Genomic DNA, 72,089 nt, shown 5'->3' with positions numbered 1-72,089 from the left:
CACAGTCTACCATATGTGTACACTAATCCAAGTAGGGTTTGCGGCCATACGATGACCCGAATTCGATTTATATAACATTGGCAACAGCCACATCAGATAGGCACGTTAAAACAAATCACGGCATGATAATTGCTTTAAACCACCCTTATAGCTCCACAGTCATACGTAAAAGATTTTAGTAAAAGAAAACCCACAAAAAATGTAGGGTAGAAAAGAAGCCCACCTCGACCGTTTAGATTTCGACTACTACTTTCCCTTTGTTATCACACTTCGCGCACGAGTTATTACCTTTAGATAATATATATATCTTATCAGTCACAACCATCGACTTAATATTATGCATGTCTCTATCGTTTTCCCTTTCCCCCCCCCCCCCCCTTTGAACAGCGCATCATGTCATCACATATATCAATCAAGTAATTCACTTATAACAACATAGTGTTTTTGTCAAGATAGAAATCTGGCAGCACTGCGCAACCATTTTGTAAAAATTATTAAAATTTCACCCGACTTCCGTTGGGGCTAAAACTTTACCACAATGCGGTAGAATCATCAACTAACTTCCAGTTTAAATTTCATATCAAAATACCCCTTTTTGGTTGGTCAAAAAGGACAACGTAACCTACTGGTCGAGAAAACATTTTCTGCCAGAAATGCGCAGTCAACTTTAAAAATTCACCAAAAATCCATCGTTTATCCAAATGAGTTGAAATTCACATGCAACATAGAAGACATCAAGAAATTTACTCAGGAAAAAGAATCGATCAAATCGGTGTTCATTTGCTCGGAAAAATGCATGTCGGAACATACTGTCCGAACTTACAGCTTTTCATGCCTTTAAAAATTCGAATTAGGGTTTATCCCTATTTATTCAAAAATCAACCTTTTCATGGGTTTAACACACAAACATGCTCAAAAGGGTCCTTATACTCATGCTCTCATAACATCATACATCATTCACCATAGATTCATTAATTCATCAAACAAATTCATTCAAAGCGCAATCAAACATACACACACAAATTCCCACCGATTGAATCCCTTAGATTTGAAATCCCTACACTCTCTACATGCATGAGGGAGTCAAAGAATGTTTAGATGGGGAGGAATGAAGAATAGAGTCTGATTTTTACCTCTCTTGGACGAAACAAACGGTAGGAACGAATAAAAACCTTGCTTCTTCAACAATCTCTTGGAAAATTCGAAAGGATCTTGAGTAGAGTAGAAGAACAAGTGTGGGAGAGTGGAGAAGAGGGAGGGGGCGTGTGATTTGAGGTAAGGTTTATGAGTCTTTTATTTATAGAGTTTTGGGAATAGAATATCTCCCAATTAATTAGAGAATAATTGGAGAATAATCACAATAAAGATGGGAGAGATTTGGGGAGATTTGATGGAGGTAATTGGAGTGTAATTGATGGAGAAATATGGAGGATATTTCGAAAATCATGGCTATTTAATTAGCCTTTGATTTAAATTTGGTGTTTTCACGGAGCAGAATAAAATAATACGGAGCAGGAAAATTAATAAAAATCCTCCCAAATAATATGATAGTAGGCGTGTGAAATATCCCTCCCACAAGGAATAATTTCCAAATCTTTAATAAAATAGAGTAGGGAAAGATTTGCTAGGACATTCCAATTAAAACATGAAAAGAAATAATTAAGGGATCAAAATAAATAATGAATAATTTCATTCTCCTACAAATTAGGAGATTTTGAATCCCCCTAGTAAAATAATAGGGGCCGATTTTTATCAAGAAGGAAGTAAGATAATTAGGCTTTAGGATTTAATTTGGATAATTATCCCAAAACAAATAATTAAATCCAAGAAATAGAATTCCTCTCCAATAATTTGGTAGTGTCCAATATTTCCACAATAAAAGGACAAGGTAATTATTAATGATTCTATCTTAAATCTCACTCCCCTTAAAAATATAATTCACCGCAATATATTTCATTCCTCATCAATTAATTTAAGCCACGCCATAAAATCAACGAAATTGACTAGGTCAAATCAAAATTAGGTCATCGAATCAATCACATAACGATTCATCATTTAATTCGTGACAATCAAAGCAATAAATGTAACGTCTTAGGGTTCCAAAATTAGGGTTCGAAAAGTGGGGCGTTACATCCTACCACTCTTAAAAGAAATTTCATCCCTAAATTTGGTACTCTCATGAGAAGAGTTCTGGGTATAGATCCATCATCTTGTCCTCAAGCTCCCACGTGGCTTCTTCGTGCCTGTGGTTTCTCCACTGCACTTTCACGTACGCAACTGGTCTATTCCTCACGTTCTCGACCCTTCGGTCTAGAATCGTTTGGGGTCTCTCCTCGTAGCTCATGTTTGGGTTCAACACGACTTCTTGGTAGTGAATCACGTGCTATGGGTCAAACACGTATTTCCGCAACTGCGACACATGAAAGACGTTGTGCACGTTCCCGAGGCTCGGGGGTAGCGCCAAACGGTAAGCAACAGGACCCACTCCTTCGAGGATTTCATAAGGTCCAATAAATAGCGGTTTCAACTTTCCCTTGACACCAAAACGCGTTATCCCTTTCGACGGGGATACTTCGAGAAAAACCTTGTCGCCAGCTTGAAAATGTATGTCGGTTCGTCGTACATCCGCGTATGACTTTTGTCTGTCTTGAGCTTCTTTTATTCTCGCACAAATTTGTCGATCGATTCTAACCATTTCTTCGACTGCGTCGGGCCCGAGTACCCTTCTCTCACCAACTTCGTCCCAATAGATCGGGGATCTACACTTTCTCCCATTCAAGGCTTCGTAAGGAGCCATGTTTATCGTTTGCCTGGAAACTGTTGTTGTAGGCGAATTCGATCAATGGGAGTGCGGACTCCCAACTCCCTCCTCGGTCCAACACCACGGCTCTTAACATATCCTCGAGGGTTTGGATCGTTCTTTCGGATTGCCCATCCGTCTACGGGTGAAAAGCAGTGCTGAAGTTCAGTCGAGTGCCTAGCTCACGTTGTAGGCTGATCCATAATCTCGATGTGAATTTCGGGTCACGGTCAGATGTGATCGTCACGGGGACTCCATGCAGTCGCACTATTTCTTTTATATACACTTGAGCTAGCTTGTTTGATCCATAGGTTATGGGTATCGGTATGAAGTGTGCACTCTTGGTGAGTCGGTCTATAACTACCTATATGGCAGTATTCCCTCTTTGCTTTTTTGGCAGTGCTGTCACAAAGTCCATGGCAATGTGCTTCCATTTCCACTCAGGGATTTCTAGTGGTTGCAACTTCCCGTAAGGTCGTTGATGTAGAGCCTTCACCTGTTGGCAGGCTAAGTAGCGCTCCACAAATGCCGCTATATCCCTCTTCATACCATTCCACCAGAAGGACTTCTTCAAGTCTTGATACATCTTCGTACTTCCTGGGTGGGCGGTGTAAGGAGTCTCATGTGCTTCACTCATCACTTCGTTTTTGAGTTCTTCGTCACTTGGTACGCAAAGTCTCCCTTTGAAGGTAAGGGCGTTGTCGGATTCCTCGTGAAAATCCCCCGATTCGCCAGTTCTTACTTCGACTCGAATTTCCTCTAGTTTCGCATCCATTCGTTGTGCTTCTATAATTCTCGACCTTAGGTCAGGTTCAACAACTAAAGTGGCGATTTGCGCTTGCACTGTTTCTGGTGCTCTCACCACTTCCAAACGTATTTTACTAAACTCGCGGACCAGGCTTTCTTCTTTGGTGAGCAAAGTGGCCAATTGGGAATGACTCTTCCGGCTGAGGCATCTGCCACTACATTTGCCTTGCCAGGGTGGTAGTTGATGCCACAATCGTAGTCCTTCACCAATTCGAGCCACCTTCGTTGTCGCATGTTTAAATCCTTTTGCTCGAAGAAATATTTCCGGCTTTTGTGGTCCGTAAAGATCTCACATCGAACTCCGTAGAGATGATGTCTCCAAATCTTTAAGGCGTGTACCACTGCTGCTAACTCCAAATCGTGGGTTGGATAGTTCAACTCGTGCGGTCTCAATTGTCGGGATGCATAAGCAATCACCTTGTTGTTTTGCATCAACACACATCTAAGTCCCACCTTCGAAGCGTCCGTTTATACCACGTAGTTCACTCCAGGTTCTGGTACAGCTAAAATGTGTGCACTAGTTAGCTTTTCCTTCAAAAGTTGAAAACTAGCCTCGCACTCCGGAGTCCAATTAACTTTCACTCCCTTCTTGAGTTGTTGTATCATGGGCCTCGCTAACTTGGAGAACCCTTCTATAAACCTTCGGTAGTACCCCGCCAAACCTAGGAAACTCCGAATCTCGTTTGGTGTTGAAGGTACTTTCCACTGTTGCACCGCCTCAACCTTAGCGGGATCTACTCGAATTCTTTCTTTCGACATGATGTGACCAAGGAAATTTACTTCCTTAAGCCAAAACTCACACTTGTTAAATTTGGCGTACAACTTCTCGCTCCTCAAGGTCTCCAAGGTGATTCGCAGATGTTCCTCATGCTCCTTCTCATTCTTCGAGTAAACTAGCACGTCATCAATGAACACCAAGACAAACTTATCCAAGTAGGGATTAAACACTCGGTTCATCAAGTTCATGAATACCACAGGTGCATTCGTCAAACCGAACGGCATTACGACAAATTCATAGTGACCATATCTCGTTCGAAAGGCCATCTTTGGTACATCTTCTCGTCGGACTCTCAACTGATGATATCCAGACCTTAAGTCCATCTTCGAGAATACACCGGCTCCTCGAAGTTGATCGAATAGGTCATCTATCCTTGGCAGTGGATATTTGTTCTTGAGAGTCATCTTGTTCAGCTCCCCGATAATCGATACACATTCTCATTGATCCGTCCTTCTTCATTACAAAAAGCACAGACGCGCCCCATGGTGAAACACTGGGTCTAATAAAACCCAGGTCCATAAGCTCTTGGAGCTGTATCTTGAGTTCTTCTAACTCCTTAGGCGCCATTCTGTATGGTGCCTTAGACACAGGTGCCGACCCTGGTGCTAGATCGATGGTGAACTCTAATTGTCGATCTGGCGGTGGTCCAGGCAAGGCTTCGAGAAAAACGTCCAGAAATTCTCGTACGACGGCTACGTCTTCCACTTTCCTTTCTCCTTTCTCCTCTCGTTGTAGATAGACAAGATAAGCAGAACGTCCTTTTCTCATCATCGTACTAGCTTGGAGCGCGGAAATGACAGAGGTTCGCCGGTTCATCGAGATTCCATAGCATAAGGTGGGTTCCTTGTCCGGGGCTTGTAGAGATATCTGTCTCTCCTTACAACGAATCGTCGCAAAATTCGAGGTCAACCAATCCATTCCTAAAATTACGTCAAAGTCCCCAATCGCCATAACTTGCAGATCATGAGCGACTATCTTAAGGCTTCCCATCATAATTTCTACGTTCGGGCATGTTCGTGAGATTTCTATTGTCCCACCCACTGGTGAAGCCACTATCCTCTTATGTTCAGATTTGTTAACAGGCAAGCTCAAAGTATCCACACATAAGTCAGATATGAAGGAATGCGATGCGCCCGTATCAAACAACACAATGATAGAAGTGTCGAGGATTTTACCCATACCTGCCAGGTTTCAATTCTCCTGGTTCCCTTGTTCGATCTTGGGTTGTTTCCGACTCAAGGCATATGCTCTAGCCTGAGGAGGAAGTCTTGGGCGGTAGGGTTGTTGCTGTCGCGGAGGTTGATCGCGATTTCCCCTTGACTCTGTTTGTGGTGCTCTTGGCTGCATGCGGGGTCCTTGAGTATTCTGTCTCGACTCCATTGTTACCCTCTTACTCGGACACTCTCTAGAGAAGTGACTGTTTCCTCCACAGTTAAAGCACTTAGGGGTGCTCTGGATTCTACACTCTCCAAAGTGGTACTTGGAGCACACGTTGCATTGGGGTGGCTTGGGTCGGAAGTCGCCTCTCTGGTTAGATGAGTTTTGCCCTCCCCCATATTGCAGTTGGTTCTGGGTGTGCTGATACCTCTTGTTGTCATATGGGATTATGTTTCCCTCCCACTTCCGCTTCTCTCGGGAGTGGTGTGGTGGAGGTAGTGCCAAAGTAGTGTTTTGCTTCGCTTTCTCCTTGGGCATAGCTGCCTCAATGTCTAGCGCAAGGGCCAGTGCTTCCACATAGGGAAGTCTCCCACGACTAGCCAACGACATCCTTATCTCTGGCAGTAGTCCCTCACGGAACTTCTCGGCCAGCTTCTCGTCGGTATCAACTTGTTCAGGTGCGTACCGGGTCATGTTGTTGAGTGCACGGTCGTACTCGGTCACAGTCATGTGTCCATGGGTCAAATTGTAGAATTCTGCTGCCTTTGCTTTCCGATAGCTCTTGCGCACATACTTATTATACATCTCGGCCTTGAAACCTTCCCATGTCATCCCCGTTACTAGCTCTCGGGGCATTGTCTTCATCCGTGTGTCCCACCAGAAGTCAGCAGACTCGGTTAGTTGGTAGGTCACACAACTCAACCGTTCTTTGTCATTGCACCCCAAGATTGTGAAAATGCGCTCCAATGAGCGTATCCATGATTCGGCCTTGGCCGGCTCTCCCATTCCATCAAAGAAGGGAGGTTTCTGACCTAAGAACAATTTCACGATCTCACGGTCAACCGGAGGTGGAGAAGGTGGTGGTGGAGGGATGGGTTGCGTTACACTCTCATCCATCGCCTGAGGGGTAGGTTTGGGGTTCCCACGTCTTATGTTACGTCTTGGCGGCATTCTGATTTATCACAAGAATTATTATTGTATTTATTCGAAATCCCAAGAACAGTTGTGTGGTATAGTTGAAAGGTGGAAATCAAAGGGAAATTGCATCATAGAATAATAAGGAGCTTTTGCAAGACACTGTATCGAATATAACTGCATAAAATGATAGCAAGAGAGCAATCACCGAATGGTGTAGCAAGAGGCAATTGCGTCGCAAGGTAGCAAATGAGTGATTGCTCAACAAGATAGTAAAGGATAGGAGACAATTTGTACAATAGAGTGGCAATCATAGGCTTCCAATAGAATGGTAAAAGACAACGATAGTAGGATATGATTGTGCAATAGGACAACAAAAGACAGTTGTACAATGAGATGGTTAGGATGGTTTCAAATTATGGCAAGAAACAATTGTACCATCGAGTAGCAAAGATAGTATGTAACAAATAATTGTGCAATTAGGAAAAAGACGATTACAATGTAGTATAGCAAAAGGTAATCGCACAGTTTGAACAATAAGAAATGATATCAAGTTATTGCACAATAGAATAGCAAAAGACAAAAATTTCCATAGAATTATCAAACGTTGCCTCCAAGAGGTCTTAGTTCCATCATCATCAAAACAAAAGGGTAAAACAACGTGGAAAGAGAAAAACTAGAGTCAAGCAAAAAGGTAAAGTATCGAAAACGTGGGAAATCGAAATAAAATATTCCAGAATTATTATGTTTAATCTTTTCCATCCTTATCCTCCTTCGCCCCGGTCTCTCCAACGCTCTCTCTATTTGGGTCCTCCTGCTCCTCGGGTTCCTCCTCCTCGGGATCCTCCTCTGGATCTTCTTCCTCACTTTCTTCCTCGACACCTACGGGTGGAGGTACTATCCCGGGCATCCCATCGACCTCTCTGTCGATTCTTAGAGGGGCCGAAACGCGCATCCCGAGTCTCATTCTCTTAGGAACACGGGAGACATGTGGCTCCCTGTCGCAGCGATTCCTTCGCATGCGGGCTTGAATAGGCGGATAGATATGTGGAGGTGGTTCACGTGGCGGTCCTTCAAAAGCAGCTGTCATAGCCGGAAGTAGCACCTCTATAAGGCCAACCAAATTAGTCAGGCGGGCTATACCATATGAAAAACCGAGATGCCTGAGCGGTCCACTCGTCCCAAGGCGGTGGTAAAGTGTGGATGAGCTTTTGGATCCCCTCGTGATGGGTGGCTCCCCCATACGCATAGGCGTTCATCCACTTATTATAAAATCCGGTGACATAGGACATAAGGAAAAGCTTCCCATCCCACTCGTAGTCTTGGTAGCGCTCAACTGGGTGGTCCCTATTGCTGGAGTAACGATTTCGCATCGGGGCATAATACTGATGGACCATCTAAAGGGACAACAAAGAAAACTAAGCATCAGTCCAACGATAGAAGGAAGCAATGGGGTTTAAGTTTCAAAAAGAGATGCTGAGAACATGATGCCTATGAAGATGGCTATGTATAGCAAAAGATTTAGGTATGTAAGTAGCATCATGTCAAAGTTTTGAATATTCCAAGGTTATTGGTTCGTGTGTTTTCGCGTTTCGTCGAGTCGTAGCATGCCGACTTCCCCATAGGCTACTTGCCTTGCACTAAGCATTTCACATCTCTACGTTTATTATTATCGCAAAGTTTTGCATTCATTGCACCCATTTATAACTAGGTATAGTAGCATGCTCAAGTTCACTATCATAGATATTGTTTCACAATGTAATCACATAAGCATCGTCATAAAATTTCATCCAACTCATAGGTTTAACGCATATTCGAGTAACATATACAAGTTTATTTTCATAACAACATTTGTCATCTCGGCATAAGCGCAAATATCAATTTCACATCATATCAATTCATCAACCCATATTCCAATCAAAATTTTCAACATGATATATAATCTCAAATCCCCATAGAAGTACTTTCATTCATGCAAGAGTAATATTCCCATCGATATTCCCAACATTTCACAGTTCATATCAAAATTCCATCAACATACTTTTTACCTCATTCCTCGTGGTTAGGCAGGGACGAGTTGTGGTGTTGAGCTTCCGATGTTTATCATTTAGCCAAATTAAACATGCACAGATTTTGACTCAAAAAGACTCTTGGGTCCAGAGCGGAAAGAACTGAGGCTCTGATACCAAACTGTCACGACCGCCCCTAGGGTTAATAAAAGCGGGCGATCGCGACTTAAAGGGGCTTAATGGACAGGCACAGAAGACTAGGGTTTTCAACAAAAGTTTGACCAAGAACTTAAGTTTAATAAATAAAACAACCAAAAGTATTTATGTTCAACAAGTAAATGACTAAGGGTTTAGCATTTATTCAAAATAAGTAACAAGTTTGCAAATATCCCAAATGAAACAGTTTTGGAATTTAAATAAAAAGTATGTAAAGCAAACATCACAGTGGAAGCATCCAAGAGAAGAGTGAAGTCATGTGTGAAGACACGACGACACTCGGAGTTTCAAAACGACCATATTTTATTATTAATTCCGGCTCAACACCACCAACCGCTCGTAGCTGCTCAACCTGCACATAGAGAAAACATATGTAGGGCTGAGTACTTTTGAAAATACTTAGTGGCTCATGCCGAAAACATTTTAAATAAGAGTACATATTATCATGCCATACGTAGGTAACCATCGGGGTTTGAGCTTTATAAAGGCCCGAGGCACCAAAATATTTTCCATTGTTCAAAATAGCGACTGCGCAGTCATTTTTCCCCATCGTCATCAACCATATCTGCCAATACATGACAAGGAATGCGGCCGCAAACCAGGTCACTAGACCGGCCAGCCCGTACGCTAGCACACAGTCTACCATAGGTGTACACTAATCCAAGTAGGGTTTGCGGCCCTACGAGGACCCAAATTCGATTTATATAACAGTGGCAACAGCCACATCAGATAGGCACGTTAAAACAAATCACGGCATGATAATCGCTTTAAACCACCCTTATAGCTCCACAGTCATACGTAAAAGATTTTAGTAAAAGAAAACCCACAAAAAATGTAGGGTAGAAAAGAAGCCCACCTCGACCGTTTAGATTTCGACTACTGCTTTCCCTTTGTTATCACGCTTCGCGCACGAGTTATTACCTTTAGATAATATATATATCTTATCAGTCACAACATAGTGTTTTTGTCAAGATAGAAATCTGGCAATACTGCGCAACCATTCCGTTGGGGCTAAAACTTTACCACAATGCAGTAGACTCATCAACTAACTTCCAGTTTAAATTTCATATCAAAATACCCCTTTTTGGTTGGTCAAAAAGGACAACGTAACCTACTGGTCGAGAAAACATTTTCTACCAGAAATGTGCAGTCAACTTTAAAAATTCACCAAAAATCCATCTTTTATCCAAATGAGTTGAAATTCACACACAACATAGAAGACATCAAGTAATTTACTCAGGAAAAAGAATCGATCAAATTGGAGTTCATTTGGTCGGTAAAATGCATGTCGGAACATACTGTCCGAACTTACAGCTTTTCATGCCTTTAAAAATTCGAATTAGGGTTTATCCCTATTTATTCAAAAATCAACCTTTATATGGGTTTAACACACGAACATGCTCAAAAGGGTCCTTATACTCATGCTCTCATAACATCATACATCATTCACCATAGATTCATTAATTCATCAAACAAATTCATTCAAAGCGCAATCAAACATACACACACAAATTCCCACCGATTGAATCCCTTAGATTTGAAATTCCTACACTCTCTACATGCATGAGGGAGTCAAAGAATGTTTAGATGGGGAGGAATGAAGAATAGGGTCTGATTTTTACCTCTCTTGGATGAAACAAACGGTAGGAACGAATAAAAACCTTGCTTCTTCAACAATCTCTTGGAAAATTCGAAAGGATCTTGAGTAGAGTAGAAGAACAAGTGTGGGAGAGTAGAGAAGAGGGAGGGGGCGTGTGATTGTGGTGGGAGGCGTGTTATTTGAGGTAGGGTTTAGGAGTCTTTTATTTATAGAGTTTAGGGAATAGAATATCTCCCAATTAATTAGAGAATAATTGGAGAATAATCACAATAAAGATGGGAGAGATTTGGGGAGATTTGATGGAGGTAATTGGCGTGTAATTGATGGAGAAATAAGGAGGATATTTCGAAAATCATGGCTATTTAATTAGCCTTTGATTTAAATTTGATGTTTTCACGGAGCAGAATAAAATAATACGGAGCAGGAAAATTAATAAAAATCCTCCCAAATAATATGATAGTAGGCGTGTGAAATATTCCTCCCACAAGGAATAATTTCCAAATCTTTAATAAAATAGAGTAGGGAAAGAATTGCTAGGACATTCCAATTAAAACATGGAAAGAAATAATTAAGGGATCAAAATAAATAATGAATAATTTCCTTCTCCTACAAATTAGGAGATTTCGAATCCCCCTAAGAAAATAATAGGGGCCGATTTTTATCAAGAAGGAAGTAAGGTAATTAGGCTTTCATATTTAATTTGGATAATTATCCCAAAACAAATATATAAATCCAAGAAATAGAATTCCTCTCCAATAATTTGGTAGTGGCCAATATTTCCACAATAAAAGGACAAGGTAATTATTTATGATTCTATCTTAAATCTCACTCCCCTTAAAAATATAATTCACCGCAATATATTTCATTCCTCATCAATTAATATAAGCCACGCCATAAAATCAACGAAATTGACTAGGTCAAATCAAAATTAGGTCATCGAATCAATCACATAATGATTCATCATTTAATTCGTGACAATCAAAGTAATAAATGCAACGTCTTAGGGTTCCAAAATTAGGGTTCGAAAAGTGGGGCGTTACATCACGATCTTACCAGTGTAAACAACCTTATAGGGTTTACGGCCCTACTCTGACCCGAATTCGTTTCACAACACAACCATATAGCCTAACGGAGAAAGCTCAGACGAACTAGGCATCAGGCAAAAATCTCACAAACAAAATAACATGGCATGACATAACAAGTTAAACCACCCTTATAAAACCATATCGTATTTTCGGAAAATAAAAAGGTTTGAAAAGAAAACCCACCTCGTTCGCTTAACAATTCACAATCCAACTTATGGCAACTCTCGTTCCTCGAGTTCACGAATACACAATCACCCTTGTCAACGACAACACAAGTTAGCCTTCCACAAAATCATATTACTATGCATGTCCTATCGTTTCTCTCTCATCGTTATTCTCAATTTACCCAACCCAACATTCGTCACAAAGGTGGAAAAATACACCATAATATATTTCAATGTATTACACGTGATCACATTGTTAAACACGTTCCTTGGACTTACATGCATCATATAATACTTTTAAACTTGGAAATAAGTGTCATTTTATCAAGTCAGAAAACTAGCAGAACTGCGCGACAGTGTTGTAAAAATCACTAAAAATTCACCCGACCTCATATGAAGCTAAATTTTGGTCACAACACGGAAGACACATTCAAGTTCATCCAGACAAAGTTTCACACTGAAATCACGTCGTTTAGTCAGTCAAATCAATAATTAAACTCTCTGGTCGGAACATAAAATTTCTGGCAGTGCGCAGTTCATTTGAAAAATTCACCATAAATTCATCCAATGCCCAATAAGGCTGAAACTTTTACACGACTCAGAAGACACTTAAAATTTTCATCTAGTTCAAGAATCACATCGAACGGAGGTCATCGGGTTTGTCAAACAGAAAACGAAAAGGGCTGAAATTCACACGAGACACAGAAGACACCTTGAAGTTTACTCCGTAAAAATTTCATATCAAAATTCGATCGATTGATAGGTCAATTACACATCAGAAACCGTTGTTCGAACGTCACAGATTTCAGGCTCACAATTTCTTTAGGGTTTCTTCTTCATTCATCCCAAATACCAATTTTTTTCATCCAATGCTCAATAAGGCTGAAACTTTTACAAAACTCAGAAGATACTTAAAATTTTCATCTAGTTCAAGAATCACAGCGAACGGAGGTCATCGGGTCGGTCAAACAGAATACGAAACTTTCTTGGCGAGAACACCAGTTTCTGGCAGAATTGCGCAGTCAACTTCAAAAATTTATTAAGAATTCATTTTTTGACAAAAAGGGCTGACATTCTCACGAGACATAGAAGATACCTTGAAGTTTACTCAGTAAAAATTTGATATCAAAATTCGATCGTTTGATAGGTCAATTACACATCAGAAACCGCTAATCGAACGTCACAGATTTCAGGCTCACAATTTCGAATTTAAGGTTTCTTCTTCATTCATCCCAAATACCAATTTTTTTCATGCTTATAACACACAATCATGTTTAAAAGGTTCTCATAATCATGTTTGCACATAAACTCATATCATTCACCAAGGATTCAAATCAAACTTTACATAACTTCATTAAAAAACGCATATTCATCAAAGTTCTCATGCAAACACACATTCCCACCGATTAATTTGCGATCTATGATTCCTACACCCTCTATATGCTTGTAGGATTCAAGAATAAAGTTTAAATGAAGGAGATGAGAAGAAAAACTTAGTTATACCTTCTTGAATCAAGAAAACGAACGGTAGAAGCAAACGTTGACACGATTCGTCGGAAATTCTTGGAAAATCCACTCCAATTGAAGCAAGAACAAAGGTAGAAGAAGTTTTTGGAGAGGATGGAGAGTGAAGGAGAGGAGAGGCATGTGGGGGAGGGGAAGAGAGGGAGGGGGCCGAAAATTTGTTGGAAATGGGAGCTAGGGTTTAGTTTAGGTGTTTTTATAGGGTTAGGGTTAGGTTTAAAATTAATTAATTAATTAATTGTGGGCTAAATACAATTAAATAAATTCCACAATTAAAAGAATAAAATAGGCTTGTGGGAAGGGGAGGAATTCAAAAATTCCATGGTAAAATTAACAAGGAATTTATTTGATATCTACTTGGAGAGAATATATTCACAACTTAGGAAATAAAATAATGAATCTTTAATAAACAAGGGAACAAAATAAATTAAATCTCTAAGTAGGAAATTAATGGGGAAGGGCCGAAAATTCCCATAAGGAATCGTACAAGGAAATTATTTAAATCCTCAATTAAATAGAATAGGATTTAAATTTGGAAATTTCATTATAGGAAAAGACTCTCATAAAATAGGTAACTATAAATAAATTCCCACAAGGAAAAATAATAGCATGGGGCGTGTGATATGGAGGGTGCAATACAAGGAAATATTCACATCCCCAATTAATTTGGCTTAGGTATTAAATTTAATAAAAGGGTCTCACAAAAAGGAAACAATAAATTCTCCTCTACAAAAATAATGAGGGGGCCGAAAATAATTAGGCCTAACTGGCCAAGGAATTATTTCAAATCTTTATTTAATTTGGGTGAAGAAATAAAGCATGACATGATTTAATTGGATCTAATTCAAAAGAAGGGAGTCAACAAAGCACCAATTAAATCAAAGAAAATAATTCATCCTCATATTTTAAATAGGGGATTTTCGAAACTCCCAAGGATAATAGGCTAGATTCGAGTTTCATGTAGTACAATATAGGGATCATTTGGTTTGAATTTAATTTGGATAAATCTCCCAAAATAATTAATTAAATCCAAGAAATGAAATATTATTTCAATAATTAGGAAGTCCGAATATTCCAATGAATTGGCTCGAAAAATATAAATGCATGATCATATTAATTATTTACCCACATTGGAAAAATATAAAATATCAAGCTCTTCATTCCACATCACTCACGACAATTGTTTCACGCAATTCACTTAATCACATAGAAACAAAAGTTTCGTAATCCAAATTTCAAATAAACATATAAAAAGAGTCACAGAAATTTCGTCCCGAAATTTGATCGTCTCACATAAATAACTCGGGAAATTTTTCTTTCATTTTATCTTCTAACTCCCACGTGGCTTCCTCGGGACCATGCTGCTTCCACAACACCTTCACGGACGTTATCAATTTGTTTCGTAACTCTTGTACCTTCCGATCTAGGATCGCCTCGGGCCTTTCCTCATAACTCATGTCGGGGGTTAAGACCACTTCTTCTTGATGAATTACATGTTTGGGGTCGAACACGTATTTGCGCAACTGCGACACATGGAACACGTTGTGCACGTTCCCAAAGCTGGGAGGTAACGCCTATCGATACGCTACAGGATCTACTTCATCGATAATCTCGTACGGTCCTACGAAACGCGGTTTCAGCTTGCCTTTCACTCCAAACCTCACTACTCCTCTCGTCGGGGATACCTTCAAGAACACTTTGTCACCAACGTCGAATTTGATTTCCGTTCGACGCACATCAGCATACGACTTCTGCCTATCTTGAGCTTCCTTGATCCTTGCGCGGATTTGATGCACAATTTCGGTCATCTCCTTTATAGCGTCGGGTCCTAACATCTTCCTCTCGCCAACTTCATCCCAATAAAGTGGGGATTGACACTTCCTGCCATACAAGGCTTCATACAGAGCCATATAGATCGTCGCTTGGTAGCTATTGTTGCAGGCGAACTCCACCAACGGTAGAACAGTTTCCCAACTTTCCCTTCGATCTAAGAAGATGGCTCGTAGCATATATTCAAGCGTTTGAATCGTCCTCTCTGACTGCCCATCCAATTCGGGTGATAAGCAGTGCTGAAGTTCAATTGCGTGCCCAATTCTCGTAGCAAACTCATCCAAAACTTTGATGTGAACTTCGTATAGCGATCGGAGACAATGGTCTTTGGCACCCCATGCAAACGCACAATCTCATTCACGTAGAGTTTTGCTAATTTGTCTGCACCATAAGTAATTCAAATTGGTAAAAAGTGCGCGCTCTTCGTTAGTCGATCGATGATCACCCAAATCGCAGTGTTGCCCTTCTGTGACTTCGGCAAACCCGTCACGAAATCCATAGCTAGATGCTCCCACTTCCATTCGGGAATTTCGACTGGTTGCAACTTACCATATGGCCGTTGGTGTAAGGCCTTCACTTGTTGGCATGCTAGACATCGTTCCACATATGACGCTACGTCCGCCTTCATTCCATTCCACCAAAAACGTTGCTTCAAATCCCGATACATCTTCGTGCTTCCGGGGTGTGCAGTGTAAGGCGTATCGTGCGCTTCACTCAAAATCTCATCCTTTAGCGTCTCATCACTCGGCACACACAATCGTTCATCGTACGTCAAGGCATTATCCGCCTCCTCACGGTAATGATCAAGCTTCTCGGCTCTCACCTTCGCACGTAACTCTTTCAGCTTCTCATCACATCGCTGGGCTTCTATGAGCTTGGTTCTCAAATCTGGCTCAATCACTAGTGTCGCCAATCTTGCTTCTACTGTCTCGGGCGCTTTCACTATTTCCAATCTCATCTTGTCGAACTCGTGAATCAATGCTTCCTCTTGCGTTAGGACATAAGCCAATTGCGATTGGTTCTTCCTACTCAAAGCATCGGCTACTACATTTGCCTTGCTCGGATGATAGTAAATACCACAGTCATAGTCTTTCACAATCTCTAACCAACGTCGTTGTCGCATGTTTAGCTCCTTCTGCTCCAAGAAGTGCTTGAGACTCTTGTGATCCGTATAGATTTCGCATCTCACTCCATAGAGATGGTGTCTCCAAATCTTTAGTGCATGCACCACAGCTGCTAACTCCAAATCATGAGTCAGAAAATTCAATTCATTCGGCCTCAACTGTCGGGAAGCGTATGCTATCACTTTCCCGTCTTGCATCAACACGCAACCAAGTCCTACCTTCGATGCATCGGTATAGACGGCGAAGTCCTTGTCGGCTGCCGGTACGGCTAGAACAGGTGTTGTAGTCAATTTCTCTTTTAACAGTGGGAAACTCGCCTCGCACTCCGGTGTCCAAACCACTTTCACTCCTTTCTTCAACAGTTGTGTCATTGGTCTCGCGATTTTAGAGAATCCTTCAATGAAACGTCGATAGTATCCTGCCAATCCCAAGAAACTGCGGATTTCACTTGCCATTTTCGACGATGTCCAATTCTGCACGGCCTCGCCTTTGCTGGGTCTACCTGAATCCCATTTGCCGTCACGATATGACCAAGAAAGTTCACTCGAGTCAACCAAAACTCACACTTACTAAACTTGGCATAAAGCTTTTCCTTTCGTAGCGTTTCCAACACTGTTTGTAGATGCCATCCATGTTCCTCCTCATTCTTCGAGTATACTAAGACATCGTCGATGAAGACTAACACGAACTTGTCGAGATACTCATGAAAAACTCGGTTCATCAAGTCCATGAAGACAGCCGGGGCGTTGGTCAGCCCAAATGGCATCACGACGAATTCATAATGGCCATAACGAGTACGAAAAGCAGTCTTAGGCACATCCTCTCGTCGGACCTTTAGTTGATGGTACCCTGATCTCAAATCTATTTTCGAGAATACGCCCGCTCCTCGAAGTTGGTCGAACAAATCATCAATCCTCGGCAGTGGGTACTTATTCTTCAAGGTCATCTTCTTGAGCTCACGATAATCGATGCACATCCTCATCGTTCCATCCTTCTTCTTAACGAACAACATTGGCGCTCCCCACGGTGACATACTGGTCCAATGAAACCCAAGTCTAACAGTTCTTGCAACTATATCTTCAACTCGGCCAAGTCCTTAGGGGCCATTCGGTATGGCGCCTTTGATACTGGCGCAGACCCTGGTTCCAAATCAATAGTGAACTCTAATTGTCTGTCGGGTGGTGGTCCAGGAAAAGCTTCGGGAAACACCTCGGGAAATTCTTGTACTACTGCCATGTCTTCCACTTTCAAATCCTTCTTTTCCTCTCCGTTCAAGTACACAAGATACGCCGGTCGCCCTTTTCTTATCATCGTGGTTGCTTGCAAAGCGGAGATTATGGAGGTTCGTCGATTCATGGAGATCCCATATAAGATAGTTGCCTCTTTGCCCGGGGCTTGAAAAGAAATCTGTCTCTCTTTACAGTGAATCGTCGCGTGGTTCTCGGTAAGCCAATCCATTCCCAAAATTATGTCTACGTTCTCCAAAAGCATGACTTGCAAAAGTTGGGCCACTACTCCTAGTTCTCTTAACACAAACTCTATGTTCGAGCAAGTTCTCACAATATCAATCAAACCTAGTTGTTGGAGCTTTCCCATACCTGCCAAATTCTCCTTACCCTTGTTAGCTTGTTGCTCCTGCACTTGATTTCCTTTCAGGGCATACGCCCTTGCTTGTTGTGGGGCCACTTGTCGGATCGGTTGTGGTTGTTGCGGTGGCCTCTGTCCTTGCCCATTCTTCGCTTCACCTTTGTTGTTATTTGGGCACTCTCGAGACATGTGCCCATTTCCACCGCAGGCAAAACACCGAATGCCCCCAACTCTGCATTCCCCAATATGATACTTGGAACACCGATTACAGTAGGGTGTTCTCTGTGGATTTTCCCTCTGATGTGGCACAACTTGGTGGCCATGGTTCTGCGGATACCGAAAAGTGGAAAAACGCCGCTTGTTGTCAAAAGGAGCTCGGTTTCCCACCCACTTCCTCTTGTCTCTATAGTTCGATGGGGGTGTAGATGGTGTAGGATTTATCACCCTCTCGTTCTTGGGCAGTGCTTCCTCCACATCTAAGGCGCAACCCAACACCTCGGAGTAAGGAATTCCCCTGCGGCTGGCCACAACTGCCCTTATCTCAAGTCTAATGCCAGAACGAAACTTCTCCGCCATCTTCTCGTCTGTGTCTACCAATTCTGGCCCATACCGGGTCATCGCACATAGAGCGCAGTCGTACTCCGTGACCGTCATGTTTCCTTGTTTTAAGGTGTGGAACTCCACTACTTTCGATCGCCGATAACTCATGGGAACATATTGTACACTTCTTCCTTAAATTTTTCCCAAGTAAGCGCCTCACGACGAGCGGGGTCCATGGTCCTCCTCTTAGTTTCCCACCAAAAATCAGAAGGTCCTGTCAGTTGATAAGTCACGCAAGCCAGACGTTCCTTATCAGTGCATCCCATAAAGTCAAAGATACGCTCAAGGTCGCGTACCCATGCCTCTGCCTTCGGGGGCTCTCCCAACCCATCAAACTTGGGCGGGTTCTCTTTCCGAAAGGCCTTGATGTACTCCCTTTCGTTTGGTTGGGATAGAGGTGGAGGTGGAGGCGGGGATGGATTCCCGATACTTCCCTCTGTCTGCTCCCCCACATTGTTCTCCACTCTTGGACCACGTCTACGTCTTGGTGGCATATTGATCTAAAACACAAGTTAGCATCATTGTGAGTAATCGTTGTTATCAAAACACCACTTCTTAGAAATCATGCACGCGTACATAACGATACAACACAAGTACGTAAAGTTTTGCGAAAAGTGAACTTCCATAGATAACGTGGAAAGGAAAGTCAAAACATTCGTTTGGGAACAAAAGCAAAAGGTACTACTTCCATCGTCTTAACAACTTAAACAAAACAAAAAAAAGAACAACATTCATCTATCTATCGCTATTTTATTCCTCTTCTGGATCCTCTTCCTCCTCTGGGTCCTCCTCTCTTCTGAATTCTCCCTTCCGTGATACTCGTCAATCATACGAAGGGCTTCATCATCGTCCATCATATCGTCTACATAATCATCCTCGAAGCCCGGAACCATCCCTACTGGTGCCATGGCTTCACCTTCCGTTGCGGGTTTAACCTCAATCATGGGCTTTTCTTCCCAAACTACCTCGTCCTTCTCGGTGATTGTTCAGAACGAGAGTCGATCAGAGCACACTGCAAGGCTTTCAGAAAACCTTTCATATCGCCATCCATCACCTTGTTTCGTGGTTCATACCACGTAAACCGACTGGCCGTTTCTTCCATCCAAGAGTTCCAACCCTCGGGCATCAACTTGACTAGTCGTCTTATGCCACTAAAGGACGACGCGTGATACCCGCGGACTTCTCGCCATAGGGTTTCGAAACGGGCGACGACCTCTCTTAAAGGTTTTTCTTCTTCTCTCTCGTAGTGGCGTAATCGTCTATTGCTTGTCGCATTCTGGCACTATATTGACTGCTCTTAAGCGCGGTTCGTTTAGTTCGTGCCATCTATGCGAAAATGAAAGTTTCTTTTTCAAAACGCATTTTATAACATTGTTTGTTTACGATAGTTCCTATGTTTGTCACGTAGTTTGATGTTTAATATTATTTTACGGCTTTATATCTTTTTATGCTAACGTCGTGGTATTCTCGCACATGATACACATCTAAAAACATTACTAGTTCATGCTCATCCAAAGTCATATCATATCAATATCACTTTCATACATACAACACATGTTTTAATTACCATGCCAATCATACTTGTATTCCACGCAATCATGCTATTACAACATCATATTTATGCACTTGAGATATGCTTAAGCTATCATAGCAATCATGCTCACATAGTCATCCCATTACAACTCATCCTTAAGCTATCATAGCAATCATGCTCACATGTATAAACTTGTCAATCGTCATATCATATCATCATCCATTTCATGCATCTATCTCACATGCCTTCAACAAATAAAACATACATCACTTTCATCGGTTGAGCGTGATGCTGTGGATGTTGAGCCTTCATGACACTTCTAGTCAATAAGGATTCACTAATCTCGACTTAAGACAAAAGAAGACTCTCGGACCAGAGCAAACACTAGGCTCTGATACCACTCTGTCACGACCGCCCATACTAGGATTACTACAAACGCGGCGATCGTGATACAACATGCAAGGATAGTGTTTTATTTGAAAACTTAATTAACTTAAAAGAATGAAAAACATTTTGGTTTAAAGAAGTTTAAAGTTATAACTTTTCTATTAAATAAAAACGACTCGTAAAAAAATACCTTTAAAAGAAAGCAGTGGAGAAAAATTAATTATTAAAAACCCGATCAACTTCTAAGAAAAACATTTAGTTTACTTCGCGGGAAACATCATTTTCAAGTAACATTGTAAATACTCGTTTAAAACCTAACACAACCATACATGTTCAAACACAATACGGAAACGATTTAAAGTCTTGAGACATAGTTATTAATATAGCAGCAGAAAATAAGGTTTAAAGAGAGTCAAGGATAACGCCTATGTATGAAGACACAACGCATCCTAGGTTGTTAGGCCAACTCAACATACTCCGCAACATCCCGCTCAACCTGCACATAGAGAAAAGAAATATGTAGGGCTGAGTACTTGTTGTACCCAATTGGCTCATGCCGAAAACATTTTATTAATTATGTCATCCATATCAGTGATATCGAGTGTTAAGTAGTAAAAAATATCACGAGAACACAAAAACATTTCAAGTCTGGCCAGACAATTTATCTCCCCACTTTTCACATCATTCCATCAATCACAATCATCATATCACAGTGCGACGAAAGTGTGGCTACACTATTCGCCCACGAGACCAGCCGACTAGCAAGGACGGCTCACGATCCCACCAGTGTACACAGCCTGATAGGGTTTACGGCCCTACTCAGACCCGAATTCGTTTCACAACACAACCATATAGCCTAACGGAGCAAGCTCAGACGAACTAGGCATTAGGCAACAATCTCACAAACAAAATAACATGGCATGACATAACAAGTTAAACCACCCTTATAACACCATATCGTATTTTCGGAAAATAAAAAGGTTTGAAAAGAAAGTCCACCTCGTTCGCTTAACAATTCACAATCCAACTTATGGCAACTCTGGTTCCTCGAGTTCACGAATACACAATCACCCTTGTTAACGACAACACAAGTTAGCCTTCCACAAAATCATATTACTATGCATGTCCTATCGTTTCTCTCTCATCGTTATTCTCAATTTACCCAACCCAACATTCGTCACAAAGGTGGAAAAATACTCTATAATATATTTCAACGTATCACACGTGATCACATCATTAAACACGTTCCTTGGACTTACATGCATCATATAATACTTTTAAACTTGGAAATAAGTGTCATTTTATCAAGGCAGAAAATGGCAGAACTGCGCGACAGTGTTGTAAATATCACTAAAAATTCACCCGACCTCATATGAAGCTAAATTTTGGTCACAACACGGAAGACACATTCAAGTTTATCCAGAAAAATTTTCACACTGAAATCACGTCGTTTAGTCAGTCAAATCAATAATTAAACTCTCTGGTCGGAATATAAAATTTCTGGCAGTGCGCAGTTCATTTGAAAAATTCACCATAAATTCATCCAATGCTCAATAAGGCTTAAACTTTTACAAAACTCAGAAGATGCTTAAAATTTTCATCTAGTTCAAGAATCACATCGAACGGAGGTCATCGGGTCGGTCAAACAGAATACGAAACTTTCTTGGCGAGAACACCAGTTTCTGGCAGAATTGCGCAGTCAACTTCAAAAATTTATTAAGAATTCATTTTTTGACAAAAAGGGCTGACATTCACACGAGACATAGAAGACACCTTGAAGTTTACTCAGTAAAAATTTCATATCAAAATTCGATCGTTTGATAGGTCAATTACACATCAGAAACCGCTGTTCGAACGTCACAGATTTCAGGCTCACAATTTCGAATTTAAGGTTTCTTCTTCATTCATCCCAAATACCAATTTTTTTCATGCTTATAACACACAATCATGTTTAAATGGTTCTCATAATCATGTTTGCACATAAACTCATATCATTCACCAAAGATTCAAATCAAACTTCACATAACTTCATTCAAAAACGCATATTCATCAAAGTTCTCATGCAAACACACATTCCCACCGATTAATTTGCGATCTATGATTCCTACACCCTCTATATGCATGTAGGATTCAATAATAAAGTTTAAATGAAGGAGATGAGAAGAAAAACTTAGTTATACCTTCTTGAATCAAGAAAACGAACGGTAGAAGCAAACGTTGACACGATTCGTCGGAAATTCTTGAAAAATCCACTCCAATTGAAGCGAGAACAAAGGTGGAAGAAGTTTTTGGAGAGGATGGAGAGTGAGGGAGAGGAGAGGCGTGTGAGGGAGGGGGAGAGAGGGAGGGGGCCGAAGATTTGTGGGAAATGGGGGCTAGGGTTAGTTTAGGTGTTTTTATAGGGTTAGGGTTGGGTTTAAAATTAATTAATTAATTAATTGTGGGGTAAATACAGATAAATAAATTCCACAATTAAAAGAATAAAATAGGCTTGTAGGAAGGGGAGGAATTCAAAAATTCCATGGTAAAATTAACAAGGAATTTATTTGATATCTACTTGGAGAGAATATATTCACGACTTAGGAAATAAAATAATGAATCTTTCCTAAACAAGGGAACAAAATAAATTAAATCTCCAAGTAGGAAATTAATGGGGAAGGGCCGAAAATTCCCATAAGGAATTGAACAAGGAAATTATTTAAATCCTCAATTAAATAGAACAGGATTTAAATTTAGAAATTTCTTTATAGGAAAAGACTCCCATAAAATAGGTAAATATAAATAAATTCCCACAGGGAAAATTAATAGCATGGGGCGTGTGATATGGAGGGTGCAACACAAGGAAATATTCACATCCCCAATTAATTTGGCTTAGGTATTAAATTGAATAAAAGGGTCTCACAAAAAGGAAACAATAAATTCTCCTCTACAAAAATAATGAGGGGGCCGAAAATAATTAGGCCTTACTGGCCAAGGAATTATTTCAAATCTTTATTTAATTTGGGTGAAGAAATAAAGCATGACATGATTTAATTGGATCTAATTCAAAAGAAGGGAGTCAACAAAGCACCAATTAAATCAAAGAAAATAATTCATCCTCCTATTTTAAATAGGGGATTTTCGAAACTCCCAAGGATAATAGGCTAGAGTTCGAGTTTCATGTAGTACAATTTAGGGATCATTTGGTTTGGATTTAATTTGGATAAATCTCCCAAAACAATTAATTAAATCCAAGAAATGAAATATTATTTCAATAATTAGGAAGGCAGAATATTCCAATGAATTGGCTCGAAAAATATAAATGCATGATCCTATTAATTATTTACCCACATTGGAAAAATAAAAAATATCAAGCTCTTCATTCCACATCACTCACGACAATTGTTTCACGCAATTCACTTAATCACATAGAAACACCAAATTTCAAATAAACATATAAAAAGAGTCACAAAAATTTGGGATGTTACAGTCCCACAATAAAAGTCACATTTTATTTTTATCATAAATGATAAGTAGGCATCACATTACATTAACTTATTTCACTCATATTTTTATTATAAAACTAATATTTATAAGTGGGACTGATAGTCCACTAACTTATTTAATCAACTTTTCTTTACATTTCTTAAAACTCGTGCCCACACCAAATGTGACTACTATTGTGGAACGGAGGTAGTACCAATTCAAGCTCTTGATGCCACATACTCCCCGTTAGAGTTTGTATACTAGAAATCACCTTTCGAGTCATTGAATACTGTAAAAACTCTTATTTTATTTTTCAAGGAATAAAACTGATTATTTTTGTCATAATGTTGTTATGTTTTACATTTAATGGATGTTTATTTCATATTTAAATGTATAAGAAACTTAACATATTCTAAGTCTTTGTTTAAGTACACCGGTTGTGGGCGTCGTCCTCTTTAAGGTAACACGGTTGTTATGATTTTTAGGGTGCAATTTAAGTACACAAAATAAGTAATAATTCCATAAAAATACTACATCTGCAAGTATATAGACGTGCAATGCAGTATAAAAGGTGTCGAACCAAGTTTCCCCAACAAAGATGAAATAACCAGCAGTTGATTTTCTTTCATTTGAATTTTCCGCCCAGTCAGCATCTGTAAACCCATGGATCTCCAAATGTTTATGATTCTCAAACAGAATTCCATGGCCTGTTGTCCCCTTTAGGTACCGTACGATCCTTAGGGCTGCTTCCCAGTGAGCTACTTGAGGTGCGTGCATTGACTGACTACTCCTACTGCATAAGCTATGTCAGGTCTCGTATGGGAAAGGTATATCAGTTTCCCAACCAAATGTTGATATCGAGTGCGGTGAGTAGCTTCATCTCCTTCTACTATCTGCAGACTGTGATTCTGAACCGTAGGAGTGTCGGCTGGCTTGCATTCCAGTAGTCCTGTTTCAGTTAACAGATCAAGAACATACTTCTTCTAATTGATGAAGATCCCTTTTTTCAACCTCAGCACTTCAATACCTAGAAAGTAATTCAACAGTCCTAAGTCCTTCATTTCAAATTCTGTAAATAAACTCTTCTTCAGTCGATCCATCTCCTCTCCGTCATCACCAGTGAGGGTCATATCATCTACATAAATGATTAAGCATGTGATATTTCCTTCTTTCTTCTTTAGAAACAGTGTATGATCAGAATTGCTCTACTTGTACCCACATTTCTTCATTACTTCTGTAAACCTTCCAAACCAAGCTCTAGGCGAGTGTTTCAGCCCATACAGTGTTCGCTTAAGCTTGCACGTCTTCCCTCATTCGAATTCCCTGGCAAATCCAGGAGGTGCTTCCATGTAGATGGGCTTCTTTAGTTCCCCACGCAATAACGCATTAGTCACGTCAAACTGATGGAGTGGCCACTCCCAGTCTGCTGCTATCGAGAACAACACTCGAATAGTACTCATATTGGCTACTAGTGCATCCTTTGGCTACCAGTCTCACCTTATATCTTTCAATCGACCCATCTAATCTCCGTTTGATGGTGAAGACCCATCTACACCCCACAGTCCGAACTCCATCATGTTTTAGACAAACCTCCCATGTATTGTTCTTCAATAGGGCCCACATATCCACCAACATTGCTTCCCTCCAACGAGGAATTTTCATGGCCTCCTCAGCAGTGTGTGGAATCTCTTTCTCTTCAAAAAGAGCTGCTTCAAATGCCCTTGCCATTTCAGTTAGATTGGCCTTGGCTAGATTTGTCATAGAGTATCTGCTCTTGCGAATCCTCTCAGGACTGTATCTCTTAGCCGGAATGCCCCGAGTACTCCTTGAAGGGAGTATATAATGACCCATATCACCATCAATTGTTGCATTCTCATTCCCATCTACACCAGACTAGTCAACGGTAAAAACTTTACTATCTGAGCATGTTTCATTAATTACCTCAGATATCATTGGAGGAGAACATTCAGGCGTAGGTGTTTGAGGAGGCTCTACAGAGGATGTGATCGGCTCGGCGGTGACACTAGCTTGCTCTATTAGCTCCACGACCGGGAGGCTCGGGTATGGTACAGAAACACTGAAGGGTAGGATTATTTCACACTCCCCCTGAACAGTTCTCTCCCCATGACCCCGAGGTTGGGTGTAATAAAAAAATTCACTTTCAAGGAAATTACAATTTATCGTTGTTATAATTTTCCTAGACCCCGGGTGATAACATCGATAGCCTTTCTGATTTATCCCATACCCCAAGAACACACATTTTAAAGCACACGCAGAAACTTTTCCCCTTTCATGTTTTAGCACATGCACGTAAACAGAACAACCAAAGATTTTAAGCGGAAGGGTGAGAGGTGTAGGCATCTCAGCTAAGGATGAAAGAGTTTGTAAAGGAGTTTTCATACCCAAGATTTTTGTAGGCAAACGATTTATCAGATAAACACAGTGGTGATAGCTTCGGGCCAGAGAAACATAGGAACATTGGATTCAAAGAAAAGAGCTCTCATGACTTCTAGTATTATCCTATTTTTTCGCTCAGCTATCCCATTTTGTTCAGGAGTATAGGGACAAGTGGTTTGGTGAACTAGCCCCCTACCCTTAAAAAACCCTGTCATTTCTTTGTTAACAAATTCATTGCCATTATCAGACGTAAGGATTTGAACAATGGTTTGGAATTGTGTCTTAACCATTGTAAAAAAGTGAGTAAATTTTTCAAAAACTTCAGATTTATATTTTTAAAATATACCTAAGTCAATCTAGTGCAATTATCCACAAAGATAAGAAAATACTTAAAACCATGATCACCAATAATAAGAGCAGCACCCCAAACATCAGTATGCACTAGAGAAAAAATAGTTTTAACACGAGTATCACTTGACCTAAAGGATTGTCTGTGGTTTTTTGCCAAAACACAAGATTCACAAGTAATATCTTTAAAATGAGAAAACTTTGGAAAAAGCAATTTTAAATAACCCGATGATGGATGCCCCAGTCTGCGGTGCCACAACCAAGCTTCCCGATTAGAAGATCTGTGAGCAAGCATCACGGTGCCACCTTGTTGAGCAATCTCATCCACGTAATAGAGGCCTTGACGCTCAGTGCCATGCCCAATTATTCTCATCGTCCCGATATCCTGTAATACACAGAAGTGTGGATGCATTAGTAACATACAATTTAATTCTTTCGTCACATGGCTAATAGACATGAGCTAATGAGACAGTTTGGGGACATAGAGGCAATTTGTGAGCTTTAAGGTTGGAGAAATCTCAATGGTTCCACTCCCACTCACTACAGTCAATTCTCCATTAGTCGTTTGTATGTGGCTTTTCGTTGCTCCATCAAATTCATAAAATTCATTTTTATCATAAGACATAGTATCCATTGCCCCACAATAAAAAATCCACCCTTTTTCTTTAGAATCAGTTGTACTTTGGGCAATACACGCAATTCGAATACTATCAAGGGGTGCAAAATGATTCAAACTCAAAAAGGAGTTTTCAGCAATTTTAGGGGCCCTATATCGAATTTCCTTATTATGGTGACCTAATTGTATATAATTGGAACTCAGGGGACTAGGATGAACATTATTCTTGCAGTGGGGTATATTTCTAGCATCAAAAATACTTGAGGGAGTAAATTGCAATTTAAATTGGGGATCAAGGTTTTTCAACCCCAATCTCGTACCTCCACTTGAAGCGCCGCATCCCTTCAGTTCTGCAAACGTGACCTCCCAATTCCGGCAGCCGCCTCACCAGCTCTGCTGCCTCCACCCTGCGGCTGACCGTCGTCCCCTATCCTTCCACGGGCGACGGTGACCTCCCGGTTGCCCGCCCCTTGCGGGAACAACCCTCCTTCATCCTCTAGTCCAATTACAAGGCGGGCTTTGGCCTTCTGATTCTCGTCCCACCACTCCGGAAATCCGGTGAAGAGGAAACAAGTTTCTCTTGTATGATTGTTCTTTCCGCGGTGTGAGCACCACATTTTTTATTTGTCGGGTTTGAATCCGCGGAGTTGGTTGGGTGGTTGTGTGGCGGTTCTTGGTGGCGGCAGTTGGTGGTTTGGGCGTTGCTGTGGTTTGTTTCTAGCTGTGAAGTCGAGCCCGATTCTGCCCGATGATGAATCACCGGTGGTCGCGCCGGTCGGGGAATCCGAGCTTGCTGTCGGCGGCATGATCATGAGCCGAGTAGCCTCTCGCTTCACTCGACCATATGCGACTTCCGCTGAGGGTAGTGGGTGTTCTTTCAGGATATCTCATCGGATTCCGTCATATCGCTCACTCAATCCTGTGAGAAATTTGAACAACCGCCTTGTCCCCATGTATGTTCGGAATTGCCCGACTCCTTTGTCGCAACAGTCGATCGGGCGATTTTTGCATCGATCTATTTCTATCCAGATTCCGCGAAGGCGTCACCAGTAAGTTTCGAGCCCTTGTTCTCCTTGCACTATCTTACTCGCTTTTTCCTCCAAGTCGTATAACAGGTACGGATCGGAAGTGCTTGCGAAGGTAACGAATAGACTCTCCCATAGAGCCTTTGTAGTTTGGTGGTGTGCGATGTCCACAACGATATCCATCTGGATATTGTCGACTATCCATGAGAACACGTTCAAGTCGGTTTCTTCCCATTCGGTACAACCCTTCGTTCCTGGTTCCAGTGGCGTTGGTATGCCTATGATGTGTCGATTGGCCTGCCTTTCTCCAATGGCTATCCTCATCAATTTATGCCCGAGGGGATAGTTATTCCCATTGAGCTTGACTGCCAAGGTGACATGTTTTCTCATTCTCAACCTTGAATCATCTAGATTTGGTTTCTCATCTTCACCATTTGACATGTCATGTAGATTTTTCTTTCTGCCTTGTTTGAGATTTGATTTCTGCCTTGTTTTTTATCGAAGGTTTGAGGAAGGTATCGAACAATGATGAATCAAATTCTGAGTAAACCGATTGAAATCGAAAACCATGCTCTTGATACCATGTTGAATGATATGTGTGTATTGTCCATTTAATTTGTTCACAGACATCTACAATGTACACGCCTATTAATAGGCTAGAGAAGGATATGCACATGGTAAGATTTACCCTAATTACACAATAGAAAGAATATACTAATTCCCTTAATTATGTGATCTCAATCAATCTTCCGTAACCTCTACCAATCTTCTTCCCCTTTACTTGATTCTTTCCAACAAAAATAATATTTCATTGATAATATATTAAATCATGGGTCATTTGATTTAATTATCTAATGGGTGAGCCCAACATCTATTTCATTCCATGGATCCCCATCCTAGCCCAATAAGTTCAAGCTTATAAATAATGAAGAGATGGGAAACCATAGGATGCACAACACACCACAATACACACTCCTAACCCTAACCCTAGCCGCCACAAATCGGTGCCTCTCTCTCTCCCTATTGGTCTCGGTTTTCATGCCCTAGCACCTGGGAGAATTAGGGTTTTGGTTTTTGTTCTTGTTCTATCCCAATTCATAGGATTAGATCGAGACAATCTCGTGTTAGTGTTAGTTTTCCCTAGATATCATATCACTTTTATTTGATTCTTCGAGATCCGCCCACACGGATGAATAATCAAGGACGTCGAAATAGTATGGAAGATTCGTGGTCGATAAATCAAGGATCTCCAGGTGGTGCAGCTAGCAACGTCAATCCTATGATGGACCAAGAGGTAACAATCATATATATACGTCAAATTGCATGTCTACGTGTTTATTTGATGTGTTAATCTATAGATCTAATTTAATTGCATGAAATTGGAATAGAATGCATAATCACCTAAATAGATCCGTAAGGACCTGTTTGTTTTCCGTATCTTCCGCTGCGGTAGTCCAAACATTATCATGGAGTGGTAAAATCTTATAAACACCATATATGCCTTCTTTTCATGATAAAACCATTCTCCAAAGGGAAGGTATTTGAAAAGGTATTAGACTTTATGTTTTTAATGCATTTTGTACTAGTATTATTTTATTTTTTTTTAAACCTTTCTATATACATTTTCCCTTTGGAATGGTATATTTCACTTTATGCGAAGGTAATAGATTATATACCTCTTTCATTTATCTTTCCTTCTTAGAGATGCTCTTATGAATTACTACATATGTCATACAATAAGAGTCACATTTTTTCATTTCGTTCCGTCCCACAATAAAAGTCACATTTTATTTTTATCATAAATGATAAGTAGGCCTCACATTACATTAAATTATTTCACTCATATTTTTATTATAAAACTAATATTTATAAGTGGGACTCATAGTCCACTAACTTATTTAATTAACTTTTCTTTATATTTCTTAACTCGTGCCCACACCAAATGCGACTACTACTGTGGAACGAAGGTAGTACCAATTCAAGCTCTTGATGCCACATACTCCCCGCTAGAGTTTGTATACTAGAAATCACCTTTCGAGTCATTGAATACTGTAAAAAACTCTTATTTTATTTTTCAAGGAATAAAACTGATTATTTTTGTCATATTGTTGTTATGTTTTACATTTAATGGATGTTTATTTCATATTTAAATGTATAAGAAACTTAACATAGTCTAAGTCTTTGTTTAAGTACACCTGTTGTGGGCGTCGTCCTCTTTAAGGTAACAAGGTTGTTGTGATTTTTAGGGTGCAATTTAAGTACACAAAACAAGTAATAACTCCATAAAAATACTACATCTGCAAGTATATAGACGTGCAATGCAGTATAAAAGGTGTCGAACCCACAGGGAGGAGATTAATTGCTAAAACTAGTAAACCTAACTATTATGCAATAAAATAGTTTAATTTTGGATTTTTGATCAAGAGGCGAGTGAAGGACGAAACTAGAAGGAAAAATACGAGGGAATCATGATAAAGAGGGAAGACTACTCCTAGCTTGTTTCGGGTTACTTGTTCACATGAATCCTAAAGTCTAATTACTTTCCATTATTTATCGGGGATCGTGTTAATTTTACGCTCTCACGCAGCTGATCACTGATCACGTTTCCTAGGCTCTACTGACCAACCCCTCACTCCTACAGTCACATATTAAGCTCAGGATTGGCTTCTAAAAATTCAACACACAAGATCCACCCCGGACTATCCCCTGATTAGTTTTAGCCTAGGGTTCCTTATCTATGTTAGCTCCCTACTCCAAGTTAAAGAGACATTTGAAGTTAAGGCCATTATCGGATTAAGTTTGCTAGCAAAGCCCAACACGATTTGAAATAAGCACAGAGACAAGAACCAAAATACGGAAATCTAGCCACTCATAGTGGGCAACAATACAAGAAAACAAGTAAATGCTACCATATGGGCAAGATTAGGGAAATATCAGCCTCAAGCTTCTTCTTCTTCCTCACAAAAATGGACTCCAAGCCTCTTTCTCTCTCTAAAAATCGCCTCCAGCTGCCAAAAGACGTTTAGGAAGTCGTGCCCTAGCTATTTTAATAGTTAGGGCTCAAAAACAGGCCAAGTAGCATTCGCCCGGTTGGGCGATCTGCAACTTAATTAGAAAATGCCCGGTCGGGCGTTTTGTCTGACTCTCGACAAGGCCGGGCGTTTTGACGCCCGGTCGCGCGTTTTTCATTCTATTGCGCAGTCTTCGCAAAACAGTGGCATCTTCTTCTACCAGACTCCGATTGAGACGTGCGAGCAGTTCTGAAAAAGAAAAATAAGAATTTCACAACCTAGATAGGCCTAGACTACCTATCGTGAAAGGTTGTAATGTCATTCCACATATTTCTAAGCCTTACTGAAATAAGATGACATTGGTGTGGTAGAGTACTGAATTGGATTTAACAGCGTGACGAGCCTTTATGCTATCTACTGAAAGACGAGGTCTTGATAATTATTAATTTCTTAATCAATATACGTTGGCATTAAGCATACGGTATTGATTATACACTACTTTGACTTATCAAAGGGTGCGGGTTTTTCGCAACCCAATAATCCTGGTATATAAGGTAGTGGTGATTAATATCTAGTGGTGCTAGGATTGCTATTATATTGAATGGTGCGCGAGGTGAGTCTCGGGTGATAAGAGCATCCACATCCGTGCTCTTGCCAACGAGCACGGATGTGGGCCGGCCCCACTTTTTCTGCCTGCTCTTAGGCAAGAGCACAACACCCACATCTGTGCTCTTCTGCAAGGACGAGCACAAGGGTCCCACCATTCCATTATTCAATTTAAATAAAAATATTTCCACAAAATTAAAATGCATTAAAAATACCCAGAATAATATTATAAAATATATTAAAAATTAAAAATTGCATAATTAAAATCCAAAAAAATAAAAATTACATAATTAAAATCCTAAAAATTAAAAATTACATAATTAAACTCCTAAAAATTAAAAATTACATAATTAAATTCATAAAATTAAAAAACCACATATGTTTGATTAGGTCGTCTTGTAGGTCAACGTGGGTTCGGGCATCGCGCATTGTGTGCCTTGTTTTGATCCTCTAACCCAACGTCGTATGCACACCTCGGCGTGGGGGAGACCTCGCGCTTGAGCTTCCGGCTTCATCCTCGTTGTAAAATCTAGCCGCCCTTGGTTCTTCGTCGGCTATAATCATGTTGTGTAAGATAATACACGTGTACATGATGTCGGTGATATTTTTCACGTACCACAGCCGAGATGGGGCCTTCACAATGTTGAATCGGGCTTGAAGGACCCCAAAGGCTCTTTCGACGTCTTTCTGCGTGGACTCTTGACGCTGCGCAAAAAGAACCCATCTCGGGTCTTGCGGGTTGCTAAGCGTCTTCACGAAAGTCGACTACCTTGGGTAGATACCATCGGCGAGATAGTAACCCATGTGGAATACATTTCCGTTAACGGTGAAGTCGATCCCCAGTGCTACACCATTCAACACATCATTGAAGAGGGGTGAAGAATAGAGCACGTTCAAGTCGTTGTTGAATCCGGCAACACCGAAATATGCATGCCAAATCCATAGGCGGTAGTCGGCGACCGCTTCAAGGATAAGTGTTGGGCCGCCACCTTTGTGGCCGCTTAAGTGTTGCCCCCTCCAAGCAGTCGGGCAATTCTTCCACCTCCAATGCATGCAGTCAATGCTGCCAAGTATACCGGGAAAGCCATGGACTGTTTCGTGAAGATGAAGCAACCGTTTGCAATCATCGGTGGTGGGTGCCCGAAGGAATTCATCACTGAAAGCTGAACGAACGCCCTCGCAAAAATTTTTAAGACAAAGGATTCCAGTGGACTCACCGACATGCAAATACTCGTTGAAGAGGTCGGATGTTTGCCCAGTAGTGAGTTGTCGGATGGCACACGTACACTTCTGCAACGCCAAGAGACTTTGCCGACCGGCTACATCTGGACCTGTTTGGAAGTATTCAACACGGGCGGACAATGTGTTGACAATACGCATGAACAAGTGCTTTGACATGCAAAAACGGCGCCTAAAGTAATCTTCCAGAAACCGCGGCTGGCCAGGAAAATAGTCGGCAATGGGGAGGAGGAGGGGCGGGGGTATTCGCTGCGACATATACTTCATAAGCGGCACGATGTTATTCGTAGTATTCTTGTTCTTCGCGCTCCGCTTCCGCAATGAGATGGGTGAAATCCATTTGAGGTTTTGAGTGAGAGATGAAGGTGTAGATAAGTTGTATGAAAAATATGAATGACAGATGATTTGATGTGAAAAATGGATGATGAATGTGTGTATTTATAGATGATTTTAGGGGAAAAAAATTCAAAAAAATACAGAAAAACGGGCAAAAAAATGGCCATTTTTTTGGCATTGTGAATTTTTTTTTTTTTGATATTATATTTTATTTAAAAAAAATGATTTTCCAACGGATATGTCGTTGGCCAATCAGAACGTGCCACGTCGCCTGCTCGCTGGCACGGACGTGCTCGATGCATCGAGCAGCGCCGTGCCAGTGGCAAGAGAGCAGCGGCGGACAGCGGTGTCGCGCCGCTAGCACGGACGGACGGACGAGCGATTGCTCGCCGCTGTGGATGCTCTAATGTCCTCAAGAGGAGCTTGAAACAAGGCTTTATTATTCGAAACCTAGCTAGTTGGAATTTGATTACTCTATGAATAATAAATAAGCGTTTCTTGCTAAGTCAACTCTTGGAATGAGTAAGATGTTAATTAATTAAGTCCATATCAGACAGTAATTAATTAATGGACATTTCTATCTTAAGCGCGGGAAATGAACGACTAACAACGGAAACCCGAATTACTTGTAATTTCGGATTTGGATGGGCAGTGCAATATTATTTATGTAGTGGCTGCTAATAATATTCCAATATAAGCTTATATTAAATTATGGGTTCAATTTAATTAGTAAAAAGCTAATTGGGGGAGGTCATATCCAAAACCTTCCATAGATCTCTGACTGGGCCCAATATGCAACGTAATATAAATAGGAGAATAAAGGAGACAGAAAATAACTTAATTTTTTTCAAAAATTTTCGTCCCCTCCTAATACACATAGGGGACGATTTTTCTCTCCTACTCTTCGAGGGATTTCTATCTTCTTTATTTAAGTCCTAGTATCCTAGTGAGATCAGCCCACACTGATATCAGCATACAGTTCGTGAACCAATCAGAAGATCCGTGGTCTAGTACTCAACATCTTCACGAGGAGAAAGAGCGAGTTATCTTCGATTCTTTGGAGAATCATCAAGGTAAAATGGCTACTCCGTAGAAAAGCATGTTTTAGGTTTCCATTACGCTTAAAGCATGATTTAATTCAAGTTAGGAGCATGCTCCATGTGACAATTGCGCGAATAGAATTTGTCTAAATAATCTGCTAAATAGATCAGAATTATTATATACTCCCTTTGTCCCCAATGAATATGCACTTTGAGTTCGGCACGGGTTTTAACGCAAAATTGGTAAAGTAAGAGGAGGTAGATAGAAAAGTAAATTAAATATTGTTAGTGGAGTACGGGTCCCACCTCACTAGATAGAAAAAAGTTACTAAAATTAGAAAGTGCATATTCTTGTGGGACGGACTAAAAAGGAAAAAGTGCATAATCTTATGGGACGGAGGGAGTAATTGATTTAATTATGCGCTCCCGCTTCCAACCCCTTTACTCCCTCCATCCCACAAGAATATGCGCTCTTTCCGTTTTAGTCCGTCCCACAAGAATATGCACTTTCTAATTTTGGAAAGTTTTTTCTCTATAATGAGGTGTGACCTATTCTACACTAACAATACTTTAATTACTTTTTCTCTCTACCTCTCTCTTACTTTTCCAATTTTACATTAAAACTCGTGTCAAACCCAAAGTGCATATTCTTTTCCAATCACACAAGTCACCAATAGTATATCCAGTACTGAAGCCACATAGCCCATGGTCCCCCCATAAATTTCACCGTTTACTATTATATACATTAGCATTTTTCTAATTCTGTCAATAGCTCAGATGGAAGCTAGATATGTCTTTCTCCTCCAGCCCAGAGTTCGATTCTCCTCACTGTTGGGATTACTTTTGTATGTTTTTTTTAATTCCATGAGAATTTCAGGGACTGCGGGAGTATAATATTAATAAACTGAATTTTAAAGCTCTACTTTTTAATTTTTTTTATTATAGTATACTTTAATACATTTGTTTATCATTTATATATTGAATTTTGTCTATGATGAAATAACAAGAGAAATTAATAATAATAATATTGTACAATAGGTTTTAGTAGGTGGAAAAAAGACATAAATAGTTTTTCCTCATTATCCATCTTTCTCTCGTTGCAACTGAAAATAACCACAATCGTTATTAATAATTTGAGCCCCGGTATAAAAATTCTAGCTTCGCCACTGAGTATATCTATCAACACAAATGGATTTCTCTAATCTAATCACACTCAAGGGGACATAACAATGAGAGAAGGATAGTTTGCTTGACCTTGGTTAACATGAGGATAAAGCTGACTCGATTGAAATAAATGAGAGAAGAAATATATTTTACAGAGAAAAGATTGGATCTTATTAATTGATTATGAAAGTATACAAAGTACATCTTATATACTAAGCTAGCCGACTAACTACTCAACTAACTACATAACCGAAAGTAACTAACTCCAGCTGTCACAACCAACTAAACCAACTAACTAACTCCAGCTGCATGAGAAGATGTTCGCGTATAGTCGACTGTATGGGAGCTTGCATGGTCTTGCATGAGTGTGAGTAGCTCTCTCGGATATAATCCTGATATAATTCTGATCGCCCCCCTCAAGATGGACTATATAGACTCTTGAAGTCCATCTTGATAAGTAAATTGTGGAAAGGGGCTACGGCCAAAGACTTAGTGAAGATGTCGACTAGTTGAATATTGTTGTGTACATGGACTGTTGTGATCACCCCTTCAAGCATCTTATCACGAACCGTGTCACAATCGATTTCAATGTGTTTCGTACGCTCATGAAAAACAGGGTTAGAGCTAATGTAAATCGCAGCTTGGCTATCATAATACAAAGGAACTGGTTTCTTTATCTCTATTCCAAAATCTTTCAGCAAGGCAATGATCCACACTACTTCACAACAAGCAAGTACCATAGATCTGTACTCAGATGATCTAGATACTGTGTGCTGCTTCTTGGATCTCCAAGAAGCAGTGAAGTACCAAGAAATAAGCAGAAACCAGATATAGAGCGTCTGGTGTCCGGGCATCCAGCCCAATTTGCATCAGAAAAGATGCTCAGTGAGAGATCAGCTTGAGCTGAGTAGAATAGGCCATGCCCTACTGTGCCTTTGAGATATTTGAGGACTCTCTCAGCAGCAACAAGGTGATCTGAGCAAGGTTTAAAGAGGAATTGGCTTAGCTTGTTAACAGCAAATGTGATGTCTGGGCGTGTGATGCAGAGATATACAAGTCTTCCAACTAGTCTTCTATAAATTGTTGGGACTTCGAGTGGAGGTCCTGCATCAACTTGTAATTGCTTGATAGAATCCATAGGAGTAGAGGCAGGCTTGCGACCGAGTAATCCAGCATCAGAGACCAGATCTAATGCATATTTGTGCTGAGAGATAAAAATTCCAGATTTGTTCCTAGCAATTTCAATGCCAAGGAAATATTTCGGATAGCCCAAATCCTTGAATTTGAAGTGCTCAGCAAGGAAAATCTTAAACTCTGAAATCATGTTGTCATCACTACTAGCCACAAGTATGTCATCTACGTAAATGACAACACCAAAGTAGCTACCAGATGATGAATACTTGTAGAATAGAGAATGGTCTGAAGCTGACTGAGTTAAGCCGAAGCCTGAGAGAACTTGAGAGAACTTCAAGTACCATTGTCTGGAGGCTTGCTTGAGTCCGTAAAGGGACTTTTTCAGTCTGCAAACAAGCTGTCCAGAGCCAGGAGGGGGGTCAGTGATGAGCAAACCAGGAGGCAATGTCATGTTAATTTCTTCTTCTAAATCTCCATATAAGAATGCATTGTTGATATCCAAATGAGCTAAAGTCCAACCCTTTATAGCAGCAAGAGATAGCATCAATTTAACTGTTGTGAGCTTAGTAACCGGTGAAAAAGTGTCATGATAATCAACACCAGCTTGTTGAGTGAATCCTTTGGCAACCAAACGTGCTTTAAACATCTCCACAGTGGCATCAGCCTTAAATTTGATTTTATATACCCACTTGCAAGATATGGGGACTTTACCCGGGGGTAGATAAGTGATAATCCAAGTGTTATTTCTGATCAAAGCTTGCAGCTCTTCTTGCATAGCCGAAATCCACTCTTGGCTTTGAGAGGCTTTCTTATATGATGAAGGCTCAGAGAGTGTGGAGAGTAGAATGATGAATTTTTGGTAAGGCTGAGATAATTTTGATAGGGAGAAATAAGATGAGATGGGGTATTTGGAAGATGTGGTGACTGAATTACAAGTGTAATCAGCAAGATGGGATGGAGGTTTAAGGTGTCTGCCAGATTTTGAAGTAGTAGACATGGGAGCTTGCTGAGGTATGAGAGGATCAGAAGAAGTATCGGGAGATGAAGGAATCTGAGAAATGATGGAGTCAGTGGGAGTATGGAGTGAAGATGGGAAAACATACTGAGATGGAGAAGAGAAAGGAAATTCAGTCTCACAGAAAGATACATTTCTGTTGATAAAAATTTCATGAGTATCTAGGTCCATGACTTTATATCCTTTATAGCCTGATGGATATCCAATAAAGATGCACTTGATGGCTCTATGAGAGAACTTGTTTTTGCTCTCATCCAAAGTGGATGCAAAACAAAGACATCCAAAGGTTTTCAGATTTGAGTAGGATGGATCTTTCTTGAATAGAGCTTGGAAAGGGGTTGTGTTTTCTGGAAGGACAGAAGATGGTGTTCTGTTGATAAGAAAAGATGCTGTCAAAATGCATTCCCCCCCAAATGAAATAGATAAGTGGGATTGAAAGAGAAGGTTGCGGGCTACATTAAGGAGATGTTGATGTTTCCTTTCAACTCGTGCATTTTGTTGTGGAGTTTCCACACAAGAATGCTTAGCAATAGTCCTATATGATGAGATGAGAGAATGGAGATTGAATTTAGGGGAATTGTCACTCCTCATGACTTTTATTTTCTTGAAAAATTGAGTATTGACAGTGGCAAAAAATTGAGTAAGAACTGATTGTACTTCAGATTTGTGGATGAGAAGAAAGGTCCAAACAAATCGTGAGAAGTCATCCACTATGGTTAAGAAGTACTTAAAACCATCATGTGTAGGTGTGGAAAAGGGGCTCCATATATCACAGTGGATCATATCAAAAATTTCAGAAGAAGTGTATGTTGAGGCAGGAAATGAAAGCTTCTTTTGTTTGGCAATGGGGCATATTTGACAAGTAGTGAACTGAGAGTTTGAGGGAGACAATATGGTGGATAAAAGTTTCAATTTATTGAATGAGGGATGACCTAAACGTTGATGCCATAGGTCAAGGCTTACAACTGAATTTACAGAAGCAGAATTGAAAGAATGTGTTACATTTGAACTTGAACAAGGCTGAGATGCTTTTGAAATATCAAAGATGTATAGGTTCCCAACTCGATTACCCCTCCCAATCACTGTCCCCAGTGAAGCTTCCTGAATTTGGAAGGCATTATTAGTAAAGATGACAGTGCAAGTTGATGTTTGAGTGAGAGCACTTACTGATATTAGATTAAAGGAGAATGATGGTACATGAAGAACTGAAGTGAGAGTAATGAGAGGAATGAGTTGTATAGTACCTAGATGGGTAACTGGAGTTGTATTACTATTTGGGAGATTGACTGAAGCATTTGAAATAGATGCGGCAGAAGTGAAGAGAGATTGATCATAACATACATGGTGAGTAGCACATGTATCTAGAATCCAAGTATGTGAACTGGAACATGAAGAAGAGATAGAATTTATGAAAGGATTAAAGGAAACAGTACCAGAGAAGTTGCTGGATGATGAAGCTTGAGGTGAGGGTCGAGCAGAGAGATCATTGGCTGAGGTATTTGCTGGTGTGGAGAGATTGTGGAGTTTCTGACTTTGCAAGAGACTGATAAGCTGTTGATACTGATCAAAACTTGGCAAATTAGCAGTGTCTTCAACATGATTAATAGACCTCTGCTGATGAGAGTTTGGATTTCTAGCAAAACCAGAAGCATGTGAAGGAAAACCAGCAGATTGTGGAGATTTGCCTCTGCCTCGGCCAAAACCTGGTGGAAAGCCATGGAGAATAAAGCATTTTTCAACCGGATGATTTGTTTTTCCATAGTGAGAACATAAGAATTTGTTCAATCCTCTGCCAAATGAAGAAGCTGCATTAGCATAAGGTAATTCACTAGCGGTTGGAATTGGAGAAAAATTAGTAGATAGAGCATTTTCATTAATGAGTCTCTGTCTTTCTTCCTGAATTACCAGAGAAAACGCTTTTGATAATGAAGGAAGATGAATCATTGAGAGTATATGAGATCTTATCTGAGAGAATGAAGGATTCAGTCCAATGAGAAACTGCATTGTGCAATCGTTCTCCTGAAACTGATTCCACTTCGAAGCACTATCACAGGTACTCTTGAATTCATCCCAAACTATGCGTAGATTGGTGAAGTATGTATTGATATCCGATGATCCTTGAGATAGAGACATGAGTTGTTGTTTGAGCTGGTAGATTCGAGCTGAATCTCCTATGGAGAATCGTTCCTTCAAATCGAACCAGATAGCATATGCATCGTCCAGATACATGATGCTCGAAGAAATTTGTGGAGATAACGAGTTGCGTAGCCATGAGATCACCATACTATTGCATCGAATCCATCGTTGATATATGAGATCATCACGAGCAGGACGAAGGATGGATCCATCAACAAAAACGAGCTTGTTTTTAGCAAGGAGAGCAGTGGTGAACGATCTGCTCCACGTAGCATAGTTTGATCCAGTGAGCTGTTGAGGAACGAGATTAATTTCAGGATTGTCACTCGGATGAAGGAAGTAAGGAATGGATGTGTCCTCGGTTGGAAGTTGAGCCACACAATTTCGATTTGCCATTGAAAAACCAGAGAGAGAGATCTGAGATTGAGTAGATCAGAGAAGAAAAGGATCTGAAATTTGAAGATTTGAAGATATGAAGATTTGAAGATTTGAAGATATGAAGGAAAGGAGGCGGAAGCATTTTTGTCACTGATACCATAACAAGAGGATAAAGCTGACTCGATTGAAATGAATGAGAGAAGAAAGATATTTTGGAGAGAAAATATTGGATCTTATTAATTGATTATGAAAGCATACAAAGTACATCTTATATACTAAGCTAGCCGACTAACTACTCAACTAACTACATAACCGAAAGTAACTAACTCCAGCGGTCATAACCAACTAAACCAACTAACTAACTCCAGCTGTATGAGAAGATGTTCGCGTATGGTCGACTGTATGGGAGCTTGCATGGTCTTGCATGAGTGTGAGTAGCTCTCTCGGATATAATCCTAATATAATTCTGATATTGGTCTAGGATAGATAAATGAACATCAATTTGAAGACGCGCTACTTATCTTTTTTTTTATGGCATGTGGAGATATTAACAGCGAAAATTAAAAATTTTAATACTAGTACAAAATTGGATGATAGAATGATGACACCAATGCGAAGATGCTTGCATCTTATGAGGATACGTCGTGTTTTCATGCAATACATCCCATTTGAATACATTTAGAAATGGCATTCGGAGATATTAACAGCGAAAATTGAAAATTTAATACTAGTAGAAAATTGGATGATAGATTGATGACACCAATGCGAAGATTCCTGCATCTTATGAGGATTCGTCGTTTTCATGCAATACATCTGTATTAAATGAGCCCTTAGTATTTTTTACAGCATCTATAAATAATAGAAATTACTTGTGTGCAATAATTAATTCCACAATCACATAGTACATGATTTCATACTCTTTTCTTTTTGAAAACAAATATTCCCTACTATACTCTTTTTTATTGTATTTAATGTTTTCATAACAGACTTTTCTTCAATATCATTTCATCTAATGATACGGATGAGATGCTTTGTCCCATGGGATCCAGCAAGCAAATTATCCTTGTTTAATTAATCTTTCCAATACAATTTTCTCAAGCTAAATTGAGAAATTAATAATTTAGAAGAATCACAATTATATTAATCTAAATCTGATTATCTGGGATCAAAAGCAATAATTGTCCTTGTTGCATCAAGGGTACGTGCTAGGTAATAGCAATGTCTCAATCCGAAAATTAACAAAGTCCAACGCAAAATTTAAAGATTAAAGAGATATTATTTGATATATCCGTCAACACATTACTTATAAAAAAAAACAAACAAGAATTTCTCCTCAAATATGCAATTAAGTTACACATTAAATAGTCCCTCAAAATAGCCCGGATACATCAACTCCAAAAATCATATTCGATATCACTCCAAATCCAAGCTGTTTTACTAGACCAAACATTGACTTCCCCAGTCGACTCCCATTATTATTATTACTATTACTTGCCCCCACCTGCAAATTTTGCGGCCCAAAATTTGCAGGTGGATACATGTATTGACCACCGTGGTACATATTGAACCTGGGGTCATAACTTGGGTACCCGTAAAACGGAGCAAACCCAGGTGGGGCATGGAAGGGAATCCCTATGTTATGATCGAACATGGGGATTCCCCCTTGACCAATACTACGGTCATACTGTTGGTACCCAACCACAGGTTCCAACACGCACTCCAAGTGAATGTCAACCCTACAAGCACGGCACCCATATCGCCACCCACCGCACAGGCGCCTGCAGACGGCACATAGGCCCTCTGCAGGCGAGGACCGGAGGATCAAAGGATGGATGGCGTGGAGGGCGTGGTTGAGCTTCTCCGGCAGTTGCGTGCAGAGTGGGTGCACGTCGAACTCGCACTCTTTGCACCGGTAGAAGAGCCCGTCTACTGTTTCGCGACAGAGATCGCAGACGCGGTCGACTAGGCGGGCTGTCTTGGCGGATGCCGGCTTCCGTAGGACGAGGGTGAGGGGGTGGGGGTGCATGAAGGAGGAGAGGGAGCGGGGACACGTGGCACAGTAGTCGTGGAGGTCGAAATCGCAGGCGTTGCAGCAGAATCGCTTCCCGCTCCCGAGAGTCTTGCAGCCATCACAAGAGAATTCTTGATTGTTGTCAGCTGCAGTTAGAGGGTGTGGGTGAGTGAAGTGGTTTATAGAGTTTATGGGTAATGGGGCCATTCTAATTCATCCTTCCTTGTTGATTCAGAATGTGAATATCTTTCTAGGACAAAATTAGCAAGGCCTGCATTGATTTTGATGTTTATTTTGTGAATAAAGAAAGACTTTGGATTAGATTAATGTGAGCTGGAATTTCAGGATGGATGAATCTTGATCAATCTACCCGTCGTGATGAGTACATAATTAGGTTGTAAAATTTGATGAATTGATGTTACTAATTTACTAATCTTCGGTTTGGTCATTCAGATGTGGCATATCAAGAAATATCGAAGATTCTACTAATAATTTTGTTATAATATGAGATATGAAATACAGTAATAATGTCAATTTACTAAACAAATGGTGTTGTGTGCCTGTGGAAACGGTCAAATTACATAACGGAGGAGACAATGTATTTTCCTTTATTTAATGAAGCACTTGGTATATTCTATTGTGATATCAACCACTTGAAGTTGGGGGCTGACAACTAACTATTCGAGTTGGAACATGAGGTCTTATTTTGTTTAAGGAAGGGTAGGTGGTATTTGAATTTTAAAATTTGATATGGGTTGCATTGAGAATGGTCCAAATGTAGGAGTAGTTCGATTCTACATTATATAAGTATTAATTAAACTTGACTAAATTTTGATCATATATCAGTATTGATATTAAGCATGGTTAAATGTTGAATCTCATAGAAAAAACTTTCGAAAATTTACAAAATTAAATATATTTTCAAAAGCATGATATATGTAATAATTAGATTTCTAGTCATGTTATTAGCGGTCATGATATATCTTACTCTCTTCGTTCATGAATATTGTCCACATTTGACTGGCACGCATTTTATGAAATGTGAATAAAATAGGATGAGGACAGTTCCTATTATAATTATTGAAATTAGCGTCCCCCTGGTTAGGGCGATAATTGTTGTTGTAATCCCGATTGGGACCGCCTTCTTATTGAACGTAGTTGATGTCTTCTACGAGAGCGGGAGGAGTGTCGGGTTTGGTGACCGCAATGACGGAGGTCGGTGGAGCCGGATCCTCTCTTCTGGATGTGTCCATTTGGTCAACCCGAACTCTAAGCTCGGCCAATTCCGTAGCAAAGGAACTCTCCTCAGCCTCCTCTATGGCCGCTACTCTCTGCGAGTTATGCCTCTCTTTCGACCACCCTCTACTGTTCGTGGAGAACTCCTCTATCGCTGCCATGGCCTCTGGTTCACTCTTCCTCAAGAATCCCCCATTGGCTCCTGAATACAACATAGCATTGATTTTTTCATTGAAACCATTAAATAGGATCCCTACCTGATGGTCCACGATGAAACCGTGGTTGGGGCACTTGCGGAGTAGGCTTTTGAAACGCGAAACCACCTCGTAGAGGGGCTCGTCGGGGCCTTGCATGAACTGGAAGATCTCACTATTCAGCTTCAATATCGTGCCTGGCGGGTAGTACTTGTTGAGGAAGGCCGCTACTATATCTTTCCACGTGGAGACTTGCTATGTGGGTAGACACTCAAACCACTCTTTAGCAGAATCAAATAAGGAAAAAGGAAAGGGTCTTACCCTAATGGCATCGCCATCGATACCATTCAACTTGAGCATGTTAGCAATCTCTACGAACTTCGAGAGGTGATGGTTGGCATCTTCTGTGGCCCTGCCTATAAAAGGAGACTGCTCAACCCTTTGAATAAGGGTCATTCGCAGCTCAAAATTGTTAGCATCAATGCGAGGGCCTTTGGGGAAGGTGATCATATTCCCGTAATTGAACATGTGCATCACGGGCACTATCTCATTGTACTTCTTTTCTTGCGCCTCGCGGGCAGCCTTTTCCGCATTTCTCTCCTCCATCAACAGCTTGACCATGGCTTGAAGCCTCTCTAGTTCTGTTTTGTCTGCCATTGATCCTTGTTCACTTCTTATTCTCCTACGGGTTCTCTCAAGTTCGGGATCGAGCGGCTCTAAGATGTTCTTCCCAGAATGCGTTCGCATACACAACCTGAAAGAACAAAATTAAAAACAAATTAAACAAAAAAAAATAGAAAGCAATTAAAATAAAAAAGTGGTAAAATTGTCCGTTTGAAGATATCAATCCGAAAGTGAATTGCTATCCCCGGCAACGGCGCTAAAAACTTGATGCACTTTTTATTAGCACTATAAATACCTGCAAGTATACAGAGTAAACACAAATTGTCTATCCTTTACTAAAACTCAATTACTATTTGGAAAGCCGAAAGATTGGATGATTTTTTAAAACAAATAACATTGAAAACAAAGAAACTACTAATTGCGAATAAATCACAGAGATAAAAGTATAGAGATAAGGGGAATTCCAGGGATGTGCTTTCACAATTATGGTTATACAAATTTCAACTACAACACCCTAGCACTGTTCTTACTTTGATAGAACGAGTCACCTAGTTTATGCTGATGTGATGCAAACGTTGATTACAAACATTAGGGTTGTCAATCCTAAATACATAACTCCTAGAATGATATGGATCCATGTAGATCATGATCCATTAACCCAAGGAAAACCCAATTGTAGATGTTTGATCAATATTTTTGGTGAAATAGATTTTTAAATTATCAAAATAAACAAAGGCAAATCATAGACCCAAAAAGAATTCATGAATCTAAGATGAAACAAGAAGGATTAACATTGAATAGTGTCAAAATTGAAATATAAAGTCATTGATGAAGTAAGCTAAGGCACTTACAACATAACTAACATGCATTCATGGCTAGATCTTCAAGGCAACCACAATTCTCAAAGCATACCTCTACTTGATCCATACTTCACTATGAATTGATGAACCAAGCAACCTAAATCTAGGAATTAGATGAAAACCTTCTTCAAGAGGAACAAATCTCTCAAGTATATGATTTCAGCAAAAACTCTGAAATAAAATGGGAAAAATGGGTATTTATAGTTTAGGTCCAAATCCCAAGAAAAAGGCACACAAAAACTATTATGCGTCACTCTACTTGGCCGGGTGGATATTAGGGTGCTAAATTGTCATGGCCGCCCTTACTAAGGATAGTAAAGACGGGGAAATCACGACTAGGGGAGGGACTAAGAAGCGGGGAAGAAAAGGGGGAACAATAAAAGACGACATTTAACACAAAGTTCGACTAAACTTCAAGAGAAAATATTTTAATGTAGTGCATGGTTAAGCAGCGGATTAATGTCTCAATGCAATTAATGTCATAACATAGTATGGAAAAAAACGGAAGACTTTTAGAAAGAAAGCAATTTCAAACAAGGCAGTGGAAACCAAGTATCTAGAGAGAGACATAGGATGACGCCCATGTATGAAGACACGACGCATCCGGGAAATCTTAAGGCTCGACTCAACATACGCCGCAACATCATCGCTCAACCTGCACACAGGGAAAACATATGCAGGGCTGAGTACTTAATATACTCAATGGGCTCATGCCGAATACATTTGATAAAAGTTATGTCATCCATACCATAGTGAACTCGAGTTTTACATTTAGAAGAGAAATATCATCGAGTATCACAAAAACAGTTTCATAGTCTGGCCAGACAAAACAATCTCCCCACTTTCTCAACAATCAATCATTCACATCCTCATACCATAGTGCGACGAAAGTGTGGCCTCACTATTCGCCCACGAGACCGGCCGACTAGCAAGGACGGCTGACGATCCCACCAGTGTACACAGCCTGATAGGGTTTGTGGCCCTACTCAGACCCGAATTCGTTTAACACAGCCCTATAGCCTAACGTAGAAAGCTCAAACAAACTAGGCATCAGGCAACAATCTCAACATCAAAATAATCATGGCATGACATAACACTTTGATAAGGCTCATTTCATGCATCGGTTTAAGGGTAAAATGTACTCTACTTTATCGGTTTATCGCGCAAAGCAAGTGTTAAATGTGCAGGAATGCCGCTTTACCAAGGCAACAAGGCCAAAGTGATCAAGCGAGTACAATAGGGGAAAAAGGCCAGATTTCGGGGAAAGTTGATCAAGGGGAGTAATCAAGCAGTTAAGGAGGGGACCACTGGATGTCAGAAGAAGGACACGCGAGGCTATGAGCTGGATGCTGCGCAGCATTCTGTTATCAAGGACAACGTTCAAGAAGGAGACACGTGCTGAAATATGAGACGGAAGGACGGAGCTGAGTCATGATTATGTTGCTGAAAAGCGTCGTCATTCTAGAAGAAGAGCACGTAGCAATCAATGAGTCGCTCACTCTCAGCATGAGCGAATATTCCCTGCCAATATCGTTATCCAGGTGGAGGTCGTGCCGGGCCTATAAATAGAGGATGTGCCACCACATGAAAGGAAAATCCGATCCTTTACTTTTCGTCTTAGTTTAGCTTAGTTCTCTAGCTTAGTTCAGTTCTCTAGAATAGCTTAGCTTAGCTTAGATAAAGTAATGCTTAGTTAGAAAGGGCGATCGAAGGAGCGCTGCAGAATACTTGATATCTGTCGGCGTTTTCTTAAGTTTCCCGCCGAGAATCTCCTCGGTTTTACTTGCTTTCGCAGTTTCCAGAGTGTTAGCTTAGTTTAAATTTCACGCTGTACTGTTCTAGTTTAATCGAAGTTGTTTTCGTTTTCATCCTCGCATTTACTGCTTTAGTTTCAGTTTCGTTACGATGCACTTGACCAGTAGTTAAATTTACGTTGTTCAAGTTAGCCAGTTTAATTTTGCCTAGAGTAAAATCAGTAGTTAAAAACTCCCAAGTTAAAGCGTGGCAGCAGCCAACCCCCTGTTCACTACTCACACACTCGATACACTAGCTTCTCTGTGGGATCGACCCCGAATTTGCCGCTTTACTATTAAAGTAGTGCAAAATTGGGAGTTATAAATTACTTTGGTAGGAATCGAGTGAGAGCGAGATTGCATTGATCAAGTGGCAACGACATTTGCTAACTGATCCAACCGGTTCGGTTATATTTCATATAACTTGATCCATTCACGCAACCTCCCATTCGAGGCCTTCCAAAATGGTGCCATTACCGGGGAAGCATGGTGTTATTTTATGTTTGTGCGTAGTGGGTAGGTGTATATAATTTTATTTCTTTCTTTTCTCATTTGTTTTTCCTGCTGTTGATGAGAAGGTACCACCGCGGCGGCCACTGAAATCACCCTCTTATATACAGAGGCGCTAACGCTCATTGGAGAGTACAGGAAGCCGGCGTTGTCACCACTCGTTACAGAGCAGCATTAGAAGCAGCAGCAGCTGCTAAACAGAACACACAACCACGACCACCAGAACGAACAGAAGCAGAGATGGACCTCGTCGACAATGATTCTGGAATCGGTTCTCTGCACGCTCATGATGAGAAGGAGCCCACACATGCCATTGCTGCTACTCCTGGGATGCGGACCATTGCGATCAAGTCAGGAGCGATGGCCGCTTTATCCCACTTTTACGGCCTTTCAAAGGAATATCCTTACGCCTTTCTGGATCTACATCTGAGGATTATAGGCTGAAGGCCATCCCTTTCGTTTTGAAGGGCGAAGTTGGAGTATGGCTGTCAAGGCTGCTAGAAGGATCCATCAGGACATGGGCCGAGTTCCGCATGATATTTCTCGATCGTTTCTTTCCAGCATTGAAAACGAGTGCCCTGAAAAGGGAGATTACGGAAGCCAGACAGTAGTACGATGAGCCCCTCGGCCAGTACTGGGACAGATTCCAAGGGCTGCTTCAAGCATGCCCTAACCACAAGCTGGGGGAGCGAGAGATCTACTCGATCTTTTATGGCGGACTCACAGTAGACAGCAAGAACGACCTCAACCTCGCAGCTCAAGGGGATTTCTCGAAAACCCCATTTAGCCAAGCCAAAAATATACTGGAGAGGCTGATCGAGGCTAAGCGGTCATATGAGACATCTCGAGGGCAGTATAGAGGGGGGACAGTGCACGTAGCAGAGGCGAGCAATGATGAATAATTGGAGGCTCGATTTGAGCAAATGGAGAAAAAGCTGCTTGAGGCAGTGGAGAAAGCCAGACCGCCTCCACCACCTGCACCGAAGGAGACACAGTATGTGCCGCAACCGTCTCTGCCAGAAGAGCATCACTATTACTATTGCGAGTTCCCCCCTGAAGTAGAACCGCAGGCCCAAGTGAATGCCATTGGCCACTGGAACGCAAATGGCAACTGGATCCAGGGGAAGCAGAGAGATGCTCCATGGAGGGACCACCTAAACTTTAGGTGGACTCATCAGAATCAAAGCCGACCACCCTTGACACAGCAGATACAACCCTCTGACGGGCAGCCCAACTGGCCTGCTCAAATCCAGGATAGGCAAAACAATGGAGGGAGCAGAATGCAGGGAGGTCAGGTAGGGTGGTCAAGTGGACCTCAAGGGAACTGGTTAAGTGGAGGACAGTCTAATCGGTCAAGCCGACAACAGGAAGGAGAATGGGGGTACCAACACCAAGTCCCTCAGTTTAGCAACCAGGGAAGACAACCAATAATCAAATGGTGAGTTATGTCCCGCAGTACCAAAGAGGAAACCAGCAAACCCAAGGGAACCCACAGTACTTCCAAGGAAACCAACTGCACCAGTTCCCTCAGAACTAACCAGAGCAGTATGGACCTTCCAGCTACTATCAACAAGGCCATGGGAGAGGTTGTTTTAGTCAGAGATATAGCAAACAGCAAAATGAAGGTCCAGGAGATATGATGGTCCCACATCAGCCCCTTTATGCAATGCGAGTAATACAAGAGGCCCAGAGGGAACATAGGGATGCACTAGATATGCTTACAAAGCAGCTATCTTAGGTCGCCATGTCACTGGGCGAGCTGAGAGGAAATGAAGGAAGAATTCCGGCTATAGTGCAGCCACCACCTGAGCGAGAGAATGTCAATGCAGTATCTCTAAAATAGGAAGGAGTTTATCAAAGCCCATCTGCGAGTTCTCCAGCACCCACAGACGGACCCAATCATGAAGAAGGTATTGAGTCCAGTACCCTTGAACAAGTCACTGAGAAATGAATGATGGTCGAAGCAGAAAATGTAGCCGTGGTAATCCAACCTAGTGATCTTCCATCCAAGAAGACTGACCCAGTGTTATTCACACTCCCAATTTCCATCAGAGATGTCCAAATAAAGCACGCAATGTGCTATCTAGGGGCTTCCATCAATATTATGTCGTATTCTATATACGAGAAGCTGGAAGATGCTAAGCTTATGAAAACCAATATGGTGATACAGCTAGCAGACGGGTCTTGCATTTACCCCGAGGGAGTTCTGGAAGATGAAATCATCAAGGTGAACAAATTCATGTTCCCAGCCGACTTCTTCATGATAAAGACGACAGAACCAGGAGCGGAAGAGTCTGTTGGCGTCCTTTTGGGAAGGCCATTCCTATCCACAACCAGCACAGTCATCGACGTCTGCCATGGGACGATGAAGCTGGGTTTTAATGGACAACAACTTACATTCAAAATTGATAAGGCGGTGAGAAAGCCACAGAACAGTGAGAGCATTCAATCGGTCGATACTATCAGACCTTCGGAGCAAAAGTGTCTAGAAAAGGAACTCTTCGAAAAACCGCCCTCTGATTCCACTGAAAATGAACAGCTTAAGAGGAAAGCAGTTGAGTGGTTCAATTCGACGATAACTGGGGAAATGGATGATCAAGCCATCGAAAGGGCAATTGAAGTGCAGATACAAATACTGTGTGTGCTTTTATGCTAGGTCAAGCTTCTCAAACCAGAGAATCCGCTAGATCACAAGGTCTAGGAACTCGGAGGATCTCAGAAGTCTCAGTCATTGGACACACAAATTCTGCATTCAAAACCCCAACCCGCTATACTATGAATTAGTACAGGGAAGCAGAGATCGATCCCACGAAGATGGACATGTACGAAAGCATTTAGAAGACTCTGGAAAGGTGAATGGCTGCTGCCACCCAAACTTGGGTTGAGGTGGAACTATTACTAGACTCAGGAATTAAATCTAACACTAGACCTAGGAAACTGTAAACATCATGCAGGCTTGGAACATATTTGTAACTACGAGATATCTAACTAACTTCCTCGACTGAATAAACGACTACCTAATATAGCTAGACAGAAAGCGAGTAAACAGTGGGGACCATTTTCCAGAAACAGACAGAAAGCGAGTAAACAGTGGGGACCTAATATAGCTAGACAGAAAGCAAGTACGGATGAAAAGCTGCAGATAACACACTACGAATTTAACTAACAACGATATGCATTCCTTACCTGATTCAAACGTGAACTTTAAAAAAAACAGAGCAGATTTCCAGATTCAAACATAATGTAAAAGTTCGGACGTCGGAAACTTGCGATTAGCCGGAAGTTAAATAGATCTACATATACTAGACGGAAGGAAATAAAAATACGGAAATGAGGCATTAAACTACGACTACTCTGTTGAGATCCACACGTCGGATGCTCAATCCACTCCGGATCTAAACAATCCGAACCCAACTACAACCAAAATCAACTCCATAAACTCTAATTCAGCAAATCTATTCCGATCAACAACAATCGTCAACGATTCTACTCCAATTCAACAAGCAAATGCGAAAAGCACCCAATCGAGTAAATGACGACGAACTCAGACATAAACATCATTCATACTCAAAATAAACATCGCCTTATCAGAAAACAGAAATTGCATAAAACCTGGTTAATTCGACAGAAAAACAGAGCCGAGCTTCGAACAGCGAAGCTCGGTGAAATTCACAGCAACGGAAATGAAATAAAAGCGGTAAATTGTATCTTCGCCCTACGCAAGGACGGTATTACCCAACAACTAACAGAAAGTGAAACCCGAAATCCCCTACAACTCCCCGGACATCCCCCTAGTGTGTAGAAGTAAGTGAGCTAAAAGAGCCAAAAACCCCAGCGTCTCCCCCCCCCCTAAAAAAAGGTTTTTCTTTCTGACTGCATGCTCTTGCTCTTATATAGGCGCGAAGGATCTTCTAGAAGCCTTCGCAGAAATCTTAGTTCTACCCTTCAGCTTCGCTGCTTCCTCCGTCTAGTCATTTTTCTCCATATTTCTCACTTTTATCGCCGATTCCCTTTGCAATGCAATCGTCCTACTTTCTTCCTGGACCTGGTGAAACTTTCTACACATCTGGCTTAAACAAATGTGTTAGACCCCGTAAATGCATAATTTCAACCCCTTAATCAATGCATGAATTTAGCCATATCAGCAATTATGGAATTCTGTAAACCGCCACAACCAGCTGAGTCAGAAGAAATCACTCAACCGGAAGGTGTCGAAAAACCACCTGACCAAGCCGCCCCGTTGAAAGGAATGCTGAAGGAAAATCCCTCGCCTACAAGGCAACTATTGTCTCTACCTACATCGCCAGTTACCCTCAAAAGCCTGCCCAACCAGATGTACCAAGAACCAGTCAAATCAAATCTACAAGGACAAGGGTGGTCAAGAGGAAAACAACAGACTTGATAGAGATTGACCCAGATCCGTCCATGCATTCTGCCATGATAGAAGGAGTGACATCCCGCCTTGATCGACAAAGCATACTTGACCCCGCCTCGAGGAAGGAAGAGCTCGTGGTGGGGCAGAAAGATCTGCTCTTCCTGTATCAACCCAAACTGATATCCAGGAGGCGGAGTTCAAAATGGGCAGACCCTCGTACCATCATGGCAGTACACACACAGGAGGTAGACACACGCCAGGGATAACCCCCCCAATTTGTTCTCTTTTATGGTAAAGGGTAATCAGGTTGAGCCCTACAGAGACAAGACCGAAGCGGGAATGGTGGAAGAAATTCCACTGATCCTGCCCAATCTCAACCAGTGACCAGGTAGAAGGAATGATCGGGTACTCATGGGTAGTCTGTTTGATCAATCAACAAATTCTTAATCTATTAAACTGATCAAGTGACATCCCAGGGGAACTCGGTCAAATCCTTGGTAGATAGTGTAAATAATTTTTCTTGTGTTAGTTTTTAATTCTTAGAAATTAAAAGTCAGAAGTAAGGATGAACGCTGATCAAGTGGGACTATTTGAGTTTTCATCTGGAATTAATCGTCCATATGATCAGTGCAATTCGAATTTAATTAGTGGTACAGTGCTTTCGTTGATCAGGGCAGGTGATGAAAGGACGTGTACAGTGACTGAAAGGGTGTCAGGAAGCGACAACTGCCGCATTGGATAGAACGTCCTGGAGATAAAGAGGAAGCGTATCGGAGTAGCTAAGACAGCTGGCACTTTGAAAGGACGCGCATGTACGTGAAAAGTCGCAAAGATCTGAACAGCCGCAGGGATCTCAACAGTAGAGAATCCTAACAGCCGCAATATCAGTATAAAAGGCAGATTTCAGATCCGGATATCACATGTTACCAAATCGCCTACAGTACATTCTCTTTACTCTCCCATCCCGATCTAAGTTCAAAAAACCTTGCCCGACACCATCATTCTCTTCACCAAAGCCTATCACCTTTACCAGTCAAAATGTTACTGGAACAACTCCCAACTTCATCCTCCTCTTCCAGTTCTGGCGACAACAGTGGTGACCGGAGGGCCTCACCCCAGGCCCAAGTTTAAAACCCTAGCCCATCCTTTCTACCTCTAAGCGCCGCTCCGCCTCCCGAGGTGGACGAAGAAGCCATCAGGCGCCTAGATAGAATCCTTCGGAGTATGCCATCCGATATGGATATTCCGACCGTTTACGCCACCATTAAAGCCCGACTGGGGATTTCCCTGTCAAGGGACCGAGCCAGAACTTCCACACCCCAAAACCCTCCTTCTTCTTCCCAAACACCGACCCCCCGTCACAACCCTACGCCTACACCCATGTTTCCACTAGTACAATACAGTGGGGACGACTCTGAGGAAGAAGGGGCACAACCAGTCGCCCCTCCCGCTACCAAAATAGAAGTCGTGCCGACACAACCAGATGCAGAGGGCACGACTGCTCCCAACGCTCCGACACCACCAAGTGGCGGAGGCTCCAGCTCCCCTACTCTCCTAGGGCCGACACAATCGATCGAGGTTGTGAACATTGACGATGACTCTACGGAGGACTTTCTGCGTCCCCCCAGCGAAATACTACAACATAGGGGGGCAGAATGGACCTTCATTCCTCGGGCAGAGGATGAATTGGTCTCGGAGACGGAGGAGGAGCCGCTGCACCGCCGGACGCGCAAAAGGGAAATCCACACGCTGATGGAGGAGTTGGAGACCAGGGTGGCCAGCATGCAGAGGGTGGAGGAGGAACAGGTGGAGAGGCCCTGTACAGTGCGGAGGCTGTTGGATGAGCCAGGGGAACCAGAAAACCAAGGAGCAGTTGAAGACAGCCATCAGAAGGCTGAAAAGAAGAGGAAAGGGAAGGGGACTGTGTTGTCTTCTCCGAAGAGGATGCGCCCCGCAACCCGGGGCATTGTGATTTCTGATACATACCTACATGCCGCTCCACAAGAAGGAGATGAGGGCAACGATACAGAGGGGAGGGAGCTCCGATGGGCCCGAACCTCTCGCAGGCAACAAGGAAGGCCTGCACCACCCCCCCCCCGCCGCCGCCGACTATTCCAAACAAACTGTGGTATTGACCACGGACCTTGAAGGGTAAGAGGTGTGTGAGTAGTCTCGTCTTATGAGTTATGCGCTTGCAAAATGCGATCTAAGCAATTGCTAGGTCGAGACACCACGCTTCTCCGAATTAACTGAATCACAGGGTCCAGTAACTCGAGGGATCGAATGGCGCTCCGGTCGTTGGGCACTCATGACTCTCCTTCAACAATTAAATTTCCTCAACCCGAATACTATGAATTAGTTTAGGGAAGTGGAGTCGATCCCACAGAGATGGATTCGTAGGCTAGTATTGAGAGAATTTGGACAAAATGGCTGCTGCCACGCAAAAGGGGTTGAGATTTTAATTACTACTAGACCTAGGCACAAAACGTAAATATTAGACCGAAGAACAAAGGACTCTTAAACCAAGTAACAGGCAGAAAAAGTTAAACAATTCCTAGACCGAGTACATAACTACCGATAACCACTAGACAAAGGAAATAAATAGTAGGGACCATGAAATCCAAGCCTGACAACGTACGGTAAAGCTGCAGCTAACAATCTTCATGCACTTTTCTAACTAATTCAAATTCGCAAATGGAGAAAACAGAGGAAATGCCCAGATTCAAACATAATAAACAGATTTGGTCGACGGAAACTTACAATAACTCGAAGATACGACAGATCTACGTAAACTAGGCGAAATGAAATGTAAATACGTAAACTAGGCATGGAAATCAAGTACTCCTTCTCAGATTACGTCGGACGCTTAATCCACTCCGGATCCAAGCCATCCGAACCCAACAAACAGCAAAACCAACGCCATAACTCCGATTTTCACAGATCTACTCCAATCTCAATCAATCATGAACAATCTGCAAACAAATCACAAACTCCAGCAAAACCCAACCTCCGATTCATCCAAAAAGCAGAACCATTCTTCAGATCCAAACACCAAGTATCGGCAACAAATCAGAACCAACTGCAAAAATAACCAACTCCGACAATCCTAACTCGAAATCAATCGAACTCAACCAGCAAACCAGTAATGAACACAATAGACATAAGCGAAAGTAAAATCTGGAATAAAACCGAAAATATTGGTTGTCAAAAGAAAACCGAGCTTCGAACAGCGAAGCTCGGCGGAATCAGTGTAAATAGCAACGGAAATGTAAATTGTTTCTTCGCCCTTGAACTAGGACGGTGTTACAACCCTCGAACCATTGTCGGAAAGCTAAACGTGAACCACCAGCCAAGTGTTAACTGGAATCTCTCGCGAATTCGGAGTCAAGTGTGTGGAAAAGTGAATCGAGCAAGGAGCTGTTAGTGAGGCCTCCAGCCGAGAAGGTCCCTCCAGCCTGCATGCTTCTCCCTTTTATAGATGCGGACATAGCCTTCTAGAGTTTTTCGTAGAAATCCCTATTCTACCCTTCAACTCCGAGGCTTCCTCCGTCTAGCAATTTTCTTCCAATTGTTCACCCTTTCGCCAGTTTCCTAGGACCATGCAAGCGTCCTCTTCTTTTCCTGGATCTGGCGAAAAACTTCACATACCTGACTTAATTCAATGCGTTAGACCCAGCAATTTCATGAAATGAACCCCTAGACCGATGCATGAAATTAGCCTTATCAAACTGCTCACACTTAAACCATGCTTGTCCTCAAGTATGAAAGACAAGAAAATAGGAATAAGGCGAATTTCAATGCATGGTTACCAAGTAAAACCCTAAAAATGAAAACAAACTCCTAGACCTAAGCAACTACGGACTAAGAAAAGAAAAGAACACAAAGAACAGAAACACAACAAAACAAACAAGCATGAACTAGTTTCGAATTTTTAAGCTACTATCCCCACAAGCTCAAGTTCAATCTGATCGATTACAGTCTTCAAATCTTCCCCCTTCCTTCGTCTGCCTAAACGGTCTGTCAGTTAGTCAAGATAGCCTATTGATTTCCCATCTGTTAAGTTCGCTTGATCACTCATTCCTCACCAGGGATGTTAGGATCAAAACGCTCCAAAGTTAGAGTTATACCACTGATGCGTCGGGTTATGAGAGTTTTCTCCCTATTCTTCCTCCTTTCCTATGAATTTCCCTGGGCCAGGCTACGATTTTTTTTTTCTGCCCTTGAGGATTATATTTTTTTCTCTCTTTTTTTTTCTCTTCCTCATTTTCCTGTATTATAACCCCTTTCCCCTGGACTTCGTCCAGCTTATACCTCCGAATTTTTAGTTTATTTCTCCCCTGGACTTCGTCCAGCTTATACCTCCATAACCCATTTTTTCTCCTTTATACTCTACTCCCTAAGCATCAAGTGATAGCCCATTTTTTTTTCATGTTAGCTCTAAAAGTGTTTAGGCTTATAACTCACTTTATAGTAGGGCTGTACAGCTAGGTTATCTAAGGCATTTTCCATCGTCCTAACTTCATTCAGATCGCATTCGGCTTATTAAGGAAGAAAGTGTCAAAGTTGATCTGCTTTCTCTCTTCAATCACTCTTTCTAAGGGGATCTCGCCTTATTATCTAGCTAGCTCATGCGAAGCATACATCCTAAGACACAAAAACGATACTTACTCCCCCCCCCCCTCCCGCTTCACTCAAGCTTGTCCCCAAGCCATCGTAGTGAAGGGGGGAAAAGGGAAGTACTAACAGCAGACTGATAAAGCAAACAACAACAAACACAAATACAGAGCAAAACTTCTCACACTTAGACCGAGCATCGGGCTAAGTGGGAGAAGGCGCAACAAACAACCAAGGCATGCAAAAAAAACAAAACACCCCCTTCTCACACTTAGACCAAAAGTTGGGCTAAGTGTAAGAAAGGCAACACATATGTACAATTACAGAGCATGCTTGGCATATAAGAACACAAACAAAACGGAAAATAAAATAAAATAATAAAAAAAAAGAAAAATAAGGGTTACTTGGCTCCGTGGAGGTTCAATTCGGGGTCTGGCCCCCGCGAGGGCCAGACTTTGGTGGCGCTGTCTAGTGGGTCACCTTAGCTTTCTTTCTGGCCGGCAACTCCGGCTTCTCATGTCGTTCTTCTGTCGGGCGGGGTACGGTTGTCTTCAATATCACGGGCCGAGAGGGAGATGGAGTAGTCTGGGGTCTTGGGGCATGCGGTGGCTTCTGCGCAGTCAGACTTTCTTGACCTGGCGTTGTAGAATCGCCGCTAGGCTTCGGAAGTTCCTTCGGTGTCTCTGGGAACCTTGCTCTAAGCCACTTTGTCATCGCCATCATCAACTCAACTCCTTCCGTCATCTTCCCAGTACATCTGGTCGATGTCGCCACAAGATCAGAAATGCGCCCCTTGAGGGCCACCATTTCCTCCCTAACCTTCCGAACTTCCGTCCTTATTTCTTCCAGTTCCGTTCGTACTCCAGCGATATCTTTCCTGACACTCTCAGTACTATTCTTACTTTTTCCCCGCAGGGACACAATCTCCTCCCGAACCATCTTCATTTCTGACCTCATCCAACCAACCTCCTTTCGCACTTCCTCTACCTCTATCCTGGCTCCTGCTTCTACGGCAGCAATATCCTTCACTTCCACCACATCGGGGTCCTGTTTCACCTGAGCCTCTGACTGCCCAACCTCGTAAAAGCATACTTCCCTTCCGCGTGCGATCAGTAACCCTTTATTGAAAAAATAATCCATGTTAAAAACCTCAGGGGGTGAACATGTCTTTACCTCTCGGCATGCCTTATGGACCTTCATGATTACATTCCTCTGCAGATAGGCTCCGAGCAGGTGGCACGTGTATAGGTGCCGGGAAGGATTTGCAGTCACTTGATGGCCGGCTTGGGCTATCCAATAGCCCAAGTGAACTCTTACCCCCGTAGCCATGCACCATGTGAAGTATAGATCGGCGGTAGTCAGAGCGTTGTTGGCGGTTCCCATTAAATTGTAACTAATAAAAGTCTGGGCAAATCGCAAGACCCTATTTTCGATATGGTGTGCCTTCGAAAAGCTTGTTTTAAACTGACCCACCCTCGGGTGAGTCAAGAACTCCCAGGCGCTTTGCGCTTTGAATCCCGGCGTCATTTTCGGTGGACCAATCATCCTCTCGTTCCACAGGCCCTCATCGTCCTCCGTTCGCGTCTGCAAACCCATCCGCAAGGTCCATTCCCGGATGCTCATCGTATGTTTCTCACTAAAAAGTCTGAAATTAATGGATTCGGCATCCAAATCGGTAGTGGACTTAAATCGGAAGGTGGAAAAGAATTCTCGGGTCAGGTCAATCGGGACCTCGGTAGTACTGTGCTTGAGCAACCAATCGAAGCCTATTGCGTCGATATAAGTCCGGAATTCGTCGTTGCAAGCAATCGTTTTGAGCTCCGATGAGCTATACATCTTTCCTGACTTAGCGACCTTCCCCTCAGTACTCTTCTCCTTATAAATGGCCGTGCGCTTTGGGTCGTCAAACGTCCTCATTTTATCTAGCAAGCTGTTTGTTATCCACACTTCGGTTGGCTCAAAGTTGAATTCCTCTTCCTGTTCTTCTTCCGAGTCGCTGGACTCAGAAGGGCTCTCGGTTTCTGCGGCATATGGTACCTTAGCTGCCGGCGGAAGTGTGGATTCAGTAGAGTTCCCTCTCGCCTTCTTGGTCGAGGAAGGAGCAATTTGTTTCCCCTTCCTTTTTTTCTCAGCCGCTTGGCGACGCTTCTCCTCATCACTCTCCCCCCTGCCAGGTCTGGGAGAGTTCTCCTGTTCAGATGCTGCGGTCTCTGGACCCAGCGATTCTTCCTCCGTCGGCTCCGTTGTTTCATCAATCTCATCAATGAGGCTCCGGCGAGCCCGCCTCCTAGCATCTCTGGGGTTGACCGGCGAGTCGGTTTCCTCTGGGATCTCGGTCAGATCCACAATCAACTTCACCCCGGCGTCAGCGGGTTCCTGGCTAATTTCAGAATCGAGGGCTTCTCCCTCCTTGGACAACAATGGGGTTGCCCCCGAGATGTACACAGGGGTCTCTACCCCCTCAATTCTTTCCTCGACGTGGGCCTCAGTACCCACCGGTTTCTCAGGGGTATCCCCCTCCACATTTTGTTCAGAAATTAGGGCCTCGTCACCCCCATCTTCAACAACTATAGGGGTCTCCCCCCCACAGATTTTTCCAAAACAGGGGTTTCCCCCTCAGAAATACTAACATCAGCAACAAAATCTTTGACTTCCCCAGATGGTTCCAGAACATCTCTCTCAACATATTCCTCACTAGCAAGTACGGGCTTCACCCCCTCAGAAACACTAACCGAAACAGGGGTTTCCCCCTCAGTTGCAGAGTCTACCCTTGGTTCGCACATAGCCAACAATTCCAACCCTGTGACCAAATCTGAGTCGTCTTCACGATTCCCTGCGGTGGTTGGTTCTGGGCTAGTGGTCGTAGATTCTTGAATGTCCTCTGGTTGTGTGGTGGTCTCCGGAACAACTGTCTCCTCTGGTACGGCAGTGGGTTCCTGGGCGATGGCTTCTTGAACGGCTTCAGGTTCGGCGACGGGCTCTGAGACGGCCTCCGGTTGTGGTACACTAGAAAACGGAGCAGCCTGTACGGATTTACCCATTGCGGTTGCAAACATGGCGAATGCCTCCATCGCCTTCTCCGCACCCCCAAATTTCTGGAATAGCTCGGCCATAAACGCCGCCGCCCCAGAGTCGGCGGACCCTGAGGTGCTTCCGGTTCTTTGTTTGTTTTCCATGGATGTTCTGTGGAATTTTTGTAAAGAATTTGTGGCGGAATTTGCAGATTAGGGTTAGAGAGAAAGAAAAAGGGGAGAGGAAATTGGGGATTTTTTACGTTTGTGAATATTGGAGAGAGAATAGGTAATGAAAATAAGAAGGCTAAACCGATTATAGTGTAGGCAGGCGAGAGGACGTTTTTGGCAGGCGGTTGCAGGTGATGACGCTTGCGACCGTACGCCTCCCCATAAAGTTCCTTTTGAAATCCGAACCGGTGCCAACTCCCTCCAAAATTTTACTCCACAACTCCTTGCCCTTGTGAATTCCTTCTGCTAAATCACACTTAAAGATAAACATTAAACTAAAAATTGAAACGCCAGACTCCCCGGATCTAGGGTATGACGGTATCAAAAAAAATTCCTTAAGGAGTCTGGTATTTCGAAAATATTTTTGGAAGATTATTTTTTTCTGATTTGTTTGGGTTTTTCTTGATTTAAAGAAAGCGATTGAATATTTACAATTTATGTTCAAGTGTTCTCAAGATTCCCTAGGTCAGGTCAGGCTAAAACTTCTTGGATGCTGGACCTAGGAAATCTCTAAGAACACTCACTTCCCAGATCTATTAGGCGATATCGTGGAGTGCGCGTAGTGGCATTTCGTCCACTACACACATCTCCGAGCTATCCCTAAATACCTTTACCCTATGACCGTTAACAAGAAAAGGAGTAGAGTTTGAAGAACTTCCCTGGATTTCTACAGCTCCATTTGCACGCAAACTCACAACAGTGTATGGCCCAATCCATTTGGACTTTAACTTACCAGGCGTTATCTTGAGCCGGGATTGGAATAGGAGAACCTTCTACCCGACTTGCAATTCCTTGACCCGGAGGTTCTTGTCATGCCAGAGTCTTGTTTTCTCTTTGTACCACATCGCCGATTCATATGACTCCAGCCTTAGCTCCTCCAACTCCTGCAGCTGCAATTTCCTCTCTTCCTCGCAGGATTCGGGTCTCATGTTTATTTCCTTGACCGCCCAATATGCTCGGTGTTCTACTCCCACGGGCAAGTGACACATTTTGCCGAACACAAGCCTATATGGTGACATCCCAATAGGCGTCTTGTATGCCGTCCGGTAAGCCCATAGTGCGTCTCCAAGCCTCTTACTCCAGTCTTTCCTGGACGGATTAACCGTCTTTTCCAGTATCGCCTTTATTTCTCTGTTGGATATTTCCGCCTGGCCGTTGGATTGAGGATGATAAGGTGTAGACAGTCTGTGATGGACGCCATATTTTCTCATCAGAGCTTCAATAGTCCGGTTGCGGAAGTGTGTCCCATTGTCAGATATTATAGCTCTGGGCACTCCGTACCTGTTGAAAATGTTAGCTCTAAGAAACTTTGCTACCTCCTTAGCTTCACACGAGGTGGTTGCTTTTGCCTCTATCCATTTTGACACATAATCCACTGCCACAAGTATGTAGGTGTTCCCGTATGAAGACGGAAATGGACCCATGAAGTCCATCCCCCAAACATCGAAGATCTCACACACAATCACTGGGACTTGCGGCATCTCATCCCTCCTGGATATTCCCCCGGTCTGTTGACACCTCTCACAATTCTGACAAAACTCGAACGCATCCTTATGCAACGTAGGCCAGTAAAAACCACTATCTAACACCTTCCTTGTTGTCTTCCTAGGTCCAAAGTGACCTCCACAAGCTAGGGCATGGCAATGATTCAGCACATCCCTCTGTTCCCACTCCGGGATACACCTCCGGATTACTTGGTCGGCTCCCATTCGCCACAAATACGGGTCATCCCAGAAATAGTACTTGGCCTCGCTCTTCAATTTCATCTTCTGGGCCCGGGAGATTACTTGCGAACTGGGCACTTCTCCAGTGACTAAGTAATTTGCCAGATCTGCGAACCATGGCTCAGCGTTTTGATGGCATTTCCCTTTTTCGTCATCCCCTGAACCTGTTAACTCCATAACCTCCTCCCAGCTGGTAGGTCGAGGAAATTTTTTCACGTAGTACAAACGTTCCTCAGGGAATGCGTCCGGTATTGCTTCTTCGGTCTCCCCTTGAAATATCCTGCTCAAATGATCGGCTACTTTATTTTCAGTTCCCTTTTTATCTCTAACTTCCCAATCGAATTCTTGCAAAAGCAACACCCAACGGATTAATCTCGGCTTGGATTCTTTCTTCGCCAGCAAGTACTTTATCGCAGCGTGATCAGTGAAGACTATCACCCTCGACCCAAGCAAATATGGTCGGAATTTTTCAAAAGAGTACACGACTGCCAACATTTCCTTCTCCGTGGTGTCATAGTTTTTCTGGGCCTGGTTGAGCGTTTTTTACGCATAGAAAATTACGTAACTTTTTCCGTCAACTCTTTGACCTAGCACCGCCCCTACTGCATAGTCACTCGCGTCGCACATTATTTCAAATGGCAAACTCCAATCGGGCGCTCGGATAATGGGAGCCGATACTAGTCTATCTTTCAGTAGTTGAAAAGCCTTTATGCACTCCTCATTGAAAACAAACTCAACATCATTGTGCAGCAAATGAGTGAGTGGCTGAGCAATCTTCGCAAAATCCTTAATGAATCTTCTATAAAATCATGCGTGCCCTAGGAATCCTCTTACCTCCTTCTGGTTCGTCGGGTAAGGCAGTTTTGATATCACCTCAATCTTTGCCTGGTCTACCTGTATACCTTTTTCCGAGACTACGTGCCCTAGAACAATTCCCTTAGGGACCATAAAGTGGCATTTCTCGAAGTTCAAAACCAAATGTTTTTCCTGGCATCTTCTCAATACTTTATCCAGACTAGCCAAACATGAGTCAAATGAATTCCCGTACACAGTGAAGTCGTCCATAAAAATCTCGATGCAGTCCTCCAAAAGATCCGAGAAGATACTCATCATACACCGCTGAAAAGTGCCTGGCACATTGCACAGGCCAAACGGCATCCTCCTGTAAGCATACGTGCCGAAAGGACACGTGAAAGTTGTCTTCTCCTGGTCCTCGGGATCCACATAGATTTGAAAATACCCACTATACCCGTCTAGGAAACAGAAGTATTGCTTGCCCGCGAGCCTCTCCAGCATCTGGTCAATGAAGGGTAGAGGGAAATGATCTTTCTTGGTCGCTTCATTTAACTTCCTATAATCGATGCACATCCTCCACCCAGTGACTAGTCTGGTGGGCACCAATTCATTCTTGTCGTTCTTGACCACCTGTATTCCTGACTTCTTGGGTACCATATGGACTGGACTCACCCATTCACTGTCTGGTATGGATTAAATGATTCCTAGGGAGAGTAGTTTCAATACTTCCTTCAGCACTTCCTCCCTCATGTTAGGATTCAATTTGCGTTGAGGGTCTCTGCAGGCTTTTGCTCCTTCCTCCAAGCGGATGTGATGCATGCACAAATCTGGACTAATTCCTACCAGGTCAGAGAGTGTCCACCCAATAGCTTTCTTGTTTCTTCGGATTACCTTCAGCAGTTCCTCTTCTTGTCCCTCGGTCCAGCTGCTGTTGATAATAACAGGGAAAGTTTCGTTTTCCTCTAGATAGGCATACTTTAGGCCTGGTGGAAGTGTTTTCAGCTCTTTCTTGGGAACATCTTTTTCCTGGGGCAAGGGATTTTTCTCTGTTACTTCCGTAATCATTCCCTTCCTTGACCCAACAAAACCTTCCACACTCGCCACATAAGGTGTATTCCTTGACCTGGCTAGCTCCGGATTTGCACAGAATTCCAGAATTGCTTCAGCTAACTCCTCATCAGATAACACACTTGTGTTCATTGCTTGACACCAACTGACTACCTCTCTATCAATGTCAAGACTCATCTCGGAGTTCTCAATCTGTTCCTGCATTAATTCCGTCTCAAGATATTCCTGGACCAAAGGGTTAATAACATCTATAGCATGCAAATTTTCAACGTCAAGAGGTTTCTTCATTGCCTCATCAATGCTGAATGTATATTTCTCCCCATTGTAATCAAGGCAAATTGTTCCATCAAAAACATCAATGATAGTCTTAGCGGTTCGTAGGAAGGGTCTCCCTAAAAGTACTCCGCCCGACTCAGCAGACTCATTATCACTCATCTTAATCACATGGAAATCAGCAGGGTACAAGAAGTCATGTACCCTGACTATCACATTCTCAAGCACCCCTTCAGGACAGATGCATGACCTATCCGCCAATTGAATCACAACTTTCGTATCTACCATGCCTACCCCAACTAACTTCTTGTATATGGAAAGTGGTAACACGTTTATCGACGCACCTAAATCACACATAGCATGCTCGATTTTCACATTACCAATAGAGATGGGTAAGGTGAACATACCTGGGTCATTGCATTTTGAAGGCATCTTCCTTTTCTGAATTACTGCGGAGACATTCTCGCCTATCAGAATTTTCCCACTGGGCCTAGCCTTCCCAGCTATAAATTCCTTGATGAACTTGCTAAATACTGGCATCTTCAGGGCCTGTAAAAATGGCAGATTGATTTCCAACTTCCCAAAAATGTCCATGAAGTCTACTGGTTCTTCCTTCTGTTTCTTGGCTTCCCCCCGACTCTGAAAGGGTTTCAGTCGCTTCCCTGCTCCGGTAGAACTTTCAGCTGATAACTCTCCAGTTTCTTTTCCCACTGCCTCATCTTCCAACTCCGGCTCTGGATCGAGGAAGAATGGTTCGGTCGATCTAGGCAATTGTTTCTCCAAATCTTTCTCCTCAAGGTCATCCTTGACCAATGGACTTCCTCCCTCCAAGTGTCTGGGTCTGGGAGTTGTATCCTCTTTCTTCTTGCCTTCCTTAGGATCTGTCCCCTCCTTTGTTCTCACCACCGGTCCCTCATATCCTTTCCCGGACCTCAAGGTAATCTGACTTATATTAGCTCTATCAGGTGGCCTTACTGAGGCCGGAATTTTTCCTTCGTTTCCCCGCATGTCACTCAAAGAAGTGGCTATTTGGGACAATTGCTTAGCCAACATATCCATGGCTGCCTTCTGCTCCTGTTGAGCATCTTGCAGCTTGTGCACTACGTCATTGTTCGATTGCAGGTTGTTTTGCATATGTTGCTGAGAACTGACGAGGTCTTGCACCATATCATCGATATTCTTTGTTAACTTTGGTGGTTGACTAGGTCCCGGCCCTATACTCAGAGTCGGTCCACTTGCTTGATTCTGACGAGCGTTTCCTTGACCGCCTGAAGAGTTATTGTATTGATTTCCTTGGCCCTGGTAATTGTTTTGGAAATTCCTTTGGTGCGGTGGTACATAAGGGTTCCCTTGATTATTCTGATTCCTGTTTCCCCAGCTCGAGTGGTCTCCTTGGTTCCGATTAATTCAGTTGCCCTGCCCCTCTTGATTCCTTCCTGACCAGTTACCTTGTCTTTCGGGTTGAGGTGCAAACTGCTGACTTTGTTGTGGTGCCTACTGATTCTGCTCGTTGTCAGTCCATCTGAAATTCGGATGGTTTCTCCAAGGCGCATCTCTCTGTCTCCCTGGATTCCAGCTCCCATCGGGATTCCAACTTCCCATTGCAATGACCTGGGCCTGATAATCTCCTTCCTGGGTCCCGTAATATTGTTGCATTTGATTATCTCCTGGACCAGGAGATTTCTCCTTCCCTTGTGAAGCCAGTGGAATCGTCTTTTCAATCGCGTTCAAAAGTGCCTTTTCGAGCCTATCAATCCTCGCTTCGACTTTGTTATCTTCTTGGTCTCTCCCAGCATGCACCGATCCTCTTCTCACTACATTCCTAGGGTTATCGTACGCCTTCTTAGCGTCAATCAACTTCCCTAGGATCTCTCTTGCCTCACTTCCCCTTTTTCTTGTGAAATTTCCCCCACTCGAGGAGTTTATTAAGTCCTTTAACTCGGGAGTGGCTCCTTCGTAAAACAGAGAGTAGGTCTCTGCCTCTATCATCCGGTGATTCGGGCATGCATCCAACAACCCCTTAAATCTCGACCAGTACTGACTCAAGGATTCATCGTAACCTTGCTTACACTCTAGTATTTCTTTCTTAAGTGCATTCGTCTTGTTGGATGGGAAGAAATAATCTAAGAATTCCAACTTGAAGTCCCTCCACGTGCGGATAGAATCCGGAGGCAACCTCAATAGCCACGTATTAGCTTGCCCCTTCAAGGTAAACGGAATCGCTCGTAAGCGATAATCCTCCTCTGTTGCATCATTCGGCCTCTTCTGAATACCACATAACTTACTGAATTCATTTAAGAACTCATACGGACACTCATTTCTACGCCCAGAGAACGTCGGCAAGATGCCGAGTACGTTTGTCTTGATCTCGATAGTCCTCTGGCGTGGATTCATTACTATAGCTTGAGCTGGTTCTCCATCTAAATGGGCAGTGAGAGAGCCGATTTCTGGATCTGGGTCTACCACCTGCGCCATGACTAATTCCTCTGCTTCCCCTGTTTCTGACTCTGTTTCTGATTCGGGTGGTGATTCTGGATCTTCGCGTCCTGATGACGTCCAAGATTCGTCGCTAGTAAATCCACTCGGAAACGGGCCTCCCGTGGTGAACCCTGATCTGGTGGTCACAGTAGAGACTGTATCCTTAACCCGCCAACCAAACTGGCCGTGTGTCCACCCAGATGAGTTGCTCCAGTAGGTAGACCTTGAGCCTCTGCTCATAAACTGCAAACAAAAAGAGAAAGAAAACAAATCAAAACTATTTACACCACAGACTCTGAACACTAGCACTAAGCACGCCATCCATCCCCGGCAACGGCGCCATTTGAAGGGTAAGAGGTGTGTGAGTAGTCTCGTCTTATGAGTTATGCGCTTGCAAAATGCGATCTAAGCAATTGCTAGGTCGAGACACCACGCTTCTCCGAATTAACTGAATCACAGGGTCCAGTAACTCGAGGGATCGAATGGCGCTCCGGTCGTTGGGCACTCACGACTCTCCTTCAACAATTAAATTTCCTCAACCCGAATACTATGGATTAGTATAGGGAAGTGGAGTCGATCCCACAGAGATGGATTCGTAGGCTAGTATTGAGAGAATTTGGACAAAATGGCTGCTGCCACGCAAAAGGGGTTGAGATTTTAATTACTACTAGACCTAGGCACAAAACGTAAATATTAGACCGAAGAACAAAGGACTCTTAAACCAAGTAACAGGCAGAAAAAGTTAAACAATTCTTAGACCGAGTACATAACTACCGATAACCACTAGACAAAGGAAATAAACAGTAGGGACCATGAAATCCAAGCCTGACAACGTACGGTAAAGCTGCAGCTAACAATCTTCATGCACTTTTCTAACTAATTCAGATTCGCAAATGGAGAAAACAGAGGAAATGCCCAGATTCAAACATAATAAACAGATTTGGTCGACGGAAACTTACAATAACTCGAAGATACGACAGATCTACGTAAACTAGGCGAAATGAAATGTAAATACGTAAACTAGGCATGGAAATCAAGTACTCCTTCTCAGATTACGTCGGACGCTTAATCCACTCCGGATCCAAGCCATCCGAACCCAACAAACAGCAAAACCAACGCCATAACTCCGATTTTCACATATCTACTCCAATCTCAATCAATCATGAACAATCTGCAAACAAATCACAAACTCCAGCAAAACCCAACCTCCGATTCATCCAAAAAGCAGAACCATTCTTCAGATCCAAACACCAAGTATCGGCAACAAATCAGAACCAACTGCAAAAATAAACAACTCCGACAATCCTAACTCGAAATCAATCGAACTCAACCAGCAAACCAGTAATGAACACAATAGACATAAGCGAAAGTAAAATCTGGAATAAAACCGGAAATATCTGTTGTCAAAAGAAAACCGAGCTTCGAACAGCGAAGCTCGGTGGAATCAGTGTAAATAGCAACGGAAATGTAAATTGTTTCTTCGCCCTTGAACTAGGACGGTGTTACAACCCTCGAACCATTGTCGGAAAGCTAAACGTGAACCACCAGCCAAGTGTTAACTGGAATCTCTCGCGAATTCGGAGTCAAGTGTGTGGAAAGGTGAATCGAGCAAGGAGCTGTTAGTGAGGCCTCCTGCCGAGAAGGTCCCTCCAGCCTACATGCTTCTCCCTTTTATAGATGCGGACATAGCCTTCTAGAGTTTTCGTAGAAATCCCTATTCTACCCTTCAACTCCGAGGCTTCCTCCGTCTAGCAATTTTCTTCCAATTGTTCACCCTTTCGCCAGTTTCCTAAGACCATGCAAGCGTCCTCTTCTTTTCCTGGATCTGGCGAAAAACTTCACATACCTGACTTAATTCAATGCGTTAGACCCAGCAATTTCATGAAATGAACCCCTAGACCGATGCATGAAATTAGCCTTATCAGACCTCCTCAATCAGATGCTAATATTTGACAACCCCAAGTGGAACGAGGAGATCCACCAGAGGGAGATGCCCACAAAGCGGCTGAAGGCCAGCAAGAAACTCCACCAGCCAGCCCTGGCGACTATCCGGGTTGAGGAGATGTTTACCCAGTACATTACTGGAATTGGTTTTGATTGGCTGCTGGAGATTGAGGAGACATTCGTGCCAAAGCACCTGGCTAAGGAATTTTTCACATCCTTGCGGTTTACCGGGAGTACAAACTTGGAGGCCAGGAGCGTCTCCTTCCAGGTGTTCGGGTGTCAGCAGGAGATGAGCCTGAATGAGTTTTCTGTAAGGATGGGACTCTATACAGAGGCCCAGGTCGCTAGTGGTGAATGGTTCGGGCGGGACATTGGCCTTCCTTAGAGGAGGCCGGATTTTGATCAGCAGGCGGTCTGGCTGGCCTTGTGCAATGGACGTGCCCCCGAGTTTAAAGCTTCTGAGTCCAGAGGGGACCATATTGCTGATCCGGCCCTCCACCTTGCCCAAGTCTACCTAGCCTGCAATCTCCTTGGCCAAGCCAATACATTGGCGATCATTACTCTGGCCGAGCTTTACTTTATGTGAAGCATGAAGGAGCAAAGGAGGGTGCACCTGGGCTACTGGATTGCTCACTCGATAAGTCAGATTGCCAATCGCCCTGCCCGCCACCTCAATGTCTGCCACCTTCTTGGAGCCTACCTGAGGCGAAATTGGATCCTGGAATTCCAGGAGGGTGTGGAGCTTCCTAGTTGCTGCCCAAAACCAGAACTGTTTAACATTGATTTCTTTGTAAGAATTCAGGTGCTGCGCGACGGGAGACTTCGCTTCAACTCTAAGGCTCGGAAGGAGAGGCGGATAGAGCACCGGGAGACTAGGCAGAAAGAGCTGCAGGAGGGTAGACGTGAGAAAAGGAGGAGGCCGGATGATCGCCCAGCGAGCCCTGAGAGGCAACAGAGACGAAGGCTGGAGATGGTCCCCATGACAGAACCAGAGGAGGCTGCACGGACTACCAATGAATGGAGGCTCCGTATGGAGCAAATGATTACGCAGCTGGTGGAGAACTCAGAAGCCCAGCTGGTTGCTCAAGCTAGGATTCAGGAGGCAATCCGCCAATAGACCCTTGCCAGCCAACCGCCACCTCCCTCTACAAGCTCTCCTCCGTCTCGGCACCCATAATCCTCCCGGCCACCCTCAGCATCTCCCGGTCAACCCCCAAGGAAACCCTAAGTACAACCCCCCCTGATCTCAACTTATTTTAATCTCAAAACAATTTTTAATTTTAATTTGTTTATGGTATGTGTACTGATATTATGCTCCACATCACACTTAGACCTGTGTTGGGTCCAAGTGTGAGAAGTATGCATGCTTGTTTTTGCGATTTTTGATGTTTGCCTGTCCATATGTGTGTTTTGGTTATTGTTTTATCTTTTTGCATATTTGATTGTTGGCACTATCTCACACTTAGCCCGGTCTCTGGTCTAAGTGTGAGAAGTTTTCCTTATTTGTTGTTGTGCCGTTGCCTGTACCTAACCCTTTTTCCACTGCATCCAGTCCCTCGAGGACGAGTTCATATGCAGTGGGGAGGGGGGAGGGTTAGTTACAGCTAAGCCATGCATGTAAAAATTTTGTTTCAAAAATACAAAATTTTACCTAGTAAAAACAAACAAAAATAGGCAATATGCATGAAATTGGATAAGTGGAAGACTTGATTACTTTGTGGAAGAGTAAGAAAAAGGATTCAGTGTGCTTACTTGTAAAAACTTGATTGCAAAAACTTGATCAGTTTGAACGACGCAAGTATGATGGAAACGCTCAATTTTTAACCAACTGTGAAGCCTCTCTATATGTGAGTTATAAGCCAAAAGTAGAACACTTTCTATTATTTTTACAAAGAAAATTTTTACGAGAGGCTACATTTTAATATTTAGATGAAAATTTCACAAGTAGTAAGGACTAAAGGCATTAAGACTTAACCCTTTGAGCCTTTTCTTCTTTCGCTCCACAAACCCGCCTCGTCAAGAAGGGCACCCCCTTTGTTAGCCACTTTGAGCCCATATACACTTCTACCTGTTTCTTGAAGCCTTAAAACCAAAACTTACGTTTTATATCACGTGAGGAAAGAGGTCAAAGAAATGAAGTTTTTCAAGAGAAACAAAAGGGGATAGTAATAGAAGAGTTAAAATAAAAGGGTAGCCAGGTTGATCAAGTTGAGCAATCAGGTTGATCAATATCAAATAAATATATATATATATGTGTGTGTGTGTGTGTGTGTTGAGAAAAAAGTTGTAACCTGACCCAGGAAATCGAAAGTTAGGAAATAAGCCAAATATTTAAAAGACTGAAGGTCAAATTTTGACCAAGTATCTAGTAGGAAAATAAATATCCCGCTCCGATCCAGCGAGTTTAGTCAAATCTTTGGTCTTTTGACTCATGTGATTTTCTTTTTACAGTTTAAAATTTTAATTTTTAAACTTAGAACCCCTAGGACCCTACCTCAATACACTACTACCCTTTAGCCTCATTACACCCGAAACAAAGACCTTAAGGAACTATCTTGTGCAGTCCGATTCGAGGTATTAAATTTGTGACAATACCGAGAGAACAGTCCTAACATCTCTGGTGAGAAATGAGTGACTGAGTGAATCCAACATTGGTGTTTAAATTGAGCAATCTTGACGAACTGACACCTTGATCAAGCAAACGCAAAAGAGAAGAAACATAAGCTGCTGGCAAATGGATTGACCTCGACCTCGGGTATGATTGTTGGAAATTTATTCGGTCTAATGCATACTTGTGAATATGTGTTTTTGTTTCGAGTCTTGTTTTCTTTTTTTCGTTTTCTTTTACTTTCTTGAAATGAGTAAACCATGCCTGAAATTTGCCTTATCTTTTTCTTTTCTTTTTCTTTATACTTGAGGACAAGTACGTTTTAAGTGTGAGCAGTTTGATAAGGTTCATTTCTTTGCATCGATTTAAGGGTAAAATGTACTCTACTTGATCGATTTATCGCGCAAAGCAAGTGTTAAATGTGCAGGAATGCCGCTTGACCAAGGCAACAAGGCCAAACTGATCAAGCGAGTACAACAGGCGAAAAAGGCCAGATTTCGGGGGAAGTTGATCAAGGGGAGTAATCAAGCAGTTAAGGAGGGGACCACTGGATGTCAGAAGAAGGACACGCGAAGCTATGAGCTGGATGGTGTGCAGCATTCTGTTATCAAGGACAACGTTCTAGAAGGGGACACGTGCTGAAATATGAGACGCAAGGACGGAGCTGAGTCACGATTCTGTTGCTGAAAAGCGTCGTCATTCTAGAAGAAGAGCACGTAGCAATCAATGAGTCGCTCTCTCTCAGCATGAGCGAATATTCCCTGCCAAGATCGTTATCCAGCTGGAGGTCGTGCCGGGCCTATAAATAGAGGATGTGCCACCCACCACATAAAAGGGAAATCTGATCCTTTACTTTCCGTCTTAGTTTAGCTTAGTTTAGCTTAGTTCTCTAGAATAGCTTAGCTTAGCTTAGATAAAGTAATACTTAGTTAGAAAGGGCGATCGAAGGAGCGCTGCAGAATACTTGATATCTGTCGGCGTTTACTTAAGTTTTCCGCTGAGGATCTCCTCGGTTTTACTTGCTTTCGCAGTTTCCAGAGTGTTAGCTTAGTTTAAATTTCAGGTTGTACTGTTCTAGTTTAATCGAAGTTGTTTTTGTTTTCATCCTCGCATTTACTGCTTTAGTTTCAGTTTCGTTACGATGCACTTGACCAGTAGTTAAATTTCCATTGTTCAAGTTAGCCAGTTTAATTCTTCCTAGAGTAAAATCAGTAGTTAAAAACTCCGAAGTTAAAGCGTGGCAGCAGCCAACCCCCTGTTCACTACTCACACACTCGATACACTAGCTTCTCTGTGGGATCGACCCCGAACTTGCCGCTTTACTGTTAAAGTAGTGCAAAATTGGGAGTTATAAATAACTTTGGTAGGAATTGAGTGAGAGCGAGATTGCATTGATCAAGTGGCAACGACATTTGCTAACTGATCCAACCGGTTCGGTTATCTTCCATATAACTTGACCCATTCTAGGCCTTCCACACTTTAAACCACCCTTA

At 42.3% G+C, this 72,089-nt stretch overlaps 2 protein-coding genes across 2 annotated transcripts; one reads left to right on the top strand and one right to left on the bottom strand.

Annotated features, from left to right (window-relative positions):
• Window positions 1–41,557: 41,557 nt before the first annotated feature.
• Window positions 41,558–42,527, bottom strand: LOC121800424. Its single transcript, XM_042199996.1, has one exon. It carries the CDS (start codon window positions 42,463–42,465, stop codon window positions 41,617–41,619), a length of 849 nt encoding a protein of 282 aa, XP_042055930.1. The 5' UTR covers window positions 42,466–42,527; the 3' UTR covers window positions 41,558–41,616.
• Window positions 42,528–53,086: 10,559 nt separating this feature from the next.
• Window positions 53,087–53,998, top strand: LOC121800844. The gene has a single exon (XM_042200339.1). The coding sequence runs from the start codon at window positions 53,087–53,089 to the stop codon at window positions 53,996–53,998; it is 912 nt and encodes a 303-aa protein (XP_042056273.1).
• Window positions 53,999–72,089: the final 18,091 nt, after the last annotated feature.

This window comes from Salvia splendens, chromosome 4, assembly GCF_004379255.2.
Source record: "Salvia splendens isolate huo1 chromosome 4, SspV2, whole genome shotgun sequence".
In the NCBI taxonomy this organism is placed as follows: domain Eukaryota; kingdom Viridiplantae; phylum Streptophyta; class Magnoliopsida; order Lamiales; family Lamiaceae; genus Salvia; species Salvia splendens.
The sequence above is the reverse complement of the archived record's forward strand: the minus strand, read 5'-3'. Positions and strand labels throughout refer to the sequence as shown.

Bases quoted from the DNA above. Each gene is read 5' to 3' on its own strand.
- LOC121800424 (XM_042199996.1), bottom strand. From the start codon at position 42,465: ATGGCCCCATTACCCATAAACTCTATAAACCACTTCACTCACCCACAC.
- LOC121800844 (XM_042200339.1), top strand. From the start codon at position 53,087: ATGGATATTCCGACCGTTTACGCCACCATTAAAGCCCGACTGGGGATT.